Source organism: Saccostrea cucullata, unplaced genomic scaffold (assembly GCF_032062105.1).
Source record: "Saccostrea cucullata isolate Sc308-1 unplaced genomic scaffold, CSIRO_AGI_Scuc_v1 ctg5538, whole genome shotgun sequence".
Classification (NCBI taxonomy): Eukaryota; Metazoa; Mollusca; class Bivalvia; order Ostreida; family Ostreidae; genus Saccostrea; species Saccostrea cuccullata.
The window spans coordinates 14,568-86,656 of NW_026938856.1; the positions used below are offsets into that span (position 1 = coordinate 14,568).

At 34.9% G+C, this 72,089-nt stretch overlaps 1 protein-coding gene and 1 pseudogene across 1 annotated transcript; one reads left to right on the forward strand and one right to left on the reverse strand.

Annotated features, from left to right (window-relative positions):
- The first annotated feature begins 15,059 nt into the window (after positions 1-15,059).
- Positions 15,060-45,369, forward strand: LOC134251539 (uncharacterized; annotated as a pseudogene).
- Positions 15,361-17,349, reverse strand: LOC134251538 (uncharacterized). The gene is made up of 4 exons (XM_062733947.1): positions 17,062-17,349; positions 16,621-16,722; positions 15,995-16,101; positions 15,361-15,552 (listed from the first exon to the last, which is right to left on the reverse strand). The coding sequence occupies exons 1-4, from the start codon at positions 17,347-17,349 to the stop codon at positions 15,465-15,467; spliced, it is 585 nt and encodes a 194-aa protein (XP_062589931.1). The 3' UTR covers positions 15,361-15,464.
- Positions 45,370-72,089: the final 26,720 nt, after the last annotated feature.

The following is a 72,089-nucleotide window of genomic DNA, read 5'->3' on the forward strand; positions in this document are numbered from 1 at the left end:
TGAGAGGGTCTGCTTCTCATCATTTCACCATTTTCTTTTCCGCTGTATGAATCCCCGCTGTTACACTTGCTATTAACCCTTTGTACTGGATAGAGCTGCGGCCATGTCATAATAATCTGACCTAAATTAAGCTGTAATTTCAACATTTTCTCACCATCAAAATCTAAGCCTGTCAAAAGTACAAGTTGCCATACTATTATTTAAAATTTGGTGATATTTAACACCACACTCTGCTGCAAGTGCATTAACATTATCTACTCGTGTCGTAGTATTTATTACTTTTTGTAAATATGCGGTTTCAAAGCTCATGAAGATGGAAAAAAAAAATCACGGACAATTATTCCTTTTCGATGATATATCTACACTAACACAATGAGATTAAAAAAGAGAAAAATAAGCTTTATAAAAAAACTTTTTTTGACAATAGAACTCTAATATTGTAAATGATTTGCTTTCTTTATGCCAGTGTCTTTCGATCCTATTGTAATTTATTATTTACAGATTATTGGATGTCAGACTGCAAAAATTGTGAAGAATGATAGTAAAAATTTGAAATATATATTATTTTATGTAGCGTAATTACAGTTACACAATTTGTCTATTTTTTCTTTTTTAATTTAAACGTGCCTTTTTTTTTATTAACTTTTAATACTAATACTGTATAATTTGTATATTTACAAATTTAAAGAAATATACATGTATAAAAAAGAATTTAACTACAGGGGAACTTGGATAAGGCCGAGATTGTCTTTTCTTTTACACAGGCTGATATCGAATTTTTTTATTAAGTTGAATTCCCGAGTGTTTTAGCATTACTCTCTTTGAAATATTTAATAATTAAAAAATGCACAGATAGACTAAATTATTTTTTGAGAAATTAAAAGATAAAACTGTTTTTAGCAAAACTTTTCGACAACAGATCTTACATGACTTGTCGAAAGGGTTCGGGAGAATTGCTATTATTAAGTACATGAAGTTGCCAAAATAAAAAAAAGACATTCTAGCTAAGTTCAAAATATAGTGTCTACAAAGTTACTTTCTTTATTCCATGTTATGCAAAACAATCCCACACAGTTAAGTACATATGGTTATCAGATCTTCCACCCATTAATTCTCGATTAGGAGCAATATGTGCTCAGCATGTATTCTTTAGGTCTATGGAGGTATCACATTGCCCATCCTGCAGAAGTCGATCGTAATTACTTTCAGTCATTCAATTAAATGAAAAAATACACTTTATTGTCTAGATATCAAGAAAAATTATGCTTAAATAAAAGAATGCATTTTTTTTATATTTTAGAAATGATGTACATATAAATTTGAATTTTTAAGTCCAGAACAAAATTTTATAAGTTTTGCTTTTTCCTTATTAATTATTCTATTTTTGTTATATATTTTTAAAAGTTGTTTTTAGCAATATAGATAGATATCCTTTCTAAGAAAGGAAACATGCCAAGAAAACCTTAGCATTCTATCCGGAGAGCGAACTCAATAAAAGCCGAATTAACGTTAATCTGAGAAAATTTCCCCGAGAAATCTTGGCGAGGCAATTAATGTCTTAAGTAAATTGGGATTAAAACAAAAGTAGAAAACTAATTATTAAGAAGCCTTTGACCCATTCTTTTTTTTTCGGGAGGGGGGTTATATTAATCAAATACTGAAAAACGTAAATTAAAGAAAAAGAAAGTTATAATAATTATTAATTGTAGTAAACTAAATCGATAGTAGAAATAAGCTGTCTTTCAATTTTTTATTTACGTATTTCCATATAATTTTATTTCCCTTAGTATAAATTAACTTCGGGTACGACGAACTAGGTAATTCTGGAAGTATAGGTATCACACTGATAACTGACCAATCAAAATGAACTTAGTCAAATATAGGTCCATACATATCAAATTGATTTTCCTTTCTTTTGAGACGTTTTTCTATTCTCTTCCAAGCCATTTTTACAACTTTGGTACCTATGTCTAGTAAATTTTATGTACTTTATGAACAAATAAAGGTTTTTGAAAGGACCTTTTTTCCGGGCATGGGAGGCTACTACCTGTGATGCACTCGGAATGTTTATAAACACATTAAAAACGCGTGGATTTGAGGTAGCCCTGTTTGCAAATGGAAAAAGAAAATGCCGTGTAGGTACCGTTTTGTGTGTGAGGATGTGTCACCTAGTGTGACAGGTAATGTTAAACATCTCCTGCTAAATATTTTTTTCAAGTAAACAATTACCCGATTCTTTTTTTACGATCTTTTTGTGAAAACATTTACCGTTGTGATACCTAGACCCAACCTGATTGGCTACGTTAATATTTTCATTTTAATGTAAAAATATCACTGATAGAAATGAATGGAGGAATTTATCAAGTTTATTTTTCTTTAATCAAAAAAGCTGAAAACCTAGGATCCACCCTCCTGAAATCGAAATCTGCTGCCGTAGACTGTCTTGCCAGCGTTTGGGGAATATGCGTGATTTGTATCAATTACACTTTTATTGACTTCATCGGTGCGCGTCAATCGGACAAGATTTCTTTGCATGTAAATGTTAACTGTTCATATTTTTGTTACATCCTGAAAAATAAACATTTTCAATAATGTATTAATTAATATACTGTCACATGAAATAATTATACATACAAATGCGATACATGTAGCAGTAGTTTACATGTAAAACATGTAAATAGTAAAATGGAATAAACTTCAATGGATTTACATTTTCTCAGAGGTCAGCTTGCGCTTTCAGGTTTGATAGATAATATATCTAGATGCTTACAAAATTTAAGAATAACAGTCTTAGTAATTAAGATCAGATGTATAACACCCAATACACCATTATCGAATACAAGTCGTAAATAATAAATTACAATTAAGAATAGAAAATACAGGCATATAAAAAGGAAGGCGATATTTATTTTTTTCTATTTCAAATGAATTACATTATTTGAGTTTTTAAAATTAAATGTTCAAAAGAAGTTTTATCAGTATTGCTTTTGCGTTAGCTTTTTCTAAAGTCTATTTTTCTCTTTTTTGACCTCATGGTGTTAGTGTCGATAGATCAACTAAAAAAAAGAATAACAGTCCATGATTTTTATCACATCTTTGAAACCTCAATCTCGGTTACTGCTGCATGAGAAGATAATGTTTATGCAATTACAGCAGAGTATATGTTACATATCAACAAAATGTAAATAGGGCGACCTGTGATTTTGTCGGGCTTAGATTTTGATGGTGAAAAAATGTGAACTTACAGCTTGATTTAGGTCAGAATATTATGACATGGCCGCAGCTCTATCAAATACAAGGGGTTGATTACAAATGTAACAGCGGGGATTCACGCACCAGAAAAGAAAATGGTGAAATGATAAGAAACAGACCATCTCAATTTTCTCTCACAACAACCTATTGACGCTAATTCATTCATTGATCTTGAAAACAATGAATTTGTTTTCAAGTTCTGCATGAAAACAGTTTATTTTTCCGTTTCACGTTTTTTACCCCACATGATGATTTGTGTAAAAGGCAGTTTTGAAATTGGCGGCATCAGATATTTGCATTGTGCCCAGTGGCTTATCCACTTCAAAGTCGCAGAGAACACGAAGCAAGTTAGAGAAAGAAAACCAAGTTAGACTGCCCCTCAATAAGTGATCGCAATATTTCAGGAGTGGTTTAAGTGACGACTGGATATAAAAGTGACTGTTTTCTGTTTTTACAGTTACTCTGTAGATTTTTATTACCAAACTGTAATGTTAGTAGTGAACACTGCATCAGTGAAATTCTTTGGGAGGAAATTTACCCTGTAAAGTTTTGTTATATAAAGGCTATTTGCTTTTGAATTGACAACTGTATGTTTACTGTATGAATGTCATTTTGAGAGGAAATTTACTCTCTAGATTTTTGCTATTTTCAAATTGTAATATAGTTGTGAACACTATATCAGTGATTCTCTTTGGGAGGAAATTTACTCCGTAAAATCTAGCTGTGTAAACGATGGTTGCTTTGGCTTTGGAATGCTGAATGTACAATGCAATGAGGTGCAATTTGAGAGGAAATTTACTCTGTAGAGTTTTTTCTATTTTGAAATGTAGTGGTGAACAATGTATCAGTGATATTCTTTGGGAGGAAATTTACTCCGTAAAATCTAGCTAAGTAAACGATGGTTTCTTTTGCTTTGAAATACTGAATGTACAATGCACAGACGTGAATTTAGAAAGGAAATTTACTCTGTAGATTTTTTTATTACCAAATTGTTATGTTAGTAGTGAACACTGTATCAGTGATAGCCTTTGGGAGGAAATTTACTCCGTAAAATATAGCTATGTAAACGATGGTTACTTTGGCTTTGAAATACTGAATATACAATGCACCAATGTGAATTTAGAGAGGAGATTTACTCTGTAGATTTTTGCTATTTCTAAATTGTAATTGTTGTAGTGAATACTGTTTCAGTGATGTTCTTTTGGAGGAAATTTACTCCGTAAAATCTTGTTATATCAAGGATAGTCGCTTCTGAATTGACTACTGCATGTTACTGTATGAATGTCATTTTGAGAGGAAATTTACTCTCTAGATTTTTGCTATTTACAAATTGTAATAATGTTGTGAACACTATATCAGTGATAGTCTTTGGGAGGAAATCTACTCCGTAAAATCTAGCTGTGTAAACGATGGTTGCTTTGGCTTTAAAATACTGAATGTGCTATGAACTAATGTGAATTTAGAGAGGAGGTTTACTCTGTAGATTTTTTGTTATTACCAAACTGCAATGCTAGTAGTTAACACTGCATCAGTGACATTTTTTGGGAGGAAATTTACCCCCTAAAATTTAGCTGTCTATTACACTGTATCATTGTCATTTTGAGAGGAAATTTACCCTGTAGATTTTTGCTTTTTTTCAAACTGTAATGTTAGTAGTGAACACTGTACATGTATCAATGATATTCTTTGGGAGGAAATTTACCCCCTAAAATGTAGCTGTCTATTACACTGTATCAATGTCATTTTTGAGAGGAAAATTACATTTGTAGATTTTTGCCTTCTTCAATTTGCACTGTGGTAGTGAAAACTGTTTCAGTGATAGTCTTTGGGAGGAAATTTACTCCGTAAAATCTAGCTATGTAAACGATGGTTGCTTTGGCTTTGAAATACTTAATGTACAATGCACCAATGTGAATTTAGAGAGGAAATTTACTCTGTAGATTTTTGCTATTTCTAAATTGTAATTTTGTAGTGAATACTGTATCAGTGATATTCTTTGGGAGGAAATTTACTCCGTAAAATCTTGTTATATCAAGGATAGTCGCTTTTGAATTGACTACTGTATGCTAACTGTATCAGTGTCATTTTTGAAAGGAAATTTACCCTGTAGATTTTTGCCTTTTTCATATTGTAATGTGGTAGTGAAAACTGTTTCAGTGATAGTTTTGGGAGGAAATTTACTCCGTAAAATCTAGCTATGTGAACGATGGTTCGCGTTCATTAAACTTTTGATATTCGCACCAATAAATATCTTGTAAACTGTGTTATTTGTTGAGTTTTGTCAATACTTAAGGGCAAAATGCTTAAAACAGAAAAAAAGATTTTCTGTTTTGATTTTGGAATGCGTTAATTATAAAAATAACAAGACCTTATTTTTGTCGTTCAACAAAAACGGAGGGCTTTTCGACCCCTTAAAAAGAAGAATCGTTTATTACACATTTAAAAAAACTCAAATAATACAATATCGCAAAAGTTCTTTTGAGATCAACACTGAATTGAAAACATAACAATTCTCTTTGTCCACCAGCGTCTACTCAAAGAGACATAACTCTTTCATCAATATTTAAAACATACGAAAATGTACTGTTTTTCAATCCACTAAAACTCCTATAAGGGGTCAAAAAGTGACCCCAAGGCCAATATTTTTTGAACTGCACTGTTTATGCAAAATGCAAAACCAAAATTAGTTTTAAGATTGCTTGAAAAATAAAAAAGTTAGAGGGAAAAGGCTGTTTTCTGAATTGACCCCTAAAATCCCTTCTACTTAAGGGATTTTTCTATGCATGACCTTACCAAGTTGAGACAATGATAGAGTCATTATTCATGTGAAATATCACGAGAATCGCTTGCTTCCCTTTCGATATATGGGACATTGTCTGATTTCATATTTAACATAGAAATCTCCATAGACAATTTTAAGGTACTTATAAAACCGGAAGTAATTTACATATCCATACCAAAATTGACAAATAGAGAGCATTTAAAACTCTTAACAGTTTGACAAAGAGAGGTAACTCTTGCACAATTATTTTTGAAAATACTTAAAAAAACAAAATTTCAGGTCTCTAAAAGTCCTTTAAGGGGTCAAAAAGTGACCCCATGGACCATAATTTTTAAATTGCCCTTCTTATGCTTAACTCAAAACTGAAGTCAGTTTGTATATTGATTGAGAAATAAAAAAGTTACAGGCCAAAAAACGGTTCTTCTATACTGACCCCTAAAATCCCTATAATCTGAACGAACCTTGTTTCCTGATCTATTCTCCAAAAGATAATAATAGAATTATTATTCATGTGAAATATCATAAGAATTGCTTGCTTCCCTTTTGAGATAATTGATATTGAATGATTATTAATTTAACATAGAAATCTCCATAGACAAATTTAAGGTACTTATAAAACCGGAAGTACACTTCATATGCTTACCAAAATTGAAACAAACAGATCATTTTAAACTCCAAACATGTTGACAAAGAGAGATAACTCCTATATCATCATTTTTGGAAAAAAATTAAAAATATAATATTTCAGGTCTCTTAAACTCCTTTAAGGGGTCAAAATGTGACCCCACGGACCATAATTTTTAGATTGTTCTCTTTATGCTTGAGTCAAATCTGAAAACTGTTTGAAAATTCATTGAGAAAAAAAAAAGTTACAGGGAAAGGTCTGTTTTCAAGGATGACCCCTTGAAATCCCTTTTTTTCTCAATTATAGTTTTATATTCTTTTGAGTTCAGGGCAATACCAGAGTCATTCTGTATTTAAAATATTACAAGAAAATCTTGATGATTTAAACAGAAAATGGCCCACAACTAATTTCATTTTAACATAGAAACTCCCATAGACTATTTTCAAAGACCCCTTAAACCGGAAGTTCCTCTCTAATCGATATGAAACTTACAGGATATGTTGTACTAGTTAGTTCTAATATATTTCCATGCTCAAAATAATTTTCTGAACGTTATTGTGACTTTCAAAAATTTCATCCCCCCTCCTTCAATGTTAAAATTCATATATCTCGAAAAGTATCGGTGGTCGAAAATCGCCTACCGGATAATAATAATAATATTAGGAAACCGACGGAAAACAATAAGGTCTTCCGAAGGAAGTCGGAAGACCTTAATAAGAAACAATAGAATCACTATAAGGTCTTCCGTGGAGACGGAAGACCTTAATAATAAACATAAGCATTTCAAGAGGTCTTTCCACAGGAAGGTGGAAAGACCTAATAATAAGTAAGAAACTTATTGTTCAAAGAACAATAAGAGGTCTTTCCACCTTCTTTGAATTTCAATTTTGTTTTAAAATTTAATTCCATGAATAAGAAACTAAAATTGTCTTAGTGGATAGCAAAAATTAAAAATTTAACAAAAAAATGAAGTGACCTTGACCTTTGACCTTGAAAAAATATTCAAGGTCAATTAACCCCATGATTCTATGACTTATAGTTTTAAAGTTATAAGGTTTAATAGTAAGTACAAAGAAGTTAAAGGGCAATAACTCATATAAGGGGGTCATCAGATCCTTTTGCAACTATGCAGTGAAGTAAGGACTAAAGACCCTGAAGACATAAGAGAAGGTTTGGTGTCTCTATCTTCTATGGTTTCGAAAGAGTAGCGATAACAAGGTTTTTTGCACAAGGGGCAATAACTTTTAAAAGGTTTAATCTTAGGGTAAAAAAATTGGTTTTATGAAATAGTTAAAAGAGGACATATTAATGATGCATAGACATTAAGTATATGTTAAATGACAAAAGATATATAAAAAGACCTAAAATTCTCAGTTTTGGAGTGACCTTGACATTTGACCTTTACATGAATTTGAAGGTCTAAGGTCATTGAATCTTTTGCAGTTGGTCCCATGTCTCTACAACTTGTCGTTTTGAAAATTTTTTTAATTATGTGTAAAATTTAAAAAGTTTCAGGGGCAATATCTCATTGAAGGGGTTCCTGAATGCTTTCGCAATGATCAGATTGAAAAGTCCCCTTTATTAGTCGAAGACATTGGTGAAGGTTTCATGCCTCTTCGGTTTACGCTTTCGAAGGAGTAGAAATAGCATGCATTTCTTGCAAAAGGGGCAATAACTCCGAAAGGGGTCAAAGTTCATTTACGCAGGGTTTAACTAAAAATCATTTTAGAAGTACATTCATATAAACTATAAATCTTTTCGATATCTTAAGAAACAAAAAACCATTCGGCGGAAAAATAATAATAATAATAAAAAATAGAACAATATCAATAGGTTTTTCCACAGAAAGGTGGAAATACCTAACTAGGAGACTTATTGTTCACAGAACAATAAGACACTACTGTATTAAAAAGATTCTGAGAATCCAACAAAACCCTGAGTTGTACTGAGAAAACCCTGAGTGGTACTGAGGCTACTACTGAGATTCTGAGGTAGTCCTGAGATGCACTGAGGTTTTGATTGTGCATTCTGTTGTGCTACTGAGGAGCACTGAGGTTTGGACTGTTGATACTGTGGAAGTACTGAGGGGCACTGAGTGATACTGAGGTTTTTTCTGAGGCTACCGAGGACATACTGAGAGGCACTGAGGTTATTTTTTTCTATAAACGATATCAAACTTGCATTTTGAAGAACATTTATACCTCTATATTTCATCAGTAGATTATTTCACTTGAAAGTTTAGCATTGTTGTAGATTTGTTGAGATGATGTCCTCCAACTTTAGTAAAATGATGCTTTTTATTAACTGCAGATTGTCAAAAGATTGCTAGCATGTATATACATTCATTTTTTCCTTTTTCCTTTGCAAAACAACTTTTTATCTGATAGTTGTTTTCTATTTGTTTACATATAGTTTACACTGTAAAAAATGTGTTTAGATGATATACACTTTCCTAAGCACTTTCTTGTCACACTTTTTTTTTGATGCGTTGAAATTCTAAACACATTGAATTTCATTACATGTAACGGAAAGTGTTTAGTCCCTAAACAATTACATGACTGTTTAGATTTTAAACACTTTACAAAACATGTTATGATACGTGTTTACAAATTAAACACTTGGATGTTTTCGTTGTCTTCCTGCAAGAAAACTGAAAAAATAACAATTGTTTACATTTTAAATTTTATTCAATGAACATTAAAACATGAATTTTTATAAAGAATTTTAAATTAAATATACATTATATTTTTACACGCTGGTTTTAATTCTAACCAGAGTAGCAAGCAGTTACAATGTATTTTCTCATGTCTGTATCAAGTTTAACTTCCAGCAATTTTTCACTGAGCACCACACGCATAATTTGTTTTCATCTGTGACCGTCAGTAGGTAATCCACTGTCATTATTTGAGAATATTTTTAGGTTGTTCAAAGCTATAATCTACTATAATGGCTGTGTGATGCGTACAGTGTGTGTGTTTGTCTGTGTCTGTGCTTGTCGCTCTCGCTTTCAGCACCACCCCTGGCTAACAGTTTGCTGTGAAAAGGAAGCAGAATACGTAAGTCTTCCCTGCCAGGTATAGCCTCTCCACAGTTAGACCTATGTGGCCCAGATATGGGATCCTCCTCGAGGTAGCAGGGTCTTGGAGGAGACTAGGCCCCTAAATGCACGGCATGCATGGCCCACCGGCGTGTGGATATGCCCTGATGCCTGCAATCCTAGTCCCCAGCTATGGGTAAATAGTAACAAACCGCTGCCTTGTGGTTACCTTTTGGAGAAGGAAAGGCTAAGGAGTAAACCCTATAGAAATCCGCTCAGGTAAGGGCGTTAGCTGAGTAAAGCAGTTACCTAGGAGAAGATAAACTCTAATTTAAAAATCATGGGCAGATCTAGTCTCGTTAGCCATGGAAAGCCATAGATCTAGTGAAAGGAAACCATAAACAAATTACCCTGGTCCTCTAGGTTGGGGGTTGGGCAAGGGGGTAATCTCCCCTTCCTTTGAAATCATAGTGATTACGGAAACAAGGACTAGAAATATTTTTACTAACGTCGAGTCTTCAGCATACCAGCAGAATACTGCATGTTTGACTGTGAACAGTGAAAGCCGACAGGAAGCTGTCCACACGAGAAGTATACTGAACACACGAACAGAAATGAGAGTCGGTTTCTGGAACGTACGAACCATGTATGAAACAGGAAAACAGGCTCAAGTTCTGAGAGAGATGAAGGAAAACAGGCTACATGTACTAGGCATCAGTGAGTGTAGATGGACAGATTGTGGGAAGAATATTACCAGTACAGGGGAAGTTATTGTGTACTCTGGAAGAAGGGACAATCAACATCATGAGGGAGTAGCAGTCATACTAAGTAAAAATGCAGCAAAAGCATTAATAGAATACCATCCTGTAAATGAAAGAATCATTAGAGTAAGACTGAGAACAAAACCTGTCCAGACATCTATAATACAGGTCTATGCCCCTACAAATGAAGCAGAAAATGAGATTAAAGAGGAATTCTACGAGGCTCTACAGGCAGAATTTCAAAAAGTTCCAAAACAAGATCTGACGATCATCATTGGAGATCTCAATGCGAAAGTTGGAAGCGATAATGTTGGTTACGAAAGAGTTATGGGGAGGAATGGCTATGGAAGCATGAATGAGAACGGTGAATACTTCACAGAATTCTGTGGAAACAACAACTTAGTCATTGGTGGAACACTGTTCCAACATAAAGAGATACACAAACTTACCTGGGTGTCACCTGGAGGGAGAGATAAAAACCAAATTGACCATATTGCCATCAATGGAAAATGGAAAAGATCTTTACAGGATGTAAGAGTGAAGCGTGGGGCTGATGTTGGAAGTGATCACCACCTTGTTACTGCCAGCATAAAGCTTAAGCTGATGAAGGTAGCGCCAAAAAGCAACATCAGGCGAATAGATACAGGCAAGCTGAGAGAAAATAAAGTGAGGCAAGACTTTAGATTAGAGCTAAAGAACAGATTTCAAGCCTTGCAATGTTGTGATATTGATAATGAAGCGGTTGATGAACATTGGAGTGAAATCTGCAACCTGTTCAGTGAATCAAGCAAGAAGTGTCTAGGATTCAAAAGGCAAGTGTATAAGGAGTGGATTACACCAGATACTTGGAATATTATTGACAGAAGGAAAGGCCATAAAACCAAGCTATGTAATACCCACTCTAAAAGAATAAAAGAGAAATTAAGAGAGCAATATTCCAACTGCAATAGAGAGGTGAAGAAAGCAACAAAGAAAGATCGTAACAGTTTTATAGCAGGCATTGCAAAAGAAGCTGAGAAAGCTGCTTCTGAACAAAGAATGGGAGATCTATATCAAATAACAAAAAAGTTGAGTGGAAGGAAAAGAAAAACAAATATGCATGTGAAGGACAAGCAAAGCAACCTCATTACATCCGAAAGGGAACAAGATGAAAGATGGAGAGAACATTTTGAAGAAGTGTTGAATCGCCCAGAGCCTAACGAACTGGCACACATACCCGAAGCTGACACTGACTTAGAAATTGAAACAGAGGTACCATCTAAAGCTGAAATACTCAAAGCAATAACAGCCCTTAAGAACAACAAAGCACCTGGAAATGACCAACTACCAGCAGAAATATTCAAAGCAGACCCTAACCTTGCAGCAGACATCTTACACTCATTATTCACCAAGATCTGGAATAGAAATGCAATACCAACGACATGTTCCAAGGAAATATCATAAATGTACTAAAGAAGGAAGATCTTACTAATTGCAATAACTGGAGGGGCATCACATTACTATCAATACCGAGTAAGATTTTCAGCAGAATAATTATTGACAGAATTAAAACTGCAATAGATGCCAAACTAAGACAAGAACAAGCAGCTTTTAGGAAAGGGAAAAGTTGTTGCGACCAGGTGTTTAACCTACGAAATATTATAGAGCAATGTACAGAGTGGCAAAGGCAGCTTATAATAAACTTTATAGATTTCGAGAAAGCCTTTGACAGTATCCACAGGGAAAGTCTATGGAAGATCTTAAGACATTATGGAATACCATCAAATATAGTAGAACTGATAAAAGCTTTTTACGTGGAGTTTAATTGCTCTGTAGGCAACTCATCAGATACATGCTTCATAGTAAAATCTGGCGTGAGGCAGGGATGTGTGATGTCAGCTCTCTTTTTTGTAATAGCAATTGACTGGGTAATGAAATCAACCCTAGATGGAAATAACACAGAAATAAGATGGACACTCTTTACCAATCTTGAAGACCTAGACTACGCAGATGACTTGGCCCTACTATCACATCTGGAAAAGCATATGCAAAGTAAAACAACAAAACTACAGGAAAATGCAGAAAAAAATTGGCCTAAAAATCAATACCAGGAAAACTGAAGTTATGTCATTAAACACCAAACAACAAGCAAGAATACAGGTTGATGGAAACGACTTGGGTAACACAACAACATTTACCTATCTTGGCTGCATAGTAACATCGGATGGGGGTGCAGACAAAGATATAAAGGCCAGATTTAGCAAAGCCAGAGGTGCCTTCATCAACCTCAAGAACATCTGGAAAACGAGCGACATAAGCAGAAGGACAAAAATGAGAATATATAACAGCTGCGTACTGTCTGTCCTACTCTATGGGTCAGAATGCTGGAGAATGACAGAAGGAGACATATGCAAACTCTCTAGTTTCCACAATGGATGCCTCAGAAAGATCATGAGGATTTTCTGGCCAAATGTGGAACTACATGAGGAGGCCAACACAGATATTATGCGTACTTTGTTAACAAAACGGAGATGGCGATGGATAGGGCATGTGTTGAGGAAACCAGCCGAATGCATCACCAAAGTAGCCGCTCTTAGATGGACACCGGAAGGGAAGAGGAAACCTGGTCGGCCAAAGAACACCTGGCGAAGGACGGTTGAAAAAGAAATGAGGGACCACAAACTAACGTGGGGAGAGTTAGAAAGAAATGCTAAAGATAGAGAAAAGTGGAAAGATCTAGTTCTTGCCCTATGTGCCCACGGGCATAACAAGGACTAGGTAGGTAGGTAGGTCAAAGCTATAACGAACAGCAGACTTCACAAAACTCAGTTTCCCCGAGAAAGTAAGAAGTGTTGAAAAATGTAAGAACGAGGGCATGTCATTGTGGACTTGAAGATGGCAACAGTTTCTCTGATACGTGTATTTTTGCTTTCAAGTTCGATGTGGACCATATCCTGTAAGAAAGAAATTCAAATTTTATCAAAATATGCTTTTCACTGGCTGGATTTGTATTAACCTATTCTTTTTTACATGTTTGATAGCTATTATTGTGCTACTTTTATTGAACCTCGTCTATCATGTCTATATAACCACAATTAGTATTGATACTGTTATAGATACATGTATTATTGATATTCTATATAATGTACTCCTTGCTAGATTTCAGGAATACAAAATATAACCGAAGGTAATCTTGATCTACAGCTATGTGCAAACGCATGTCTGTTTACGTAGCCCATCATGGTCAATTTATGTAAAAAAAAAATAGTTATCATACCTTGTATCGCAGTAATGTTGCAGTTTAAATGCTTTTCACAATCTCTTCATGGTTATCATTTTGATAAGCATTCACTTCCTTTAATCCATCTTCTTTAGCTTACATTGGAATTTCCTTTGTTTCGAAAACCGCTCTATTTATCATTCGAATACATATGCGTCATTTCCGGGAAGATAACTCTGCACTTCACAGAAAAGTGTTCAATTTCTAAACACTTATATCTAAACATGTGTTAAATCTTAACATCATTTAGATATAACACACCTTTAGACCTAAGTGTTTAGCCGTTAAACACAATCTTATAATTTAATATAATTTAATAAATTGTTAAATTGTCTGTTTAGAGAGAGAGAGATAGAGAGAGAGAGAGAGAGAGAAAGAGAGAGAGAGAAGTGTGTGTGTGTATGCTTCCAAACCCCCATCCCTGAAACACAAGCACGAAACTGTGCATGCAGTGTTACCCTATCAAATGTTATCTAATTTCTTTTCCATATTACCGGTATACTCTTCTTCATTGAATTGATAGATAATGCATTTCTTTTCTCTTTTTCGATTTATAAAGAGAACTTTTTTCTGTGTTTTTTTTAATGCCAGCCATTCATGGTCTGCATTTGCATTTGATCTACTTGAAAATCAAGTTTTTCGCATGTTTTTAAACATGTGGATTGCATTTAATTTTTTCCCCCTTTTATTCATTCAAACACGAATCCTAAATAATGCAGTGATCTAAAGTATGTGTGGATTGGAGGGCAAGACCAATTAAAAAAATATTCCTGTCGTTTCATCTCGCAAATACCATAAGTTCAAGAAAGCTATATTATTTTTTCTCATCTTTTAGACATCAATATAATTATAACAATTTTTGTCCACAAAATGTTTTTTTTTTAATTTATTTACACAAATACCTTACTTCTGGGACCCTTAAGAACGCAGACCTAGTTTGCCTATTTTGTTTATAAATATTTTTTTTTCGTTCAAGGAAACGATCATATATGTGCGGACAGATGATTATGAATAATAATTATTAAACAATAACTAATTCTCGGGATGGTTGGGGCCAACTTGGGGGACAGCTATTCACAAACATTGAAATTGTACAATACGTATTTGTAATAGTTTATCGTCTCTATATATCTCTCTCACTCTTTAAATGAGTAGTGGATTCGATTAAAATACATCAGATTATGGGGAAATATTTCAAAATAAATATATTTATAGATATTCTTAATGAATATTCTCCGCGTGTTTACACCTATTTAGGTATTTAGACTTCACCTTTAACAACTCCTTTCGTGTTTTTAGACATTGGAAATACTTTACAGTTATTTCCCTTTCCCACGTTAGTTTGTGCACATGGCATGGCTAGGATATATTGAACTCTGAGCTCAAATTAAACAATTACAACCCATATATTGAAAATGGATCTGAACTGCACACACGCTAAAGGAGTCTGGCGAAGAATCTACCGGATATACTTTAGATGAAAGAACATCCAATGATGGAAATTGTCTCTTTTCAGTCACCGAGTCAGTCAACACAGAACACCTGAATTTGGTAAGATTGATTTATTGTTTTCATTTTTAAAAATAGCTACTATTTTATTACATTAATATTGATAAAATACATATGAAAGAATGCTGCAAAACACAAACAGCATACCGAGAATCAAATGTTTATAGAGTTAATTAATAATAGTTTATGCACTACGGATTCACAGTCAATTGTTCATGGGAATGCACGTGTTGCCATAACTACAAGGACTTCTTCTTGGTCAGCTTTGCTAGGGGAATGTCACTGTCTGAGTCGCTGTCGGGCTCAAAACCTCTGTTGTCTACTCCACTGAAATTAAGGGAAAAACAAAATAAATATAGGGCATCATTTTCAAAAATTCAATCAGTAGCTAGGTGTTTTCTTTTTAAAATAAATTTTGTTTGATATTTCCTTGGTAAATTTTAAATTTGTATTCAAGTTTGAGTGTCTGATTTTTGTTGTTTTTTTTTTTTAGAGGATGCAGTACTTAGCTTTATTCCTGTTAAGTACTGTACATGTACATATTTATTTTTTAAGTGCACATAATGACAATTCAGATTTTCTTTCAAGCAAGCAAAAGCCATTTATTTTTTTTGATTTCATAAAATTAATCCTTTTATGTTCATGATTTAAAACACTTTTAATCTAATAATTGAAAGTTCATATCTCAAGACAAATGTTGTTCATGTCAGTTGCAGCTAATTAAACTGGTAAACATCGTGAAGAAAATAGTGGAAGAATTTTTACATACATTTCCTCTGTATCTTGGAGAAGCAGCACATTTTCCTTGTTGGAATGTTGTCGCTTCCGTTTCATGAGTTTCCAAGCAGATTCATGATTCTTTTGTGCTTCTTCTCTATAAACAAAATAACAAATTAAGGAAAAACAGAAACACAAAACACATGAATGCATATAACATATATTTAAGGGCTACAGACTGAGTAATTAATATTACATTGAAATTTGTTTAATTCTGAACAAACTTATAAATGTAGTGTTTAATCAGGCGTAAATTGCTCAATTTTATTTAGAAAATGACCGGTAAAATGTTACTTGTTTAAAAACCTTAATTTTAATTTATTGATTGATTGATTGTATACTGTTTAACGTCCCTCTCCAGAATATTTCACTGATATGGAGACGTCACCATTGCCGGTGAAGGGCTGCAAATTTGGGCCTATGCTCGGCACTCAGGGCCATTGAGCAGGGAGGGATCTTTATCGTGCCACACCTGCTGTGACACGGGGCCTCGGTTTATACGGTCTCATCCGAAGGACCGCCCCATTTAGTCGCCTTTTACGACAAGCAAGGGGGTACTGAGGAACTATTCTAACCCGGATCCTCACGGGAAAATAATTTAAAGATAAAAGCTACCTCTTTTTTCGCATAATATTTCTGCCACTGCATCGCCTTTTGAATTCTTTTCTTTAATTTCTGGCAATCAACGGTGTAGTTGGGGAATTTCTGGGATATGATGACCTAAATTTATAATTGTATTTCTCCATGAAATGAAAATATAAGGAACCACTGTCTAGTTAGTAGAGTATGCCAGAGACAATAATGAAAACTGGAAACATGGGATAATTTATCAGCAGAATCATGATTATATGTTTGATTTCCATTAACAGAACTCTTCAGAATTAAAGGAGCGCTTAATTATCATCAAAGTGCACATGCCTCGAAAATGTAATCTTATTCTTCTCAGTATACAGTGATTCCTTAAGACCTAAACTATATTTGAACATGTTTAAACCATTTCTGTCATTTTGTTTATCATTCTTATTGAGAACTATGAAGTATAACTGGTTTATAATTTACCTGTACCACACCATGCTCAAATGTCCCCTTCTTCCACATGTTGTCCGCATCTAATGTCTCCTGTGGAAACTCAAAGTTGTTGGTTTGGGTAGATTCATTGGATTTAGGTTGGTTACAGGAACACACGGTTCCCATACTTAAACGAGCACAACACACACACTGAAATGTACATTTTTGCACGGGTTGGTTGCCTTGATGCACAGAGACACCTTGTATACTAGGTCCAAGATACTGATAAGTATAGTCAGAGTCACTAAAAGTAAGGGTGTTGAAACTGGAAGAACTCATCTTGGCGTAACACTTGAAGGCTCCTTTTTACAATTTGGTTTGGATTAAAAGTGAAATACAGGACCTCACTATTAAATACTTGCAGTACTACAGTGTTTTCATAGAACAAATTAACATCTCAATGTCAGAGGTTGTTGTGATAACCAGGTACCCCTTTTGTTTTTTTAGCAATCAACAGATCATTCTGATAATCTTTGATACAGGATAATTAAGGTCTTCCGTTTCCAATGGAAGACCTTCTACTGATTCTGATTATTAAGATTATTCTTATTATTTTTTTTTCCTAGACGCCAACTTTGAGGCCTCGTATCTCGTTCATTTTTCAATGGATTTTGTTCAAATTTTCAGACATTATAGACGGTAATAAACTCTATCAGAATGCTGTCAATAATTTCAAAAAGTCACTTCCGGTTTTGAGTTATTTCCCTTTAAACGAAAAATTATAGCCTTTCAATTCCAGACAAAGGCTCAGAGACCACTAGAGCTGGAGCAGAAATTTTACTGGTTTTAGATAACAGAAGGATTGAAGTTGTGCACATCGGTTTTTGTTTTTCGATTTCTCTATTCAAAATGGCGCTATACAGGGGTCAAAAAATAGAACGCCTAAAAGAGCGAAAATTTACACATGTTTTCCTTTTTATCTTGAAAACTAAAAATATTTTGTTAAGACATGTTGAATAAAAGTTGTGCATAATTGCAAGAGCTTTCATTTGATATCAATAAAAAGGGGCTGGCCCCTAAAATTAGGGATCTAGTGCCCTTGAAAATTTTTTCTATATATTTTAAAAACGATTAATATTTCGAATGACTTTTGATAATAAAGTTGTGATTTAACATCTTACTGATCTTATGAAATTGTTATTTTGTTCTAGTCTTGATTAAAATATGTACAGGTAATTCTTTTCGCTCAGCTCGTAAATGAGAGTTTCTCATGCGTGTATATAAAACAAACTTACTTTAAATAAAAATCATGGCTACATTGGATGCTAATATTCTTTAGAATAAAGTTCTTGAAGTGTTTTGTGCTTTTTTTTCCCCAAATTGTCATGCTTATTTACTAAGCGCACGACTTTACATTCACCTTGTTTGTTTACAATTATATAACGCGCCTCCCTCGATAACGTGGGGCAAAGTCAGTCACCGGGAATCAATCGGCGGGTAATCCAGCGACCCACAGTTATACACAAATAAAAACACAGAATGGTTAAATTCATTTTTATAAATGTATTAAATTGTTGCTTAATACTATCTCTGTCCTATGAAAATATTAATTTGTTCGAGTCTTGCGTATTATAGGAAAGAAAGCTAGACGGTGCTATTGAAGGAAAACTCTTAAGTTTTTATGCGTAGAATTGCAGTAAACTTGCCAGAAGTAATAAATATTTAACAACGCTGTATCATATCTCTTTTTTAAAATTAGGTTTTAAACGTGTTCCTTGGTTCCCGTTCCGAGTATTCAATGGCATCATTTTCATTTTATTAATCAAGATCTTTCCAAGAGAAAGAGTTATAGAATAAGCACGAACTAGTATCTTTTCTTCGTTTAAATATGAACACAAACAATATCAACGAAAACGATAAACGCCCGGATCTAATAAAAAGAACTTTTAAAGAGTCAAATAATACAAAAATTATTTACCGCGCGATTCTCACATTCACCTGGAACCCAGATTTTAAGCGTGTGTACCATTGCGTAATCTTACGATTACACGTGTCGAAGAAAATCTAAAGCGACACACCGCGGCGAACCATTGACCCTGTAGTCATAGACAAAATAATTGGTGTATTAAAACTATTTTACACTTAATTAAGGTCTTCCGTTTCCAACGGAAGACCTTCTACTGATTCTGTTGGTAAAGATTATTATTCTTTTTTTCTTCTGCTTCCTAGACCGCAACTTTGAGGCCTCATATCTCGCTCATTTCTCAACGGATTTCGCTCAAATTTTCAGACGTTATAGACGTTAATGAACCCTATCAGAATGCTGTCTAAAATTTGAAAAAGCCACTTCCGGTTTTGAGTTATTTCCCTTTAAAGGAAAATTTATAGGCTTTCGTTTCCAGACAAAGGCTCAGAGACGGCTAAAGCTGGAGCAGAAATTCTACTGATTTTGGATAATAGAAGGATTGAAGTTGTGCACATCAGTTTTTGTTTTCCGATTTCTCTATTCAAAATGGCGCTATATAGGGGTCAAAAATTAGACGCTTAAAAGAACCAAAAATTACTCATATTTTTCTTTTTATCTTCTAAACTAAAAATATTTTGTTAATATATATCGAACATAATTTGTGCAGAATTAGAAGACCTTTCAAATGATATGTCGAAAAAAGGGCTGACCCCTAAATTAAGGGACCTAGAGGGGCCAAAAGTTTTTTCTAGATATCTCGAAAAGTATTGAGAATTTGTTATGCATCATAGAAGCAAAGTTGTTCAAAATATCAAGCTTTATCTAATGGGGTCGTCAAAATACGTCCAGCGTCGTCACTTCTGGTCGAACCGGAAGTAGTTAGAAAATGCATATTTTTGCCGTTTTTGACAGGTTTTTGGGTAACATGTGTCACTAGTAGCTTAAATATTAATTTTCCGTCCGACGTCGTCACTTCCGGTCAAACCGGAAGTACCAATGAATGGCTTAATTTTGCAATTCTTAACATAGATTTGGAGGATTAACCCATTTTAAGACTTCATAACTCTTTTTTTTAAAAATGAAAGTTACTTCCGGTCAAACAGGACGGAAGACCTACTCGTTGCTTTGCAACGAGCTCGGCTCTAGTTAATGGAAAATTATTATTGTCGGATATTTGAGATTAATATGTTGGCTTATCTTTGTTTTAAATTTGATCGTGATACATGTTTCTAGCTATCTAGGCTTTGTGTTTGTTTACAATTACGCGACGAATCATGCCTTCCATCGCTTGTTGACATTAATTTACACAGCGTGGTCAAATGTTAAATCTAATTTTACAAACTTAAGGAAAACATTATTTTCTATAAGTAAATCGAATTTTTCACAAATATTTTAAAATATCTTAAGTTAGACTTTAGAACAAAACGCTGGGGTATTTATTTGATATGTACATTAATCAATCTTCAATTTTTATAGTTCGTTAGTTCAATGTGTAATTTTACTTTTCATTTTGACGATTCATAGTGTAAGGACTGGCGATCTGCAGTTACTTAACTTCAACCAATATTGATTTAAATGCACAAGCTTATATTTCTTTGTGCTTTTAACAAACAAATAAATCTGTTTACAACACAAATTTTCCCAAACACATTTTTTTTTATCACAGATTTTACCATGGCTATTTCATTTTTAAATTTTTAAAGAAAATCTTCATAAGGATCTAATTAGAATTATACTCAATGAAATGGACTAAACATCGATAAATATCTCCGCACCTGTAAACTTCATAAGTGACTTCTGTGCTTGCACAATGCCCATTTTTATTACAGGTTGAATAGTCTAGTTGAAAAAAATAATTCAAGATTTTAAAGCAATGAATTTAATTTGTGTGATAATTTATTCAAAACCTGTAAATGATTAGAATAGTGTGCTAACATTTTAATTTTGTTCTGTGATTTTAAAAATATCAGTAGCAGGTTATACAATGAACATGTAAGTAGTAATAAACCCGCATCGTATGTACGGAATCGAAAATTTAAGAACTTACATGTATATAGCAATCTGCAGCTACATGTACTGAATATCAGAAATTTATCATGTAATTACACACTTTTATTTCCTAATTTAAACTGTTGAAATCATAACAGACACCATAGTTAAACATTAATTGTCTTATAATCGGCACTTAATAGGGCCTTTGAGCAGGGAGGGATCTTTTTTATGCCAGCACCTAAAGCGACACAGGACTTTGTTTTATACGGTCTCATCGGAAGAACAGGTCCCCACGTCCCACAGTGGGATTCTAAACCACGACGTAAGGAGCTGATCCTTACCTCGCGACTATAGAACAGTCTCTCTAATCACTGCGTTATGCGGGCAACCTTGGGGGATATAAAATGAAAACAATGAAGAGAACGGTCAGTTAAAAAAAAGAAGGGGTCGTTTTGAATATTATTCTTATGACCTTCAGGGCAAGTATGAGAAACCATATTTATGAAAGCTTCCTGATTTAAAAAAGATAGAAATCATGACTAGAGTTTTCCCTTGCAAAGTGATTGTGTATTTTGGGGGGTAGTGGGGATGGGACGGGAATGAAACGGTCTGTTTAACTGTCCATATGTCTGTCTGTCCCTGAAAGTTTTTCCCAGAATGCCAGGCTATAACATAAAGAAACCAGAAGCTTGTACTCGAAACAAAGATTTCAAATTATCTTAGGATGTGTCATTGTATTTATTCAAGGCAATATTACGGGAAATTCAAGATCACTGGAGAAAGAATTAATGTTTTGTTGCATTCATTTATATGTAATCGAGAATATCTGTAAGCTCATACTTGATACAGAGATTGCTTATGATAAAAAGGGTTTTTTTTACGATTTGGACTCAGAAAATAGTATTTTTTTAATTCTGACTATATTTGTTTAAGTTCATACTTGATCAATTGCTTATAGTCCGCCGGTTTTCAGATGACTTAAATAAGGTCATTTTAACAAATTCAGGGCCAATGACAGAAAAGTTGTAAAACACCTGTCAGAGTTATGAATTTCTAAAATTTGTTTCAGATTGAGGGTTTGTCTTGACAAAGAGCCAAGGTTATTCTGTTAAAATCAAGGTCACTGACAGAAGAAATCTGTTCTCTTCCAGGTTATGAACTAGTAAGTGAAAATCATTGGAGGCTCTTACTTGAAACATAGATTACTTATGATTGGAGGTTGTGTCATGTCACCCTAATCAAAGGTCTTTCTGGCAAATCAAGGTCACTGAGAGAGAAAAAATGTTTAAGCATAACTTTGTAATTAAGATTCACTGGAGGCTCATGGTGAGAAGAAAAGGTTGTTTACATAAGAAAGTGCAGTAACATTGACCCAAGGTCGGTACTTCCTGTCCACAGCTCCAACGGAAGACCTACTCGTTGCTTTGCAACGAGCTCGGCTCTAGTTTATTTATATCTTTTTTGGTATGTATATCAGACACGTATGTATGTGAACGTCTTTTTTCTTCAATACACACCGACAGTTGTAATATATAACGGCTACATATTTTATTCTCACACCGTTTCCGGAAGAACATTTACAGGTTCGAATGCAAAATAATGAAAAATTCACACGGGACCCTCCCCCTTATTTACGTACCCAAAAGTTTCTTTGACCCTTTTAATTAGAATATTTTGACATACAAAGTATTACAGGTGGAAAATCATTCATACTCTCTGATATTAAAATAGTTTCGTTTAAGTATCAAAGTACTCCAGTATTAGAAAAGACGGATTTTATAAAAGGCTAGTTTTAGCTTAAATTTTAGATTTTTCAGTTGTAATATTTATATATTAGAAAAATATTGTACTAAAATAAGGTCAAAGAATTATTAAGGTACGGAGTACGGACACGGGGGTTTGGGGTTGATGGTCCCAAGCACCTGTGGAAAAATTGGGTAGGAGTTCGGCTTTTGCTTGAAGTCCCTTTTTACGTTTTAGATCCCCTTCAAGAAGAGTCTTAATCCACTGACAAGAAGATGAAGATAATCTGCAGGATTTATCTACATGTAGTATATTTTATCTTTGTTGTTGCCACAATGCTGTACACACCTATTGTAAAATACGAACATTTCAACAATCCAAGTTCTATAGTTCAGTTTCTCATTTGTAATGCTGATCTGGCGCTAAAAATCATTTAATAAGTATACCAGATATTTTTGTACACAGAATTGTTTTTCCGGAAACATAATTATGTACACGTAATTAAGGACGTATATTTACCGATATACATTGTATCTTAAAATCGTCTCTTCTTATCAACGCTCAGCAGCAATTATGATAAATTGTTATTAATAACAAATTTTAAGAAATATTATCCATAAAGTAGAATATCAAACAATTCTACTATGTTTGAAGGTTTACTTAATAAAAAATAAATCATAAGAACAAAATTGCAAACTTAAATACCGTATACAATATGAAACTGAACAATGTGACACAAAATAATTTGAACCCAACTATTTGCTGGATGGAAATTTTTTCTTTCTCTGCAAGACTCGCTCTATTTTCTTATGCCTTGTCAATATATATATTTTCGGAGAGCTTCAGATCTGTAGCTATGCTCAACACGGACTTATTTTTGAAGTGTGGTGGAAAGGGGTGTATATATATTATATAGAGAAGAAATATTTATGAAATGTGGATAGTTCTTACTCTATGCCCCCCCCCCCCCCATTTACATTAATGTCTATATTAGTATATAAGTAAGGTACAAGTGCATGTACAGAAGAAAAAATCGGGGAGGGAAGGTTCATCAACAATTTAAAGTAATGTTGGAGTCAGAAATGTTTTACATTGAATGAAAAAAATTAAGAAGTGCTACAGGTTCAATCGTGCTAAATTCCGACATATCCGACCCATTTTGGGTTGGACATGAAGACCCTTGTTTCGTACTTAATTGGGGTGTCCCGTTCACCTGATATACTAAACAAAATATGCATGCCTAACTGTGGTGAACAGGATGTCGCATTCCTAAAATAGTTTTCTAAAGATTTACATGAATTTCTTTACGAATATAAATGGTATAGAATTTTCCTTACTTTACCCAGAATTGCCAGAAATTGATACTGTGCGCACTGAGCTAGCTTACAAAATGATTTTCCTGCTCTCATATATGAGTATTAAGGCAAAGCCCATATTTCGTGACAATAGTTAATGCATCGTCGCAAAGCACCGCAAAATATACAATCCTCTACTGTAAAAAAAAGCTACATGTATGTCCCAATGTTAGACCCACGACAGTGCTACAGACAGACATAAACCCCCACCTTTTTAAGCAGAGGCGTATACACTACATATCTTTGAAATATCCCATGCAGACATCCAGAAGATGTCCTCCAAACGCTCTAAATACTCACACGACAGGAGCATAGCATCGATTTTGACAAAAAAGGGGGGGGGGGAGAAAAAATTTAATTCAAACCTGAAATAAAACCTGAAAAACATACCAAATAGGAAATCGGAAGGGGGGGGGGGGTCGATCTCTATTCAGTATCATTTTTTCATACAATACAACATTCCCTTTTTTGATTCATTATTGTACAGCAATTATTGGTGGGGAGGTCAACTGATCTTTCACTATACATGTACATCGATAGTAAAACGTTTAGTCTTCCAATATATATCGGTAGTAAAAAGTTATGCATACGGCCTGAGTAACTTAGGCCATTCTTTTTTAACAGATTTCCCCCCTTGTAATACATATCTTTACTTTGCCCAATCTCAAAGGATCATTATTTGAATTATTTAGAAAAGTTTACAGACAGACGGACAACGAAAATGGGTGATCGCTTGAGTTTTCAGCTCATGTGAGCTAAAAAAATAGGCGACAGTCCCCTTTTTGCTACAAACTTAATTACATATTATTATTTTTCATCATTCCATTACAGCAAGAAATAGACGCAGATCTGTAGCTCTCCGAAAATATCTCTGGTAACCCATCAAAATTTTTCAGCCAGCCAGCTACAGATCTGCATCACAGCCACTCGTTTCGGTAAGAAATTTTTGACCCATTGTTTACTAGTAATACTTTTTGATCCATTATTATACTATGGGTCAAAAATTTATTGCAGGAACAAGTGCCCGTGATCTGCATCTATACAGGTAAATGATGTTGGTAAAAACCCCATGATGAAATAAATGGAAGAGCCTTATATTGCAATAATTTATATGCTAGTATCCGTATAATAGACGAACGTTTTTACAGAGCTCTGCAAAACATTCGATCTTGATGACGCCTGGACTATCGATGAGGGTCAGCAACACTTCGGGTCACTTGAAACTTCCGGTACGACGCACTGTGACACTTGCATATACTGACGATGTAATTGTCTTACTAACATTTTTTGGTAATGAAAACTCCTCGGGTAATAAAGAAATCGAAAGAAGCAGAGAAGATCACCAATGAAATCTTTAAACTGCAGCTTTGTACCATATATACGAATACCATTAGTTCTTTTGCACTCCTCTACAAATAATCAAAGTACTCAGAAGTACAGAGAGCCGGGCTCATTTACACAGTAGAATGGATTTCTTACATGAATCACGTTTATACTCTGATGAAAAAATTATTGTAAAACTATCAATATAAATGATAAGCATTGACAGTGAGTTTTTCAATCCTAATACCACGGTCCGATTTTGTCAGAATCAGAATTAATCTGGTACCGCAGCTGAATGTAAACAAACAGGTCAGTCTGGTTCCCCCTCCTGCTTTACCTCGTATGTGTAGAGAACTACGGTAACACTGATAATCAAAAACTCTTTCGCTAATGAACTATGTTCTTTGACTTATATGAAGTTTTCAACGTCATTACTATTAATATTTATTTTACATAGATAAAACTTCGTTTTATTTTTATTGTTTTATTTAGCATTTGTATAATCTCAAAAGTGGTTGAGAGTAAGAACTATATTTTTGCACGTAACTTTAAAATGGCGACTATGGGGTCAACATCCTGCCTTGAACATGATCACATAAGCCGGCAATTGCTCTTTGAGCAATAAGCCCGGCTAAAAACAACAAGATTTTTCGATCTAAGATTTCAATATTCTGGGTGATGATCTATTAGCAAAGTACTACTGGTTAAAACTTATGTAAATGGCAAAAATAACATTTAAAGTATTACAATTTAGATCATCGTATATCAAAATACTAGTATTATACAAAATGCAACCAGACACTTCGTATATTTAAGTATAGGATGGACCAAGTTGACTATTAGTATCTTTCTGTATAGCTTATGTATTAGATACATTAAATATTTTAAGATTCAAACAATGTTTGTGAAAGGGGGGAAGGATTCATTGATTTTTTTCACAAGACTTGAGAAGTAAAGTTTCCCCGCTATCGAAAATTCACTAGAAGTTGGAATTGTTGATAAGTACATGTGTAAAAAATAGGTCGATATTTTTGTTATGCTTGCCCGAATATTTTTCATTTTTTTAAATTCCCGGCCATGGGTTATGTGCTATTATTGATTGATTGTATGTTGTTTAACGTCCCTCAGGATAATTTTTCACAAATACAGGAAGGCCACCACTTACCGGTTGAGAGCTAAAAATTTTGTCCTATGCTCGGAACTCGAAGATAATTGGGCAGTGAGGGATCATTTCGTGCCAGCACCTACTGCGATACAGGACATCGGTTTATACAGTCTCAATGGAAGGACTGGTCTCCATGTCTCACAGTGGGATTCGAACCCAAGATTTTAAGGATTAACTCTTTACTTTGCGACTCTAGAGCATAAACTTTAACCACTCTGCCACGCGGAGAAGCTGCAATCCTATGAATAAAAAATTACTGATACTTTTACCCTATCCCTCCCTCATTTCTCAATAGTTTGTTTTTCGAACTTTAAAAAAAATTTATTTGTCAAATATTACTTAGCTGATTTAATATGTCTTTTGATAGTCATTTCTTAAAGATACATTTTCGTGTAGACTTAATTAATCTAACATTTTACTTCGTTTGTCGAGATGCAAGGTAGTGAGTCTTCTCAAATTTGATATGGAGATACCTCTCGGATTGATGGATCACTGGAAAAAACGACTACTCCTTTGGAGGCTGAAATTCAACCAGATTTAGCTGCAGAACTGCGGCTCTCCTAAAATTATAATTAACAGACCGGAGAGCTACAGTGAAAAAAAGTATCGTTTTTATTGCGCACAAACAGTGTGCTGTTGTTGGATTTTTGTATTTCTCCGTGTCTTTCAAACCGCCGTCTCAAAATATTATAAACATGTGTTCCTAAATTATTCTTGTACTACTTCCACAACAAAACATTCCATATCACCGTTGTAAATAGCCTTACTGAGTCAAAAATGGAAATTACTAAAAACTTTCCTCATGTACACTGCCATTTTTGACAGCAAGGTAAGTTGGTACCACGCGTTTCGTGAAGATAAAAAATTATAAGAGTTGTTAGGGTCAAAGGAATAGTTTGAAATCGTTCTTTTGTACAGTTGAGAGAAGAATTTATAGAAATTAATCCAAAATCGAGCGCAACCTTTTTGTGTGTAAAAAAAATACAGCTCTTTTAATGGATGGTAATGTAGCTCTCTGGTAATCCATCTTAATTATTTTTCAGTACACGCGCAGCTACAAATTGATAGATATAGCAGATTATTACAAGATGCACACAGATCCAATGAAATCTGGAGGAAAATTGGTTCGAAAATGAAAGAATTGAAATACTTTCAAAACAACGAAAGATTGAAGTGGATGCACTCATGTGTTACAGATAGAAATATTGAGATGTTACCAGCTTTTTCTTTTTTTTTCTTTTTTTTTGATACATGTACATGTACACGATTCTGTAAATGTCAAATTGAAAAGGGTGGGTTTTTTTCTCTCTCTTTCTTTTTACATGAATAGCATATAGAGTCCTTTTGATTTAATTATACAATGTAGATGGAGACATTATACATGTACATTTATTGACCGAGTTCGAGGGCAACATATGCGTTTTGTCGGACCCAAGAACCAACCTGTCTGCCTGAGGCCGTTTGACCGAATGCAGACAGTTTGGTTGAGAGTCCGACAAAACGCACTTTGCCCGAGAACTCTGTCAATAAATGTTTTGTTATATCTTTCATTTCATTTTTTTTGACATACATGTATTTTGAACTATATTCAGTGATGTAACATCAAGTCTGTCACTGTTTAATACCAACGAATGAAAATGAGATTAAGCTCCGCCCATTCTGTGACATAAGCGGTCCAACATCTCACTCAGCGGTCCGGTCGCTCCAACATCGATTTTTTTTATTCCCGCTCAGCAAAACATTAAAAATAGACTTTTTTCGTATAGATTTGTATTGGAACAATTTTTAAAGGTATAACAATACGGTATATTTTTGTGAACATAACTTTTTTTGTGACTTGTATAGGGTTTACATCAGGGATAACTGCAGTTGCACCACTCCTTTTATGGGGAGGGGGTCGTATTGTCTATGAAGAACATCTTTTTTCCTAAATCAGCTATTTAATTATTAAATCATGTACTGTTGAAAACAGCATGACACCCCCATAAAAGTGATACTGAAGCAAAGTTTTGTTCTGATATTTGATCAAAAACACAGTATATAGCGCCAATCTTGCCCCGATCCTCGGAATTGTGTTGAGGTGTTTACTAAAACTAGAAGGTGTCCAGTGGATTCATAGGTATTTATATACTGCTTATATAATGTTTTCTTCCGTAGTCACACGCTTTCTGGCGAAAAATATCCTAAAGTTGTGAAAACGGACAAAGAACATACCTCGACTCCTTTTCTTTAACTTTGAAAGCATACATCCCGCACGTTGGGATATACACGGTGCATTTACAGATAATCTTTTCTATATAAGGTTCCCTATATGATGCCTGGGTAATGGCAATGAGCTATAAAAGTATATGTATTAATGATCTTACCACATTCTTTTCTAATCTGTAAACCTTCCTCCTCTATTTTTAATATAACATATCGTCAATGCACACATTTTTCGAGATGAATGAACTATGTACTCTGCATTTAGTGCATTATCTCTTTTGCTCGGCATGATTTTTTTTTGTGTGACACCTACAGTTTTTGAAAGTTTGAAAAAAATTAAGTATGCAAACTGGATGATTCGATCAAGGACTTTAAAACTGTTCATGCTGAGCATTTCTGATCTAAATACTACCCTGTATGAATACAATACATCGTAAATAATTAATATAAACCAGAATGATGGGGGGAGGGGGGGATAAATCGCACTTTTGGTAATCGAGTTTTACATAAAATATTTTTCAAGTTAGAAAAATTAGAGTATTCAGATGTCCACACCCTACAAAATGAAGTCTATAATTTGGCCATGTATCAGTTTATTCCGCAATTTTTAAGAGACTGGTTACAATGAGGTACGAGGAGTACAGTACGTGTATATCAAATCCATGCAATGTCTGTCTTCATAAGAAATTATTATGATTTTAATTTTTCTAAAGATTAGAAAAAAGAACAAAATATGTCGTGATCAGCTCTCTACAACCCGTTACCAACATAAATACATTGGAACCGACATCTCTTAATTTAAGAATCCTAAAAACACAAAACGTCCATTGTTATACTGTAAACGTATTACATTTGGCAGTGTATACTTTTTTTTATTTTTAGCGCTTTTAGCAGAAAGATACTTCAACTACATCGCTTGAATTCATAAACAATGATACATGAATAAGAATATCATATTAAAAATACGCTAAATCAGTTCTACGCTAACTTTTTTAAAACTGAATAGTTTTGCTAAATATCGTACACTCTAAATATAATATATTTACGGTACCTTTGAAAATGTTTTCCTATACAAATCTATATCAAAAAAGTCTAACATATCTACAATTTAGCTGAGCGGGCATAGAATTGAGTGCTGAGTTTGGTGTTGGACCGGTCAGTGAGATGTTGGACCGCTTCCGTCACAGAATGGGCGAATTTTCATTCGCTGATTTTCAACAGTGACGGACCTGATTTTTCATCACAGAAGACAGTACAAAATACATGTATGTCAATAAATAAAGAAATAAAATCACAGATATTACAAAACATTTATTGACTGATAGGCAGACAGTTTGGTTCTTGAATCGGACAAAACACATGTTGCTCACGAACTCAGTCAATAAATTTCACAGGCTGAAAATGTTGTGTGTGTGAAAAAAGTGGCCTACGTGTAACGTAAAATACTTGTACAGGTACATGTATTGCCAAAAAAAAAGATCATGCAGTATTAGCCCTATGCACTATGCTAAAAAGTAGTTACGTGGGCAGATCCAGGAATGGTTTCATGTAGTTCAATGGCGGATCCAGGGGGGTTTGGGGGGGTTCGGGAAAACCCCCCCACTCACTGATTTTTTTTTTTTTTACAAGTGTTATTTTATAATTTTTTGCATTGGTAAGACTCTAATAAACATGAACCCTTTGTTTGTACAACTGTGAAATATACATCAACTACGTAACAGGAAATCACTTTCAGCTTGAACGCACACAATACACAGGTAATCAACAGGGAGAGTGCCTCAGAGATCGGGTAGTCCATGCACCTAGTGAAGTCAAAAGATCACAGTACAATGTAGTTAGGTACCAACAACAGAGAACTGCATAGTTACTGTGCTACTCAGTAATATTTTTTTGCTGATAAAATGCATGTTTTTAAACTATGAATACACTTTTATTCAGAGGGTTTTTTTTACCGTTTAAAAAATTAAATTAATATATTCTTTTTAACAAAACCAGGTTGGCTTAGCAAACCCCTCTAGTTTTGACAGATTCTCCAGTTTTTTGTATTTTTTTTCTTCAGTTTGAAATTTCATTTATTGTATACGTGTGTTTATATTCCAAATCATATTGACAGTATATACTCTAGTAAGTTGAAAAGCACAAGTTAGGGATTCTGAAAAGAATTCAATTTTTAAGTTTTTTAGTGTTTAAAAATTTGCACATTAGTTGTACCTTGGAAGTCAGCTTGACATACGACTTAATTAATATTGTAGATGCATTTAAAGTAAAGACAACTTGAAGTCAACTTCTTGTATTCCTAAAATTGTCAATTTTTAAAAGCAAAGTCTAAAGTCTTGTGTTAAAGTTTAATCAAATTTAAAACATTTATTAAAAATTTGTGATGAGCCGTCTTTTAAAAAGCTACAAAAAGTACCCCCAAAGTGCTGGAAAATGCACCAATTAGAACAATTAAAAACAAAATTTTCTCGGGGGAGGCCCCCCGAACCCCCGCCTATGGGAGGGGGACACCCCCTCCCATACCCTCCCCCTTCGGCCCTTTGGGCCTCAAAACCCCCCCCCACACGAACTTCTGGATCCGCCACTGGTGGTTGGTGATAACACAAAAATTCGGGGATGAGGGGTTCGATTAAAGGATAGTTCCAGTGATAACTAAATAAAATATTAGCAAGAGCTAAGTACCATTTCATTCTATAGTTGTTTACCAGGAGTAAATATCTATCAGTGGCCGTTTGAAATCGTCGATCTCAAAAGATAAAAGGACATCTACAAAAAGAACATCTATATCCCATCCAAAGAACTCGGGGGGAGAGACAAGGATCAATATGAGGTGTGTTTGCCGGGAGGGGGGGGGGGTAACACAAATCAAAGTCGCATTATTTATTTCAAAATCTGCTAGTATACCCCCCCTACCCCAACCCGTGCCGTTTAATTTGTCTTGAAGATGATAATCTGGCGCAATCTATAAATCTTTATACCAAAAAAAAAAAAGAAGAATTAAAAGGTACAAACAAATTCCTTTTTTTTTTTTAATTTAAAACCAAAATCAAAAAAATTTGTTCGAACTTCTTCTGTAATAGAATATGTTCCCTTTCGTTATAAAATGTTCAGTATTGTCATGCTGTAAAACTTTCTTCGAGTGCTACGTCACAATGGACTGAAAACTTGAAATGTGCACACTAATTCTGCACATCTTAGCTGGAGGTAAAACGAGGGACGGATCATAGATCATCAAATCTTTGGAGTCTGTTTTCTGTAATAATCACTTTCCACTTCCGTGTCCTCTTGTCATATTTGATTAGGTAGGTAAAAGGAAACTTTGTGCTAAAATAATAAAATTTGTGTGTTGTACTTCAATAACAGAATGCCTTATATTACGTACAATGCCTATATAGGCTATACGCCATTTTGCCACAGAAAGTACGGGAAAACAGTGTACCCGTGACGTCGTACCTCGAAATATGACGTCGAACAAGAGTAGTCTGGTAGTGTATTGGCAGTGTTTACATGGACGCGTTTCTCTGGCTTTTTCTTGGATTTAAACTTCTTAGGACTGAGAAAATATTTGTAAGTGTTTGCATTTATCGTATTCAATGTGCTTTGGTTTATTTTTTCGCTCCTTGCGAGGCATTTCTTCAAGACACAGGGTCTTGACTCAATCTTAGCAAAATTGAGTATATAGTATAATAGGGGAAAAGGGACCTAACACGCCGCCATTAATTTCTGGGTGCCTCGCTTCAAACTCTCAAAACTTTTATTTTTTTTCGAAAAATCCATAAAAATGTCTTGCCAGTCGAAAGGCAGAATGTTATTCTTTATTGTCATAAATAAATCGTTAATCTTACTTCATTTAAACTTAAAAAAAAATATTCGAACTTCCGAAAAATTGGGTCGCCGTCGTTAACCTCGCACCATTTTTTTCATGCAATTTTCGTTCATTACCTTGATTTTCACGCACTTGTCATCCGTTGCACTTTATCTTAGAGTAGCGTTTCATAATATAACTCCTTCTGGACACCCTCACAATATTTGAATGACTGTTAATCGTCCGTCTCGAGAGATCACATCCATTTTCACCACCGATTAGCCTAAGAGGTCAATTTGGTCAGCCATATTTGAAAGATTTTTTCCAAGTAATATTGTCCAATCGTCTTTCACCTTTTAAATTCCAGTCATTAAGTGCGGGACGTCAAAATCAAGGTAATGAACGAAATGGTGCGAGGTTAACGACGGCGACCCAATTTTCGGAAGTTCGGATATTTTTTTTTAAGTTTTAATGAAGTAAGATTAACGATTTATTTATGACAATTAAGGAAAACATTCTGCCTTTCGACTGGCAAGGCATTTTTATGGATTTTTCAAATAAAAATGAAAGTTTTGAGAGTTTGAAGTGAGGCACCCAGAAATTAATGGCGGCGTGTTAGGTCCCTTTTCCCCTATTATACTATATACTCAATTTTGCTCAGATTGAGTCAAGACCCTGTGCTCCAAGAAATCGGTATCATTCATGAAAACCCAAGGATACGCATTAACGACAGTGATAAACTGATTTCATCAACTCGGTGGGAAATTTTAGCGACGATGATGCGATCGTAGCTGGGTATAGAGTCAATTACTTCAATAATTACGTTGTGTTGCCATTTGACTGCAGAAATATACGGAATAGTACAGAAAGCCAAATAATGACACATGCACAGAAGGGTTAGTCCATGCCAGAGTACCGGGGGTATTGCATAATATGCAGTCGAAAGCAGGCCAGGTAAATATGTAGCGTTTTTATTGGACAAGTAAATCTGACCTCATCATGTGTATTATTATTAGACCCCAAATAAAACTTAAAAATACGTATAGATAAGAAAGAATTTCAGAAAGTAAATGATTTGAAACTTCATCGGAAAGGGAACCATGAACTATTACAAAATTACTTGCTATAAATAATATATTTAATGTATTTAATGTTGATTTTCTTCAAAATAAGGTTTTAAACGTGTTTTATGATTAACTATTAAATTATGTATTACAACTACTTTTTTCTATTTTTCTTTATAAAATTTAATTAGTTTTATAGTGAACACGTCTTTAAAAGCGGAAGATATAAAATCTACCTTTCTACGTTTATCATTGTAACAAACTATATAATTAATCTTAAACTTTATACATTGAATAATTCACTATCATTAGTTGTATACATTTTACGATCCCATTGTTCAGCGAGATGTTTTACAGTTATGTAATCAAAGCCGTGAATCCCACGCTGTCGATCTAGGTCACGAGTGTACCAGGCACCTGTGGACATAAACAAAGCAAGTGTTTGTGATTGTATTAGACCATTGTGTAGAAAGACCTAACAATGAATAGAAAACTGTGTTTTTAATTACATCGCGATTCAATAAGATTATTTTACCCATCTTTCATATAATTCCAAACACTGGTGCATAAAATCATTTTGAACTGTGTTCGCTTTCTTTGGCCTGTTCTCGCAAAATAAAAAAAAAAAAACTCTATTCTGTGTTAATGTATTTTATTTCAATTGTAATTGAGAAGGGGCTTCGGCAAATAATTATAATTAGTGATGGATAGTGATAGGTAATATTGTACATGTACGTTATATTTTTATCATGATCACTCGTTTGTTTCTCCATTTACCGGAGTATCATTTTTTTAAAGATTAAATAAACATTGAACATAAAAGTAATTTATATTATACTATTATTCACGTATTTGTAATACCGGTATAGCAAACAGGTTATATCCAGCTTTGTCGCTTTGTGTCTAAAGTTGTGTTGCCCGGTCCTCGTTTACAAGCACGTGGTTGCAGAGAACAGTGGGCATGTATGAAAATCCATTGTGTACTCCGATAGTTACAAATTGAAAATTTGGTTTGAAATCTGTCGTTTCTTTCATATCATTTTACTCTATTTCAGCTTGTTTAAATCAATCGTAATCGCTTGTACATTTATTCATTGTAAGTTTTATGTATTTTGATAGCCGAATAAACACTAGCTTGGTTTGCAATACCCCCCCCCCCCCTGTTTTTATCGAGATGGAAATCGGTTTATGAATATTAAACTTACATGTACGCATGCATGGTAGTTGTAAGTGGAGGCGACGTTTCTAATTCACGGGAAAACATCCAACGTTAGATTAAGCACTTTTGGGTATGCAGTTATTTGCTACTAAACTTTAAAATGTTATTGTACAAAAATAATATACTTTTTCGTTGAATAAACAGAATATCTCAACATTGCACGATTTGACATGCTTGTACATGTTCAGTCAATGTAAGTATAAATATACATGAATGCACTTTTGCCTAGAATAACGGCCAAAATATATACATCCAGAGTTTTAGAATACGATTTTTTAAAAAATGAAAATTCGTTAATGCTTTTTATCATTAACCAGTATCTCGACGATAAAATACCAATTTTAATTTTTTTACCAAACGTCCTCCCGGTCAGTCATTGTTAATGTTGTTGACATGAAATGTAGATACTAGGGTCTCAGTAAATAATTTCACCTTAATTATCCTCATCGTCATTCGGTGTTTTCATCATTAGAAATAAATTGTTTGAGGACGTCTTGTTTTCTCTTCTCACATTGGTAACGCGTAGGAAAAAGTTTTTAAACAAAGCAAACGGCATTTTACAAAAACAGGAGAACGAGAAGAAAAAACGTGTCTATTTAGATTAAGAACACAACGCATCATTGTATTAGATTAATCCACATACGTTTTTTTCCTTCTCCAATGCATTTCGACTATACGAAAAAAAAAGGATCAGCAAATCCTTTGGTAATATTAAAAGAAAGGTGTTGTACCTTCAAAAGACACTATATCCCACAGGCCTTCAGATCGCTTAGAAAAAAAAAATTGTGTGTATTTTTTTTTTCCAACACCTCAATTTCTTTTTTCTAAGCGATCTAAAGGCCTGTGCTATATCCGAACAGTTATATTACACAGACTACCAAATATATCACGGCGTCCCTGAAAGAATTATTTTTAAATATTTCAATAAATTCTAATTTACTTCAAAGAAAGCTACGCTGTTGTATACAAACATTCCAAAAATAATCTTTCATGTTTCATGGACCGACACGTGGTTAAATTTCCTCTCATCACTATAAGTACATGTATCCCCCCCTTTAACATGTTTAAAATGAATATACAATGTCTTCCTACTAAGCCGAGAATGTTAATTGGTTGATTTGTTTTTTGTACATGCGTATATACATGTAGATTGAGGCTGGTGTTGAATTCCGAAAGAAAGTCACAACCTATTTTTTTATGTAAACCAATAATCATTCTATGCCCCGCCATGAATATGGCTTGGGATATAATGTTTGTCATGTCGGACGTCTTCCATCCTGCCTTATCTCCTTCCGTCACTCCCGTGGGGATCCGGGTTAGAATAGGTCCTCAGTACCCCCTTGCTTGTCGTAAAAGGCGACTAAATGGGGCGGTCCTTCGGATGAGACCGTATAAACCGAGGCCCCGTGTCACAGCAGGTGTGGCACGATAAAGATCCCTCCCTGCTCAATGGCCCCGAGTGCCGAGCATAGGCCCAAATTTGCAGCCCTTCACCGGCAATGGTGATGTCTCCATATCAGTGAAATATTCTGGAGAGGGACGTTAAACAGTATACAACCAACCAACCTTCCGTCACTCTTTGCCTTTAGCTAAGTTCAAAGCTCAGTTTCAAACAAACTAACCAAGATATTTTTAAAAATAATCAAACTTCATACACAGTATAGCTGCAGAAAAAAAAAAAACAGACAGGAGAGTTGTACTGAGCCACCCACTGAAAAAACCGGTCCTACAAAACAGAATACGCTAGTACGTATATATGTACGATAGAAGACTTTAGAGTAAGCTAGTAATAACTGTATATTTATTGCGAAAAAGTTTTTGAAATATTTCTACAAACTGAAAGCCTTTTATTGCCTGGCATCACGCTAAGGATCAATATTTCCTGGGTTCGAAGAGGTCACAGTTAGCCAGCAAAATTTTGTGCATGCTGATTATCATCGGATTTGTTACATGTATTTCAGCAACAACAGTTATCTATTCTGTTAGCAGAATAATAAACATATTGATAATACAATACATTGAAGTATTTATTTTCTCTAGCCTTTTGCTAGCATATATTCATTTCATGAGAGTTCTTATACGGATATATGTCCGTTTGACCTTTTTTCTGCGTTTCTATCCTTCTGGATTAGTCCATTTGTCTTCTAGGTAAGGGGTGACACTATTATTTCGCGCCAAAATGTCACATGTAGGTTTTAGCACCCATTTTCTGGACTATTCTATTGAATGAAAATGAAAACTGCATGAATTATATTAAGTCTGTTCTTTTTTGTCAGAATCCTGGTCGAGCTTTGGAAAAAAAAAAACAAACAAACAATTCGGTGACATTGTGAAATGAGTTAGAAGTTACATCATTTAAAGTAATAAAACATTTGATGTTGACCCCTCATTTCTGGGAAAAACTTTCTGAATCTGCACCATGTCATTCATATATCGCCGTCAAGTTTGTTGGGTCATTTAAAGCTTTAATTATTTTTCCCACGTTTCCAACAATCTTTGATACTTTGGCATACCCAAGAAACTATCAATCATATTCTACAAGTCAGTCAAAATTGTTAGATTCCCAATTTCTTGTAGTTATCATATTTTCAGCTGCCATCCTTTAAAACCATTTCAGACTTGCGGACAGAGGTGTTCATCTTTACGTCCCGGGTTCGAATCTACAGCGGGACATGATCATGATTTCATTTTTTATTTGAGATACAAACAGTATATATGGTTATGTTTTGTGCAACATCTCCATAATTTACTCCAGTGAAATAATTTAACCCCCCCCCCAATGTAAACGTTTATAGTTTACATGTATCATGCTCATAGATTTTATAGATATTGATGACATTAGTCAGTCAAGCTTTTTAAAAAGCTGTTACACTGTACTTGTGTTATTATCTGTTTATTTATTCGCGCAAAGTACATTGGGTAGTAAAGGAGCTCTGGGAATGTTGCACAACAAAATTTGCTTGACGTGTGTACAATTCCGAACTTCTTTTCTTACACGTTATTCTATTGAGCTCGCTGCGCTCGCTATTATATGGTTCTTGAAAATGAAAGAAACGTCGTAGTCTTTATGAAAAGTAACCGATTTTCTTGATAGTACAAACATTTTTTAAGAAATTAGGGGGGGGGGGGGGTTAAGTTATACAAAGAAAACAAATAATATGTGTCATTTTAGATTGCCGACGTGCAATGATCTGATACATGTACATGAGTATCGTATTTATTAGAGGTTCATATCTCTTCCCTCGTCTGAAAAGTGTCGCATCCATTGATATTTTCTTTTTTGCTACGATTTAATGCTTTAAAAATGATTTCTTTATTTAATTTGGTTATTTTCGATATATAAATATCTGTCCCACCTGTCTGTGGGATGCGATAGTAAAGTGTCTGCCGTCCGTTCGTCTGTCTAGCTATCTGTCTGTCTGTAAACAATTTTTCAAAATACTACTCTTCCTACCGTTTTGGTCTGATTTCAATATAACCTGGCACACAAGTACACATCTCTAAGATACATAGTATAGTGCATCGGTTTTTGAATGCTTTAAAATGCGACTTCTTCAACAGTTTTTGTCTGAATTCAATATTGTTTGGCACATAAGTAGCCTTCACTAAGATACAAAATATCGTGCATCCGTTTTTGATTTCGATGAACGGTGTTGCCATGGTTACTAAAAATAGAAATTTCTGTATATAATTCCTTAAAAATGCTACTCCTCCTACAGTTTTAGTTTGATTTCAATATAACTGGACACACAAGTAGACTTCAATGTGATACATAATTAAGTGCATCGTTTTTGATTTCGATGAACGGTGTTGTCATGATAACAAAAAATAGAAATTTATGTGAAATTCCTTTAAAACGCTACTCCTTCCACAGTTTTGGTTTGATGGCAATGGCTAGTTTTTTTTTTTCATTTGTTATAAGTACAAACAAGTAGAGCTATAGTCTCGACATTGTGTTGAACCCAATGAATCATTTTGCCTCGATTATAGTCAGAAAAAAAAACTCATGGCTGAACATATCCAGTCATTTGGACGAGTCAAGATTAGTGACAGTGAAACTGTAAATTCGCTACCATTTTTCTACTAGTGAAACATTGCTGATATAATGCAGGATGGGAAGTGACCTTGACTCGAGTTCAAAGTCCCCAAGGATAAGATGTTTTTGGTTGGATGCATGGACAGAAAGAATATCTCAATAAAATGTTTGAAATTTTCCAGACGGTAACACATGGATAATATTTTTCTAACGAGAGCTAGTCATTGCTTAGATCAAAGTCATTTGGAGAGTTCAAGGTCACATTTACACATGTATATTCCTTTACAGTCTTTTTCCTAGCTAAACATTGCAAGTTGCTTCTCTTAAAAGGTTTAAATTTTCATTTGTAGAACTTAAGAATGTGGCTTTTGACCTAGACTCAAGGTTACGTCTTCTTAAGGTCGATACACACGGTAAGGCTTGCCTTATAAGTCATGAAACTTAAGTTCTAGCCTTACCGTGTGTACACCCTTAATACTGGTTTTTTCGAGCCTTACAAGTCTGACTTTAGAATAGAACACTGCTCTATTTTCTAATACAAGACTTAGCTGACTTTTAATTCTTGACCAATGAAAACCATTTACCCAAAGTTCAATCTATTTTTATAAAACCATACACGTTGGTATATTAAAGAAAACACAGAGTATATTCGAGTAAGATAATGAAAATATCTACAAATACTTCAGATAACCTCCTCCTCCTTGTTAAGAAGTGTTGATGCCTTGGTCGATAAAACTAATTTAAAGTCCTAACTAGTAATCCATTATTTTGTTTAATAATGCACACTATTTATAGTTAAAAACGCATGGCATTTATGTACAAATGTTGTTTATAATATTGTAAGTCTTGCCTTAGCGTGTGGACACGAGAGCCGTACGTCCTGCAAAACGTACGATTTAAGACTTATAAGGCTAGCCTTACCGTGTGTACCGGCCCTTATCCGTAGCTCCAACGGAAGACCTATTCGTTGCTTTGCAACGAGCTCGGCTCTAATTAAAATACTAAAATGCTTATCATCATAATTAATTTGATCATTGTAATCATAATTAATATGTTGTTTAGCAATTTTGAACAAGCTTGCTTTCATTTCATTTCCAACACAATTTTAAATACAAATCAATGAAACCAACATTTAAATTAAAAAAAAATTCTCATTAATTAAGAATTGAATTTTATTTTAATGAACTGACCCGGGTATTTTGTTGTTCAATATTACATATAATTATTAAAAACCATGTATAAACTAAGCATATATAATTATATATTTTAAATAATTTTCATTTTGAATACTGGTAATTATTTGGTAGAGTTCAATTTTTCAACATACATCTGTACATGTATAATCTAATAAAACTTTCAAGAAACCTTTACATTTTAATGCTGTTTTTAATATATATATATATATATATATATATATATATATATATATATATATATATATATATATATATATATATATATATATATATATATATATATATAATACAAATGATTAAATTATCAAATAATAAAGAAAAAATATAATAAAGAAAATAAATTGGAGCAGCATTTATTGGATTAATTTCTGTTTCAAAAATGTCGAATGAGAAAAATATTCAGGAGAATTTCTTCTTCTTTTTTTTTAGATTAATTTAATTCACATGATGAAGCTCCCATGTTTTAGCTGTCATTTTACTATGTTTTTTAATCATCAATGTAAAATAAAAAATCTAGACACTGACTCTGAGTTTCACAACAGAGGGTTGGCTGAAACAGTCCCTTTGATCAGCTGCCCTTTGATGTGTATACACAGAGCTTCTGTGTTAGTTGGAAGTTTCACACAGAGCTACTGTGTTAGTTGGAAGTTTCACATCACAAGCTTTTTGTGTAAGTCCAATTCACAGAGTGATTAACAGTCATCTCTCATAACTACTGAATCAGTGATAGAGAGAAGATGGGTTAACTTTTGTTTTGAGCAGACATGATCTGTTTCTATATCTGTATTTTATACTTCATTTGTTTTATCCCCAGTGAAGTAATGCAGAAATCAGATGGTGATTTTGGATTTTTTTTTCTCAAGATTTAATTATATGTAAATAAAACATGCAGATCAATCCTCAAACATTGAAATTAATTAAAACTTGCAATTTCTTTTTCAATTTTATTTCTTTCAATTAGTGAAATGTGTTAATTTTAATGTTTGTTTGTTGATTTTTTTGTAAGTTCTGCATATCAATTGATTTTTTTTTACAGAACAGCAGAAATAATTGATTTTTTTTTTTTTACAGAACAGCAGAAATTTTGCCTGTGTCAGAAGTGTGAGGGAAAATGGATTCCCAGATCAACTTTCTACCACCATGAAAGACAGTATGTGAAAAGTATTAGTGCCCCGATAGTACCAAAATTCCCATATGATGAGGCTATTTTCACAGATTGCAGATTCCAGCAGCCATTATTTGAAGGATCAACAACTAGCGTTTTAGATGCAGTGACAAAACACATGTACATATTTAGTATGAACCATGGCATGTCAAAATCAGCAGTGTCGGATTCCTTGGCCTGTGAAAAGTCATCACTTCCACAACCTAATTGCCTGCCACAGTCATTCCGAGAAGCCAAAGATTTCATATCGCCACTCCTGATGCCTCTTGAGAAGTATGATGCCTGCGTCAATGACTGCATACTTTACAGAGACTTAAAAGACAAAGAATATTCCAGTTTGCAGAATTGCCCTATCTGTGAGTTGTGCAGAAGAAATACACTTACATGCCTTTAGGACCAAGACTGAGTCGCTGGTTTGGGACTTCTAACTTGTGTAAATTGCTTTATTCAAATAGAGGAGTCTCTGCAAATGGAAATCTAAGAGACTTTACCGATGGCAAAGTGTACAAGTCCTGGTTTGAAACTGGAGGGGTCTTCCAAGGACAGCAGGAATGCCATACAGTTCCATTGTCCCTATTCACAGATGGAGTGAATCCTAATAAACACATGACCAGTCAGAAATCCATGTGGCCTCTCATTCTGACGTGGATCAACCTACCATTTGAAATTCGCCAACTTTTAGGACCTATGCTGTTGGTAGGAGTAATTCCCAGTGGAATTAACGGCAGTGAGCCAAAGTCCCTGGAGCCATATCTAGAACTTCTAATTGATGAACTTCTATCACTTTCGGAATTCACACTGTACAATGCGTATGAAATGGCACCGATGAATGTGAAAGTGGCATTACTTCAGTACCTGTGTGATATTCCAGCATATTCCAAAGTGTTTCATCTGTCTGGACATGGTGCACTGAGATCTTGTCCGTACTGCCGAGATGTAGGAGAGTATTGTAAACATCTGCACAAGACTATCCATCTCTCAAATCGTAGGTTTCTGGATTCGAATCATCCCCTGAGGTCTGAGGATGGCTTTGGTAAACGTGGTTGTGAAAGGGAGCAGAAACCAACATCTTATACATGTGAAGAGGAAGCTGAGCTGCGCAAAGAATTTGAGCTGAAAAGAAATAAATCCCAGAAAGCTAAACACCAGAAAGAAACCGGTCTAAAAGGAGAATACTTCCTTCAGAAACTTCCGTACCACAATAGGATGCAGCAGATGCAACCAGACGGGATGCACACCTTTGCAGACTTCGTAAATCATGTTTTAGAAATGTTGACTGGAAAACTGAGTTCAGAGAAAGTCTTACATTGTGAACATTCATATGCACGATTTACAGACATCGTAGCGGACGACGAGCAGCTGGAAAGTAGGCCAAAGAAAAAGAAGACTGACAAGACTCAAACTTCACGCCAAGACAGTTCACGAACAATTCCATGGGAACTTACAAAGAAGCAGATTAAGGAAGCTGACAAGAGGGCCTGTGAAATAGTATACAGCCAAGCTAATGGGATTACACCTGGGCCACATTTCTCCAAGCCCTGGACATTGAGAACTATGAGTTCCAAGTTACAGGTAATAATTTACAGCTTGTAATTGTGAAGTTACTTATTATCTAAGCCGATGTTTTTTAAATATTATAAAATATATGCATGGTCGTTAAAGTATCAAGGACGTCATTTTCAGTTTTTATCCTTTTTTTATGTAAATAATGTAATGAACATTCAATATTAGTTTATATATATTAATCATTGTTTTATGGAATTTTTTTTTATAGAAATGCAAAATGCAGATTAATATTCTGTATGTTCATTTACAGATCCTTTGATTAAAACAATGGTGTCTTTTTTCAGTTTGTGACTACTGGTGGGCTTCAGTGGTGTATCAGAGGATTTTTACCTCCAAAGCAAGAAGAAACTCTTTTCTTTGTATTTGATACCCTGAAGAGAGTTATCTCCCCATCCATTCATCAAGCAGCCATTGAACAGTTGCAGATTGATGTTCATCATGCTCTGTGTCTAGTGGAGAGGGATTTCCCACTGTCACTCCAGGTAACATTTGCAAATTGAATTTTAAACTTGGATATTTTTTTTTGTTCACTGTAATCCATCAAATAATTTTTTTTGGTGGAAATCTTATAGACAGTCTTAAATAGTGCAGGTACTTAAAAAAAAATTATGGAGAGTCAACTTATATGGAAATTATTTATGTATCAGCTTGATGAAAATTTTCTTATTATTTCAGAATTTGACTACACATCTTATACATCACATCGTGGATGGTCTGGAAGAGTTTGGCCCAGTTTATGGTCGTTGGCTGTTTCCCTACGAAAGGGCTAATGGATGGATTAGCCGTCAATGCTTGAGAAAAGGTGTCGAGGAATCAACTGTGATGGAAACATATGTAGTAAGTTTAATTAAAAAAGTATAATTACTATTTTTCCAAAGAAATTACTGTTAAATGTAATCAGGGTAATAGTGTTTCTTTGTTGATCAATTCACAGGATGTTTGCATATACATAGTAAGTTCAGTGATGGCAGAATTTTCTCAGCTTTTATATTTTTTTAGCTCTTTTTCAGACTGTAGCATTTCCATTATTTCATAAAATATGCAATAAACAAATTTTTTAAATTTCTTAGAGATGTATATGTAATAAGAAATGGAAATCTGTTAATCAAGTTACTTGATTTTCTTGCACCCTAACCAATTTATGATTATTGAACAATATTTGATGGGCGTATCATGCTGTGTATTATTCAATAGTGAACACCTCTTATAGAATAAAATATAAAGACCTACTCTAGCGGGGGTCAAATAGTTAAATTTTTAGTAATGAAATACAGATTCCTTAATGTCATGATAGAATAATAAAGAGTCAAATGGACTGTGTATTATTATGAAAATATTGTGAGAAAATGTTTAATTTCTTACTTCTCGTAGCTACTGTATCTCACCTGTAATGTTTTTGTTTTAATCTTTTGAAAACTCATAATTTGCATTGTATTATGAAAGGTTTCTTTTTCTTCACAATTTTCATTCTTTATTTCAGATTTATGACTGGTGTGTTCACATGGTGTTGTCTCAACGCTTCAAGCCTTCCGAGATATTCAACTGTGACAACAAACTCACTCACCTTTCAGAGAAAATTGCATCTGAGTACAGCGAGTCCCCAACATTGGAGCCGCAACCGTTGTCGCCGCCGCCACCAATCAGCAACAAAACTCGGCAATTGACTCCACAGATGAGCCAACACATGATGACATTCTACAAGTGCGCCCTGAACATCAACATCTTGAACTTTGATGAATTTGTGGTAGAAAATGACAAAAGCTGTGACTTTGTGGACATTAATGGACGGTGTCATAAATTCATTGCTAAGGGTTGTAAAAGAAGAAAGACTTCTATTGTGAAAGTTCCTTGCTCAAATGGGACCCAGTTCGGAGAAATCCATTCCTTTCTTCTGCATCGTGTGAACAGAGCTACTCATCATTGGGTTGTGTTGGACATATTTCCCCTTGCTGACAACGATAAAGGACATTTTCATTTCGATTCAATCACCGTGTGTCAGAGACTTGTCCACCTTAGTGCTGTAAGCAGACCTTTAGCACATGTAAAGACAGCAGAGGGTGTCCTGTGGGTGTTGGAAGAAGGCTGACTCTGTGTGTTATATGACTGTCAAGATCTGAGTTGATACATCATCTAAGTATGTGTTATTAACAACTTAAGCTTAAAGTGTCTAATGATATACTATTGAAATATCTGTCATGTTGTAGCAAGTATGTGTTTGGACCTCACAGTCATCTATTTCCCTTTATTTGTGTATATGAACATATAAACGTCCTGCAAGGCTATTTTTGTACACTACAATTTATACACTAATGTACCTATTCTAAGAGCATACAGCAATATGTCATCAAAGAGTTGTTTCATAAAGTCTATTAAGGAGTTACTTTGTTTTATTTATTTCTACTTGGTTTGTATTCTGTGAAAAAAAATTCTTTCCGTCATTCAATGTATCAGCATTTTACCTTAAATTAACATGATGTGAAGGATGTTCATTGATTAGCTACCCGGTAAATATTTATGAAGCATGTAACATAATTTATATAAATGAACATGACTTTACTATGATATCTGCGTTGTTTTATGTTCATCAATTCAAATGGTTGTGTAACTTTGATAATATTGATTACACAAAAAGAATAAAGAGGTGAAAAAAATGTTTTGTAAAAAAAAAAAAAAGATTTACCTTGCAGTAAATAAGGTATTTGGAAAATTATTTAGGCAAGCTCCCAAATAAAATATGAAACAATGACATCATAGCAAAGAGTAAATTTAGGGTTACAGGTTCTCCTTGTACCAGTTTTTGTATAAGAGATGGAAAGCTATTGCAATATGCCTATGAATTATGAAAAAAGGTATATACGTATGAAAGATGGGGATTTAATCCCTGCTTCTTGATATGACTACATGTTTGATAAGCTTATTAAAGGTTTCACATATAAATAATACTATATTAGTATTTAGTTGTTTACGAGCTTGAATCAACCAGAGCTAAGGTCTCTTAAGGAGGGATGGAGGAGTCAATATATTAAATATCCATCTAGAATAAATTTAAAAATAAATTAAAGGAGACTTGAAAAGTTTTGGTTGAAAAAAGAGGGGCGGTGTGTGAAAACTTCCTATGAGAAAGGTACTGTGCATGTCAGCGTACATAATAAAGCAGAGCGGTCAATCAACAGCTACATGTAGCAGAAAAGATATTTGGGAATGTGTCACCCTTTCCTTGTTTTGAAGATAATCTGCAGTTACTATTTTCTAAGCTGGGTTTGCATTTCAATTGACAATTGAATTGAATTGAAAATGCATGTACGTATGATATAGAATACACTGAACAACAAGGAAAGAATACAAATGAATATGTAATGCTACCATTATCTGAGCTCGGCTATTATTATCAGGTCAGCTTTAAAATGATGAAAAAAAATTGGGTCAATGGGTGAAAAATTAATTTTTCTAAAAAACAGAAACGTTGATCCATGTATAAAAAATAAACAATGAAAATTCAGGGATCCGGGTATTATATATACTGTACTGTGTTTAAAGACCTTAACATAATTTGTTTATAATATTTTTCAATATTGATATCCCGAATAAAAAAGTAATAGAGGAATACTGTATTTCGTAATTTTCAAATCTTTTTTAATTTGTGCCGTTTATAATAAATGAGCATCTAAGTGAATTATTTCAATCTACTAGTATTTTTCTAAAGTAATTATTGTAACTTCGGGTACGCCAATTGTTTTTAATTTTTGGCTATTTTATTATCCCTGAACAGGAAATTCTTGAAATTCAGCCATTTGCATGTTGAGTAAGGAATCGAAATATCTAATCTGCAACAAGGACGTCTTTCCTAGCTTTATGGGCCCCATTTACTAAAGGAGTAACGGGTTCAAACTACCACTAGCTTTTCTTTAGAAATATTTATCTGCTAATGTAAAAGAAACAGGGACGTAGCAACAGGGGGGTGGGCAGGGGGTCTGCCCGCCCTACTTTTCCCCCCAACATTATCTTTACTATTGAAAATGTCTATTGAAAGGTTGGCTGGCCCCCCTACTTCTTACCAAATTATTATGATATCAAGGATATGAAGTATTGTATAGAAAAAAAAAATAGCAAAAATAGAAAAAAAATAGAAATAGAATTTTCGAGTCAACTTTTTCAGGTAACTAAAAAAAATTCTCTGGTTGCCCCCCCCCCCCCCCCCCCCCCCCACTTCCAAAAACGATGCTACGTTCCTGAAAAATATTAATTATTTTTTTCTTTATTTTAATTTTGGTTTGTGTACCGGAATGTATATAGGGCGACTATTCACACGGTGCAGAAAAAGTAATTGGACGCGTGGCCAGATATTTGTTTTGAAAACAATCAAGTAGCACAAGTACAGGTTGCGGTACGCATGCATGTAATTGGTCCGTCAATCAAATCAAAAGCTTTTATTTTAAAAATGATTGGCAGGCGGTACATTAATGAATGGTCTTAACTTGGGTATAGATTTTTGTGGCGTTGACATAAGTTCGCCGAACACTAAAAACTGTGCTAACGTGAAAGCATTACAGTCACATAAATTATCGAATTCATGAAATATATTTCATTAAAAAAAAAAAAACAAACTTGGGATTTAAGTTTATAAAAAAATGTAAAAATATTCTTTAACAGGAGGGGGTTTAGCAGGTTGTATAATCGGTAGATGGAAATTTTGTTATTTATATGCACCAAGACATTCTAGTTAGTATGTTTTGAAAATGTAAACATTAACGTAGATTTCCTTATTCAGTATATATATATCTGTGTAAAAAATAATACCCCCCCCCCCCAAAAAAAAAAAAGATTATCTTTTTAGTTTAGGAAAATTCGTACACGGATAGTATATTCAAATACTACATGTACTTCAGACAAAATTGAAACACTGATTGACATGGAAATTTTAGGTTTTACAATTTAAGAACACTTCAGAATTTTTTTTATAATTGAAGAATTAGAAATAGAATTGATATTCAAATTATAAACAAAACTTAAACAGAGGCTTGTAGATTTTATTTTACATAAAATATTAGTAATTTGGTAGTTAGTGTAATTTATATCGATCGGTAGCCATTCTCATGAGCAAAGTGCAATTTCAAAGAGTAACTAAATATTATACCTGTCATTCTTTTTTAGGCTTGCATAACTGAGGTTTACAACGGGCATGTGTCAAACATTGCATGAAGACCCCCGAAAGACTTTTTTTCTTCCATTTACATGTACATGTATATTCACTTTCCATTTTTTAAAAAAAATAAATAAATAAAATAAATTAAAAATGAACAAATGTTAAATAAAAAATAAATAAATAAAAGAGGAATAATATTTTTAGACACAGATAAAAATGCTTTAATTTTTTAAGGTAAAGAAATTTTCCTTTAAATCAGTATTGCTCACAAAAGCCAAAATAAATAAATAAATCCCTTAATAAATATATTTTCATAATTTTATCAATATGTTGTGTCTAGTTATTAAATGTTTTTAATCAGCCTTTATTAATAAGAACAGCAATTTTTTTGCACGGAAGTTTCGCCAGTGGTGTGTATACACAGTTAAACACAGCCAACTGTCAAGCCTGAGCTGAAAAACCTCCCAAATCACATAGAATATACAAAAAATACACGAACACAGTAGCAGGTGTCTTCGCGGCACGTGTCTCTACTTGTGACACGTGCGGACAGGTGCCCGTGACTACGAGGCTCATCGTAATGATTGAGACCTACCTGAGTAATTTGCGATGATTTTAAATTTATAATTCTATAAAACAAACACTCTCTATCAATTCCTATCTAATTTTCAGTTAATTTAATGTAACTTTACGTTCAGCAGAAAACAAAAGAATTACATTAGATCACAAATTAAAGTCCTTGGGGAATTTAAGTCAAATCTTTTGATACGTTTTTTTTTTCTATTTAAAATGTCCATTGTCAAGAAAATGCTTCTAAATCAATTATAACATAATACATGTTTCTGAAAATGGAAACTTGAAGGCATAACTGCATAGTTCTGATCATTTAAAAAAAGTACCACACATTGAGAATTAGTCATTTTAACAAATATCAAATAAATTTCTCGGACCAGCTTACCTTAAAAAAAAGGAACTAGAGAAACTCTATTTCTATTTTTTTCCAGAAAATAAATTACAAGCGAAATTGGGAGAAATGTTGATTATAATGTTGTTATTATAAATACACTCTCAATTGACTTCAAAATACATTTTTAACACTTAATAAAATGATATGAATTTAACTTTTGTTCTCAATTTCAGTCAAATAAGGACGACACACATCATATCAAATAGATGAAAATATTAATTAGTTTTCAATTCATGCGTGATTAATTCTTACATAGATATCATGTCTAGTATATATATATATATATTTAAAATTCTGTTTTCGTTTAAGAAAAAATACCTAGAGTAAAAATATTTATTGTTACTGACAATAATTACAAACACGGCAAATGCACGCAGAGGATTCTTGCGTGATTATTAATCTTGAATAAAAGAAAAAAAAATAAAAGATATACACTATAATTATATACTTGGTCATTGAATATTAACTAGGGTCGTGGCTCCGTAAATCAAAGAAAAGAAATACTATAAGGAAGAGAAGGTTATGTACAAGAAGAATTATCTGTCTATTCACTTTCAATCTTATTTTATTCTCATATAATTGGATTTTGAACACCTCAGTGCCTCTCAGTATGTCCTCAGTAGCCTCAGAAAAAACCTCAGTATCACTCAGTATCAGCTCAGTTCCCTCAGAAGCACCTCAGTGCCCCTCAGTACTTCAACAGTATCAACAGTCCAAACCTCAGTGCTCCTCAGTAGCACAACAGAATGCACAGTCAAAACCTCAGTGCATCTCAGGACTACCTCAGAATCTCAGTAGTAGCCTCAGTACCACTCAGGGTTTTCTCAGTACAACTCAGTACTTCCTCAGGGTTTTGTTGGATTCTCAGGGTCTTTTTAATACAGTAGTGTTACTGCAAGCGCTTTCGCCATGTTCGGCTCTTCAGGCCTGAAGAGCCGAACATGGCGAAAGCGCTTGCAGTAAATTTTTTGTGATATTTTTGGATTTTTACTTTTAAATATACCAAAAACTGTACCGATTCTTCATTTTGTTTTGAAATTATATATATATATATATATATATATATATATATATATATATATATATATATATATATATATATATATATATATAGATAGATAGATAGATAGATAGATAGATAGATAGATAATCCAATAAAAAGTCTCAGTGGTCGGTATAAAATACTAAAAATAAAAAAGAAAACACGAAAAACCTCAGTAAAGCTTTAGGTCTTTCATTCTATCATCAGAAGCTTTACAAATAAACAACTGTAGTAACATAGTAACGTTACACAATAATTGGCGGAGTATATGACGTCGTAATTATGAAGTCAAATGAATTATGACGTCATAGTTAGCAGCTCATTGCGTACAGATAAAAGTACGGGAAATTTTCAAGTTCTTAATAAAATGCAGATAAACATATGCATACATAATTAAATCTAATAGATATACATTACATCAGATTGTTAAGCTTTGGTTTTAACGCACAAATAAAATGTTTTTCTTTTTGGCGTCTACAAATATCATTTCCTCCTGCTACTTTATAAAACGGAAATATCGTAAATTTCCTTTGTCCACACACGTCTAAATGTTCACTTAATGGTATTTGTCTATACTCTGGAGTGTTAATCTGTTGCTTGTGGGTACGAACCCTGGTACGGAGGGTGTTACTGGTTTCACCTATGTAAAATTCACTACAACCTGGACAGGTTATCACATATAAAACATTTTGTGTATCACACGACATATTGGCGTTCACTGTAAATTTTCTGCCGTTAAAGTTATAACAAGATCCTTCAGTTATAAAATCACAAGTTCCGCATCGGGGATTTCCACATTTAGTCACCGAATAAGTTCCTTCAAAATTAGAATTACATAGGAGTCTTTTCAGGTTCTTTGGTTGACGTCTACTTGAGATAAATTTTACGTCTTTATAAATTGTCTTTGTAGTTTCGTCCTCTCTGAGAATTGTGTTCAGTTGGTGAACAATGGGGTTGATGTTCTGGTTCCGGGGATTATGCGTATGCACAAAGGGAATAATATTCTCGTTAACTTCACGTCCTTTGGCTAAAAGTAATTCCGATCTATCATGTTCCTTGGCTTTAAGTATTCCATCATCTATAAGCTGAACTGGATATTTCTGTTTAACAAGATACGTTCTTAGTTCATTTAAACGAATGTCCCTTGTATCTTTTTCACTGACAATGGCGCATATACGTCTGGCAAGGTTATAAGGAATTGATGTTTTGGTATGATGCGGATGGCAGGAACCAAAATGTAAGTATTGGTGTGTATCCGTCACTTTGTAAAATATGTCAGTAACAATCCTTGTGTCCTTTTTAACAACGAGAACATCTAGGAATGGTAGTTCATTTTCACTGGTATCTATTGTAAATTTGATGTTGGCATTCAACTCATTTAATATTTTACGGAAAACGTCTAATTTTTCGTCACTTTCATCCCATAAAATAAAGCAGTCATCTAGAAATCTTTTCCATTTAGATTGAAGGTTATTGGCTAGATCTTCTCCCCACAATGTTATGAGTCGGTGGTGAAGTTTGAATTCTAAGTATCCTAGAGTAAGTGTTGCGTACGTCGGTGCAACTTTTGTTCCCATGGCAGTTCCTTTAGTTTGTAAAAAATGATTATTATCAAAGGCAAACGTATTATTATTACTCTAGGATACTTAGAATTCAAACTTCACCACCGACTCATAACATTGTGGGGAGAAGATCTAGCCAATAACCTTCAATCTAAATGGAAAAGATTTCTAGATGACTGCTTTATTTTATGGGATGAAAGTGACGAAAAATTAGACGTTTTCCGTAAAATATTAAATGAGTTGAATGCCAACATCAAATTTACAATAGATACCAGTGAAAATGAACTACCATTCCTAGATGTTCTCGTTGTTAAAAAGGACACAAGGATTGTTACTGACATATTTTACAAAGTGACGGATACACACCAATACTTACATTTTGGTTCCTGCCATCCGCATCATACCAAAACATCAATTCCTTATAACCTTGCCAGACGTATATGCGCCATTGTCAGTGAAAAAGATACAAGGGACATTCGTTTAAATGAACTAAGAACGTATCTTGTTAAACAGAAATATCCAGTTCAGCTTATAGATGATGGAATACTTAAAGCCAAGGAACATGATAGATCGGAATTACTTTTAGCCAAAGGACGTGAAGTTAACGAGAATATTATTCCCTTTGTGCATACGCATAATCCCCGGAACCAGAACATCAACCCCATTGTTCACCAACTGAACACAATTCTCAGAGAGGACGAAACTACAAAGACAATTTATAAAGACGTAAAATTTATCTCAAGTAGACGTCAACCAAAGAACCTGAAAAGACTCCTATGTAATTCTAATTTTGAAGGAACTTATTCGGTGACTAAATGTGGAAATCCCCGATGCGGAACTTGTGATTTTATAACTGAAGGATCTTGTTATAACTTTAACGGCAGAAAATTTACAGTGAACGCCAATATGTCGTGTGATACACAAAATGTTTTATATGTGATAACCTGTCCAGGTTGTAGTGAATTTTACATAGGTGAGACCAGTAACACCCTCCGTACCAGGGTTCGTACCCACAAGCAACAGATTAACACTCCAGAGTATAGACAAATACCATTAAGTGAACATTTAGACGTGTGTGGACAAAGGAAATTTACGATATTTCCGTTTTATAAAGTAGCAGGAGGAAATGATATTTGTAGACGCCAAAAAGAAAAACATTTTATTTGTGCGTTAAAACCAAAGCTTAACAATCTGATGTAATGTATATCTATTAGATTTAATTATGTATGCATATGTTTATCTGCATTTTATTAAGAACTTGAAAATTTCCCGTACTTTTATCTGTACGCAATGAGCTGCTAACTATGACGTCATAATTCATTTGACTTCATAATTACGACGTCATATACTCCGCCAATTATTGTGTAACGTTACTATGTTACTACAGTTGTTTATTTGTAAAGCTTCTGATGATAGAATGAAAGGCCTAAAGCTTTACTGAGGTTTTTCGTGTATTCTTTTTTATTTTTAGTATTTTATACCGACCACTGAGACTTTTTATTGGATTATCTATCTATCTATCTATCTATCTATCTATCTATCTATATATATATATATATATATATATATATATATATATATATATATATATATATATATATATATATATATATATATATATATATATATACGAACATAAAACAAGAGGCCCATGGGCCACATCGCTCACCTGAGAAGCTTTGAACATTCCGTTCTTTACCAGATTTTCCCCTTGTTATACATATTGTGACCCCACACTACCCAACTGATCATAATTTAAACAATTTGAAATCTACACTACCATAGGATGCTTTTATTCAACATTGTAAAACTTTGATTCTCCACTGTGACCCCACCCTACCCCCAGGGGTGACATGATTAGAACAATTTAGAATCTACACTATCCCAGGATGCGTCCACATAAGTTTCTGCTTTTCTGGCCCAGTGGTTCTTGAGAAGAAGATTTTTTCCTATATATTTCTATGTAAAACTTTGGTCGGCCATTATATTCCCCAATGTGGCCCCGCCCAACCCCCAGGGATCATGATTTGGACAATTTAGACTCAAAACTACCACAGGTTGCTTCTACATAAGATTTTAAGCTTTTCTGGCTCAGTGGTTCCTGAAAAGTAGATTTTGAAAAATTTTTCCTATATATTGCTATGTAAAACTTTGATCCCCCATTATGACCCTGCCCAACCCCCGGGGGTCATGACTTTAACAATTTGGAATCTACACTAACCTGGGATGCTTCCACATAACTTTCAGCTTTTCTGGCCCAGTAGTTCTTGAAAAGAAGATTTTTAAAGATTTTTCCTACTATAGTATATATTTCTATATAAAAGTTTGATTTCCCATCTGGGCCCCGCTCTATCCCCGGGGGTGATGATTTTTACAATTTAGAATCAGCACTTCACCAGGATGCTTCCACATAAGTTTCAGCTTTTCTGGCCCGATGGTTCTTGAGAAGAAGATTTTTAAAGATTTTTCCTATATATTCTTATGTAAAACTTTGATTCCCCTTTGTGGCCCAGCCCTATCCCCGGGGGTCATGATTTTTACAATTTAGAATCTGCTCTACCTAAGGATGCTTCCACAGAAGTTTCAGTTTTTCTGGCCCGATGGTTCTTGAGAAGAAGATTTTTAAAGATTTTTCCTATATATTTCTATGTAAAAGTTTGATTCCCCATCGTGGCCCCGCCCTATCCCCGGGGTCATGATTTTTACAATTTAGAATCTGCACTTCACCAGGATGCTTCCACATAAGTTTCAGCTTTTCTGGCCCATTGGTTCTTGAGAAGAAGATTTTTGAAGATTTTTCCTATATATTTCTATGTAAAACTTTGATTCCCCTTTGTGGCCCCGCCCTATCCCCGGGGGTCATGATTTTTACAATTTAGAATCTGCTAAGGATGCGTCCACATAAGTTTCAGCTTTTCTGGCCCAGTGGTTCTTGAGAAGAAGATTTTTGAAGATTTTTCCTATATATTTCTATGTAAATGTTTGATTCCCCATTGTGGCCCCGCCCTATCCCCGGGCGTCATGATTTTTAGGTCACCTGAGTAAACTCAGGTGACCTATTGCTATCCGTTTTCGTCCGTCGTCGTGCGTCGTCCGTCGTCCGTCGTGCGTTAACATTTGAACATTTTCAGCTTCTTCTCTGCAGCCACTGAACCAATTTCAACCAAATTTGGCACAAAGCATCTATGGGTGAAAGGGAAAAAAATTGTGAATTTCATGATCCTTGCCCCCCTGGGGCCTGAGGGGTGGGGCCAAAACCACTAAAATTAATGCAATCTTTAAAAATCTTCTTCTTTACTCCTGGACATCAAGCAGTCAAACTGTTTGCATGATTGTACTCAGCAATGAGTCCTCTACCAAAATTGTGAAATTCATGGCCCTTGGGTCAGGGGTTCTAGTGCTAGGGCAGGGCTAAATAAGTAGATAGTGAAAATGCAATGTTTCTTTGAAAATCTTCTTCTCTGCTCCTGGGTATTAAATAAACCAACTAAGAACATAGTTATAATGAACAAGAGTGCCTCTACCAAAATTGTGAAATTCATGGCCCTGGGGTCAGGGGTTCTGGTGTTAGAGTGGGGCTCTATTGATTATATAGTGAAAATACATGAATTCTTTGAAAATCTTCTTCTCTGCTCCTGGGTATTAAATAAACTAACTAAGTACATAGTTAAGATGAGCAAGAGTGCCTCTACCAAAATTGTGAATTGTATGGCCCCAGGGTCAGGGGTTCTTGTTTTAGGGTTGGACTCTAATGTTTTATATAGTGAAATGCATGTTTTCTTTGAACATCTTATCCTTTGCTCCTGGTTAATATACTAATGATCTAATTACATATTTAAGGGCAGGATTTATTTTATTTTCAGTTTTACAAACCCTCCGCTCAAGGTTTTGAATTTTCAGAAAAAAATAAAACAATTTTTTTCTTTCCGATGTCAAATTTGAGTCGGGATTGAGATTTCAAATTTACGAACTCGCACTTCCGGTTTTAAGATAAAACGGCGGGTAATTAAAGCTAGATCTGAGAAGATAGCTTGGTTTAGTGTAAACTTCATCGATACGAGTGCCATTCAAAACGTTTCACCTGTTCAAAGGACAAATAAAATGCTGACGACTTTGTTGCACAATGACATGCTGGTGAGATAATTTATGTATTCGTTTCAAAAGTATCTGTCTGTTAAATATTTTCGTCCCCCAGGTTTTAAACTGCCTGTGGTAGCTTTTTATTGCATATTGCCAGCGACATTGTTGAGGTCTCTGTTATAGCTTACAGTCTTAGCATCATTCTTCAGAAAAGGGTTACTTATGCATCAAATGTAATGAATAAAACTATGGGAGAAGTTAAATCCATTTGAGGAAGAAATAAACAATAACCTCATAAACCTGAAGAAATAAAAAAAAATTCAACTATTAAAAGGCAAGAATATACAAATATATACAGGCATGTAGTATCATTTGTATAAGCCAGAAAAATTATTTTACACTTTACTTAATTGAAAAAATGTTCACCCTACTCCCCAATACTCCCTGTCTGTTTTATGATAGGAATTATAATTTTAGGCACCAAGTAAATTTTAGTTAGAACAATGTCTATACATTTACCTAACACATATTTAAAAAATGAAGATATATTGAAAGACTTCTTTAAAATATATTTTGACCAACATCACAAAATTTATATAACTGGCCCAAACTGGCAGATGATGAAATAAGCAATTAAATGTTCTACTTTCCTATTTGTAAGCATTATGTGTCCAGTGGTAAGGAGCCTATTAGAATAGCATAAAAAAAGAATGTACAAATGTTAATAATTGATTTATCAAAAAATTTTTTTATTTCCTTCTCCTTCGGGACTTTTTTATTCTCATGTTCATAACTAAACTTAAACATAAAAAAAATGCTGGCCTTATAATGAAGAAAGGGGCCTCTTTCAAAATAGATAATTTGGTCAGGGGTACCAGGGGGTACTTTGACTGAAAATAAATTAAATGCTTTGAAATCTGCCCTTTGATAAGCAATGGTGCCTCCTTCAAAATATGTGAATTTCATGGCTTTGGATTAAAACACGAACCAAATACAATCGCTGGAAAGTTGTCACATGATACTCAGGTGACCTATAAGGCCCGTGGGCCTCTTGTTACAATTTAGAATCTACACTACCTACGAATGTTTCCACATAAGTTTCAGCTTTTCTGGCCCAGTGGTTTTTGAGAAGAAGATTTTTTAATGACCCTACCCTATTTTTGTCTTTTCTTGATTATCTCCCCTTGTGAAGAGACTTGGGCCTTCATTTTCACAATTTATATTCCCCCTCACCTAATGATGCTTTGTACAAAGTTTGGTCAAAATTGGCCCAGTGGTTCTTGAGGAGAAGTCGAAAATGTGAAAAGTTTACAGACGGACAGACAGACGGACGGACGACGGACAAAATGTGATCAGAAAAGCTCACTTGAGCCTTCGGCTCAGGTGAGCTAAAAATACGCACCTTCCTCATCGTTGTCCTCAGCATCCCTACTCTCAATGTGATCTACCACTTGCCTTCCCCACTTACATTCTTGTAAAACTTTATCAAAGTAACTTTTTTCTCATTTTTATGTTTTTGAACAGCTGCTGTTGTTCTTATCCTAAAAGAATACATGGAAATTTGTTTATGAAGAAATAAATTTATAAACCTATTTAAAATCCTTTCCCTTTTCATTTAATTTTGTAAAATCCAAATGTATTTACCAAGATCGAAATCCATTTTCTCCAATCTCTGCAATTCATCGTCAATGATGTTGAGGATTTCCGATTTTGTTTTCTTTTCAATTGCATTGAAATTTTTTCTGTCGTCTGGGATAATGAAGACTGGGTCTAGATTAATAGCCTTGATTGAATTTTTTCCGATCATTCTTTAAGGAAAATATTAAGATCGTTTTTACAAAGTGCAGAGAAATTTGGAAGTTCATGGTCTAAAACTTTATTTAAAATGCTGTGTGGTGTTGTTTTGGTCATGGGTGAACTTAAGTACTCGGTGTCTCTAAGTTCAACCCTCCACTGCTGTATTTCTGTCGTCAAATTTGTGTGGTATATATATTTATCTTCCTCAGATGTCAGATTGAAGCACTGGCACACATTTTCCCTTATCTAATAAAATTAAAATTTGATAAATTATATTTAAAAAATATAAGAATATCAAATATTCTAATAGGCATGGGAACTTTATATAACCACAGGATGTGAGATATTATTGCTGGTGAAAACTAAGTCGGGCATTCAATATCACTTTCACACAGATAATTTTGAACAGGTGACACGTCTTAAACTTAAATTTCATTAATAAATGCTGTGTAATTAAACGCAATTTTATCGAAAATTATATTTTACTTGTATATGAATACGAGGGTTGTCCGTAAACTCCGTGGTCAACGTAGATAATTACTAATAAACAATGATAAAATATATGAAACTATTATTTTCATTAAAATAATGTTTTATTTTATAAATATCCAAATTTTAAACAAAAACAAAGCACAAATAGTTCTATTTTTATCGGATACAAAAAAGATACACATTCATGCCCGGAGCACTGAATCGAAAATCCTTGACGTTACTTGACGTCAAAAGCTTAATAACGTTTCTCAATACAGACACTGTTCAACTCGATACATTTCTTATGTCACTTTAAGCAGTCATCAAAAATGTGTACAAACTGTTCAGATTCATAAAACAATATTGAACACTTCCTGTCTCAAATCGTGTCTCAAAGCCTGCAAACCATCAAAACTTTGTCCTCGTAAAAACGACTTTTTTAAAAGAAATACGACAAAGTCACGTTACGAAATTATCTTTTTTGCAGCACTGCAATCTCAGAATGATGGTCTTCTTCACGAATGCCATCCTGTAAACTGTTCCTTCCATAAAATATTCCACTTTAATACTTTAGAACGGTTTCTTTTATATATTTTCCCGACTGTTTACAGTATTTATGGGCCTCTGTTTGTGCTTTCCGATGTCTACGCAGAATTTTATAGCTGCTCTCTGCTCCACCTTTTCCGAAAACGTCCCATTTTTGAACATTGCCGATCCTGTCTTAATAGATTCTTACCTCGATTTCTCAACCATTCTGTAACTCTGAACGTTCAGATTTTGAAGGTCTGAAGTTTGATCTTTTGTCGTTTTCATAATGTAAAAGGAATCCGAATTTCCGCAGAATTTCATAAAATAGAAATGCAATTTATAAAGTAATAAATAACTTTTTCTTTAAAAATTTGTGATGCTCCGGGTCACCATCCCACGTTAAATAATGAAGCTATAACCTTTATTTTATATTTGATATTGAATGTAATTTTACATTATCTAATCTTAGTAAAAGATAATGAATATGTTAATAATAAATATCAATGACACCATATTTTTTTAATTGTAGCTTGTCCATGAACTTTACGGACAACCCTCGTATATGATTTATTTTTTTAAATGTTTCGTGATTTGCAAAGAGGGTCACGTGAAAATATCCCTAACGCTCTTCCAGCACCCTCTTCTCCCTCACGACAATCTGCCTCACGCTCTTCAACCTCTTCTCTCTCACGACAATCTGCCTCACGCTCTTCAATCTCTTCTCCCTCACGACAATATGCCTCACGCTCTTCAATCTCTTCTCCCTCACGACAATATGCCTCACCCTCTTCCATCTCTTCTCCCTCACGACAATATGCCTCACGCTCTTCAATCTCTTCTCCCTCACGACAATATGCCTCACGCTCTTCAATCTGTTCTCCCTCACGACAATATGCCTCACACTCTTCCATCTCTTCTCCCTCACGACAATATGCCTCACGCTCTTCAATCTCTTCTCCCTCACGACAATATGCCTCACGCTCTTCAATCTCTTCTCCCTCACGACAATATGCCTCACGCTCTTCCATCTCTTCTCCCTCGCAACAATATGCCTCACCCTCTTCAATCTCTTCTCCCTCACGACAATATGCCTCACGCTCTTCAATCTCTTCTCCCTCACGACAATATGCCTCACGCTCTTCCATCTCTTCTCCCTCACGACAATCTGCCTTACGCTCTTAAACTTCTTCACAATTTCGTTAATTTTTAAGACAATCAACCTCACGATCCCCGCCATCACGCTCTTCTCCCTCAAGGCAATCAACCTCTCTCTCTTTACATTCTCACTCTTCACCCCCACGGCCATGTACTTCCTCTTCTTTGTATCCCTCCCCTCAACCATCAACTTCCTTTTCTTCTGCGGGTGAAGAAAGGATAAAACGTACGCTCAACTAGGACCTGGGGTCCCCCGCAAATAGTTCGTCATTTTGCGTATTAATAAAACATTATAGGAACTCTCCAGGCATTAAAGGCACAAAAGTAAATTCATCGATATCAATACGGAGATCTCAGGTCACCTTATATATTAATTAAATTTTATATGATAGACACTTTTCTTTGTCTTACTAAAAATTAATCATATTTATAACTTTATAAAGATCAACTCTCTAATATATATATTAGCAGAAACGTGAAAGTATTAAAGGGTGACCAGAGGTAACCTTATATTGTACATCAATAGGGGGACGAAAGATCACCTTACGTTGTACAACAGTAGGGGGGCCAGAGGCCACCTTATATTTAACATCATTAGGGAGACCAGTGGTCACCTTATATTGTACATCATTAGAGGAATCATAGGTCACCTTACATTTTAAATCAATAGGGGTCCAAAGGTAATCTTTTATTGCACATAATTGGGGGACCTGGGGATACCTTATATCGTATATCATTTGGGGGACCAGAGGTCACCCTATATTGTACATTAGTAGGGGGACTACACGTATCTAAAACCGGTATTGTACTGTTCATCAGTAGAGGGATCAGAGGACACCAATATTGTACATCAGTAGGGAGAACAGAGGGCACCTTATATTGTGCATCAGTAGGGGGACCAGAGGTCACCTTATATTATACATCACTTGGTGGACGAGAGGACACATTATATTGTACATCAGTACGGGGCCCACCAGAGGTCACCCGACATTTTACATTAGTATGGGGACAATGGGTCACCTTATATTGTACTGTACATCAATAGAGAGACCAGAGGTCACCATATTGTACATCAGTAGTAGGACCAGAAGTCATCGTATATTGTACATCAGTAGAGGACCAGCGGTCACCTTATATTGTTCGGGGACTAGTGGTCACATAATATTGTACTGTTTATCTGTAGCGGGACCAGAGGACACCTTATATTATACATTTGTAGTAGGACCAGAGGTCATCTTATATTGTACATCAGCAGAGAGACCTGAGGTCACCTCTTGTATATCAATAGGTGGACCAGAGGACACCTTATACTATACATATGTAGGGGGACCAGATCTAGAGGACACCTTATATTTTACATCGATAGGGGGACCAGGGGTCACCTTATATTGTACATCAGTAAGGGTACCAGAGGGCACCTAATATTGTGCATCAATAGGGGGACCAGAGGTCACCTTATATTATACATCCGTTGGGGGACGAGAGGACACATTATATTGTACATCAGTACGGGGACCAGAGGTCACCCGACATTTTACATTAGTATGGGGACAAGTGGTCACCTAATATTGTACTGTACATCAGTCGAGAGACCAAAGGTCACCTTATATTGTACATCAGTAGTAGGACCAGAAGTCATCGTATAATGTACATCAGTAGAGGGACCAGAGATCACCTTATATTGAACAGCAGTAGGGGGACCAGAGGACACTTTATATTGTACATCAGTAAGGGGACCAGGAATCACATTGTACATCAGTAGGGGGACCAGAGGTCACCTTATATTGTACATAAGCAGGGGTACCTAGGGTCACCTTATATCGACATCAGTAGGGGGACCTGAGGTCACCTTATATATAACATCAGTAGGATGACCAGAGGTTACCTTTTATTGTATGGGGACTAGTGGTCACCTAATATTGTACTGTACATCTGTAGACCACAGTATACCTTATATTTAACACCAGAAGGGGGACTAGAGGTAACCCTTTATTGAACATCAGTAAGGGGATGAGAGGTCACTTAATATTGATTATGAGCAGTTGTACCAGGGATCACCTTATATTGTACATCAGTAGGGTGACCAGAGGACACCTTATATTGTACATCAGTACGGGGACCAGAGGTCACCTGATATTCTGATCATTAGTACGGAGACTACTGGTCACCTAATATTGTACTGTATATCAGTAGAGGGTCAAAGGTCACCTTATATTGAACATCAATAAGGAGACCAGAGCACACCATATATTGTACATCAGTAGTAGGACCAGAGGTCATCTTATATTGTACATCAGCAGAAGGACCAGAGGTCACCTTATATTGTACATAAGTAGGGGGACCAGAGGTCACCTTATATTGTAAATAAGTTGGTGGACCAGAGGTCACCTTATATTTAACATCAATAGGATGACCAGAGGTCACCTTATATTGTGCATCAGCAGGGGGACCAAGGATCATCTTATATTTTACACCAGAAGGGGGACCGGAGGTCACCTTATATTGTGCCTCAGGAGGGGGACCAAAGGTCACCTTATATCTAACATGGTAAGGGGGACCAGAGTTCACCTTAAATTGTACATCAGTAGAGGGACAAGAGGCCACTTTATATTGTATATCAGCAGGGGGACCAGGGATCACCTTATATTTAAGATCAGACGGGGACCAGAGGTCATCTTATATTGTACATCAATAGGGAGACCAGAGACCACTTTATATTTTAAATCAAATGGGTGACCAGAGATCACCTTATATTGTATATCAGTAAGGGGATGAGAGGACACTTAATATTGATCATCAGCAGGGGTACCAGGGGTCAACTTATATTGTACATCAGTAGGGGGACCAGAGGCCACCTTTTATTTAACATCAGAAGGGGGACCAGAGGTCACTTCATATTGTACATCAGTAAGGGGATCAGAGGACACTTTATATTGAACATCAGCAGGGGGACCAAGGGTCACCGTATATTGTGAATCAGTAGGACCAGAGGCCACTTTATATTGTACACCAGTAGGTTCAGCTCATATTGTACATCAGTAGAGGACCAGTAAGGGGACCAGAGGTCACCATTTATTATACATCAGCAGAAGGACCTGAGGTCACCTCTTGAATATCAATAGGGGGACAAGAGGGCACCTTAAACTATACATCTGTAGGGGGACCAGAGGACAACTTATATTGTACATCAGTAAGGGGATCAGAGGACACTTTATTTGTACATCAGCATGGGGACCAGGGGTCACCTTTTATTATTAATCAGTAGGACCAGAGGCCACTTTTTATTGTACATCAGTAGGAGGTCTAGAGGTCACCTCAAATTGTACATCAGAAGGGGGACTAGTGGTCACCTTATATTGTACATCAGTAAGGGGATCAGAGGCCACTTTATATTGCACATCAGTAGGGGCACTAGAGGTCACCGTATATTGTACATCAGTAGGGGGACTAGAGTTCATCTCATATTGTACATCAGTAGGGGGACCAGAGGACACCTGACTTATCATTTGATAATATTTATTTCAAAGTTGACAGTTAAGCATATTTAGTGGAAAATGGGTTTAATAGAGCTATAAAAAAAAGAATTTTGAACATGAATGGGTCAAGTCTCCATTCTTCGTGAACGCTTAAATGATGGAAATGTAAATGTGAAATCCATTTAATTTATACAAAAAATGGTATCTGAACGCATTCTTTATGAAAATCGAACTTTTCTGAAAAAAATTCCGCTTCAACAAACCTGTCCATTAAACAGAAAGACATCAATAGTGCATATACTTCGTAGCGTAGTGGTTAAAGCGGTCGGTCTTGGACTAAACCTGAGTTATGAAGAAAGTTCGAATTATACATAAAACTTTGTCTGAAAAACATGAATAAAAATAAATTATTCATAAATTATTAAAACAATGAAATACAGAATTTGATATGTAAAAGATGATATAACCCATGAAATTTTGAAAAAAAAAACTACTTTTCGAATTGTGAATATCTTTTTTCAGAGCGGGATTGTCCTCGCCTTGTACGCCTCCATTCTTTGCTATGTGTCGTATAGTCAATCATACACCATCAGTGATAATTTGTTGAAATTTGGCAAACAGTACATTATTTGTTTAATTTTTGTTTGCAAGTACGGTATCCATTTTTGATGCCCATTATATATTTTTTTAATATATTCGATCAATGCATACTATTTATGCAAGATATATTACTGTATTCAGCGGCGGCTCACACAAATTGGTCCGACCAAAATAGTTCCATCATGATAAGTAGATACAACATTATTGTTCATGATAAGAGTAAAGTTGTGTATTTAATACGTTAAAGAAATAAAAAAAAACGTCAAAATGTTATTAGAAAGTCACTTTCCCCTCGAAATGCAAATAAAAAATATCAATATTCCTACGCTCGCTCCCTCCTCAGCCTTTTTTTACATGTTTGATAACAGAGAATATATAGGTCATTCTTCGATTCATATTTTTTCACCGATGGATTGATAATACTATATCAACAATTGTATTAAGTACATGTTTATAGTCTGTTAATTATCATACAATTTCCTCTTAAAGAAAAAATTAATCATTCTGTGTGTGTGTATTATTAAATGACGGAATTTTCAATCCCTGGCTGGATTCTGCTTGTGTGTACACTTTGTAAACTTTAGGGTATAAAATGCGTAGCAAAACGAGAACTGGATCGGAGATTCGGGTTCGTGATGAAGTTCAGCATACCATTTTATATAGATCTTGAATAATGTAAGTAATTTCTGCGACGAATACATTAATATATTTCAGTAATTTTCAAAACAAGAAAGGTTTTCAGTTTAGAATTTTCCGATCCGGTCCTGATTTTCCTAACCCGGCCATTTTAAACACAAGTTGTTGCAGATGCAAATGTTAGAACAAACTATATATAGTTCAACAGGGATTGTATAATTTTTATTAATCAGAATTCGTATTCATATGATCTAATTAAGAAAAGAAAAGTTTTGTCTGCCATCGTAACTTCTCGGCAAAACAAAACGTGTTTCTGCGAGCTTGCTGGATGCGTTTGACAGCTCCATCGCAAGTGTGTAGATCAAGGCTAATGTTGGTCTTGCGGACACAGGTACATGTAGGCCTATGTGTACTGTTTGTTATGAGACTGGGTGACCGTAAAGCCATGGACTCGCGAAATTTACACCAGTTCCGTAATTAGACATTGCAGTTTTTTTTATTAACGTCATTATAAACACTGATAAACATATTAAATCTAAATGTCGAATATCTTTGGATATGGGGTAACCCATATCTATTCTTGTTTATTATTGAAATCCACCTGCTCAATTGTCTATAAAACAAACATTGATTGCAGTAAATTTTTACATATTTCAGTGAATATTTCTTTGGGATTCTTAATAAGTTTTACAGCAGCTTTAATGGACGGTTTAATTTCGCTCTAGTTTACTGATTCTTTACAATTCATTTTTAATGCAGTGTCTCGAATACCCTTGTTTTCCAGCTTCTTACAATTAAACTATGTGATGAAAAGTAGTCACATCAATTGTTATAAATTCATTAAAGATGCAATAATTCGAAAAGTTCAAGCTTAGTATTGTATGGCATACAGTTCATGACATTATTTATTGAACAGCCTTCGTTATTTGTACATCAGTAGGGGGACAAGAGGTCACATTATATTGTTCATCATTAAAACTAATGATAACACTATTTTGAACGACAAAGAAGAAACCGGAAGACACGTTATATTTTACATCAATAAGAAGACCAGAGGTCATCTTATGATATTATATTGTAAGTCAACAGGGAGACCAGAAGACACCTAATATTTTACATAAATATTGAGACCAAAGGACTTCTTATTTGGTCACCTGAATCAACGCATGTATCTTATTGCTATCAGTCTTTTTTCTGGCGTCGTGCGCTGTGCATTGTGCGTTAACATTCGAACATTTTCAGCTTTTCTCTGTAATCCCTCAACCATTTACAACTAATTTTGGCATAAAGCATTTATGGGTGAAGGGGATATTTTTTAATTCATGGCCCCTGCCCTCCACCCCCTAAGGCAAGAAAGTTTGAGCGAAATAACTACAATTGATGAAATCTTTAAAAATCTTCTTTACTTATTAACATCAAGCCGTCGATATGTTGGCATAATTATTATATGCATTGACTACATACCAAAATTGTGAAATTCATTATCCCAGGGTCAGGGGCCCTGGGGTTAGAACAGGGCTATAAAAATCTATATTAATTTATATTCTCCCTCACTTCGTTCGTCCGAATATAAATTAATTATACTTTTTATTCTGTATTGAAAGAATAATCAACTCATATGGATGGAATGCTGCTCGTCAGATTTTATTACAAATTTAACACATTGTATTCATTTCAACACACGTTATTTTTAATCATTAAATAATACTAACATATATATATATATATATATATATATATATATATATATATATATATATATATATATATATATATATATATATATATATATATATATATATATGTCTGTGTACCTAATTTACTGGTTTCCATTCCTTAAACGTTCTGTACGAGCGGTAAAACTTTTCAAGCACGAACCTGCTATTTATATGACCATGTCATGTGACATAAAAACCACACAAATTCACCACTCTGTTCACACAGGAACTACCCATAACGACAATAATAATAATTATTAAATACAATTATTCTTTGAAAATATTTCCCTCTGCCCCTGGATATTAAACGAACTAACTACATGCAAAGGTGTGATGAGGAAGGGTATTCTCTCCAAAGTGTTGAAATTCGTGACCCAAAGGTGAGGGGTTCCGATGGGGCTATATAAAATGTAAAGTTTAAAATCATTAAAGAGACTGAGAGATGGCAGCCATTTTCAGACTATTTTGATCTCCCTTAAAAGAAGAGCTCCATATAAAGATATGCAAAAATTATCAAATTTTAAAACTAAAAGGTATGATTTTTTCTTTGCCAAATGATAGTTGACAGTTTATGATACCGTATCTAAAAAAATAAGTTAAATCTGATGGTTAATTTGTGGTTAATTTGTTGACCCCCAGCCTCCTTAATTCTATAAAAAAAATCTTCCTCTCTGCTCCTGGATAGTAATTAAACTAACTACATATAGTTATGATAAGCAAGGGAGCGTTTTCCAGAAACATAAATTTCAAGGCGCCTGGCTCATGGGTACCATGTTATTTGTAGACAAAACTGTAATGGAATTAATGCTATGAAATTTGTTCTTTTGTTCTTTAAACCAATTTTTTTTATGAACAATGGTCCTTTTTTTCAAAATTATGAAATTTATGACCTCAGGATGAGTGTTTTTGTGGTCAATAAGCACTACTAATTATTACCGATTATTTGAAATGAAAGTTTTAAAGTTTTACAAGATGTTCAGATGACCTATAAGATCCATAGGCCTTTTGTCGTGAACTTAAGTGAACCTCTAGCATCTCGTTAATATGCATGTTATCTGTACCCTCTGGTCCGCCCTTGTTTTTTTTTTAGGTGTCTGTTGGTTAAGACGGATCTAGAATCGTTGATGCTTTATCTCTCTGCATTAATATAATTTTTTCTATGTCTGATTTCTTTAAAAATGCAAGGCGACCTCTGTGATGTAAAATATAGAGTGACCTAAGGTCCTCATAATGATCTACAATATAGGGTGATCCCCCTATTGATATATAAGGTGACCTCCGTTTCCCCTTATGATGTACAATATAATCTGACGTCTGCTCTTGTACAGTATAAGGTGACCTATGGTCCCCTTTCTGTTGAACAATATAAAGATGACCATTAGTCTCCATAATGAAATAACATATAATGTGCACTTTGGTCAACTTATAGATGTACAATATTAGTTTACTTCTGGTCCACCTAGTAACGAACGTTACAGATGAACTGAAGGCTCTGTCCCCCTACTGATGTACACTATAAGGTGAACTCTGGTGCCCCTACTGATGTACACTATAAGGTGACCTCTGGTCCCCCTACTGATGTCCCCAATTTATGTACAATATTAGATATACCCTGGTCACCCTACTGTTATCTCCTACTGATGTACAATATAAGGTAACCCCTGGTCCCCCTACTGTTGTACAATATAAGGTGACCACTGGTCCCCCTACTGTTGTACAATATAAGGTGACCCCTGGTCCCCCTACTGATATACATTATAAGGTGATCTCTGGTCCCCCTACTGATGTTCCCTACTTATGTACAATATGAGGTGACCTCTTTTCCCCCTTCCGATGTACATAAAAGATGTCCTATGGTCCCACTACTGATGTACAATATAAGGTGACCTCTGGTCACCCTACTTGTGTACAAAATAAGATAGATGACCCCTGGTCCCCCTATTGAGGTACAATATAAGGTGTCCTATGGTCCCCCTACTGATGTCCCCAATTTATGTACAATAGAAGATGTCCACTGGTCACCCTGCTGTTGTACAATATAAGGTATCCTATCGTCCCCCTACTGATGTACAATATAAGATGACCCCTGGTCCCCGGCTGATGTATAATATAAGGTGTCCCTTGGTTCCACAACTGATGTACAATATAAGGTTACCTTTAGCTTGGTCCCCCTGCTGATGTATAATATAAGGTGTCCTCTGTTCCCCCTACCTTGTACAAAATAAGGTGACCCCTGGTTCCCCTACTGATGTACAATATAAGATTACCCCTGGCCTCCCTACTGGTGAACAATATAATGTGTCCTCTGGTCCCCCTACTGATGTCCCCAATTTATGTACAATAAAATATGTCCCCTGGTCACCCTGCTGTTGTACAATATAAGGTGTCCTCTGGTCCCCCTAATGATGAACAATATAAGATGACCCCTGGTCTCCCTGCTGAGGTATTTTATAAGGTGTTCTCTGGTCCCACTACTGATGTACAATATAAGGTGACCACAGGTCCCCTACTGATGTACAATATAAGGTGACCTCTGGTCCCCATACTGATGTCTCCTACTGATGTTAAATATAAAGTGTCCTCTGGTTCAATGTGACCACAGGTCCCTTTACTGATGTACTATATAAGGTGACCTCTGGTCCCCCTACTCATGTCCCCTTCTGATGTACAATGTAATTGTCCTCTGGGCCCCTTAGTGATGTACAAATAAGATGATTACTGGTCTCCCTACTGATTTAGAGTATAAGATAACTTTTGTTCCCCCTTCTTATGTAAAGTGCATTATAGATTTCTTTTTGTCCCCCTACTGTTACCAATTTAAGGTGACCTCTGGTCCCCCTTCTTAAGTACAATATAAGGTGATCCCTGGTCCCCCTACTGATGTACAATATTAGGAATCCTATGGTCCCCCTACTGATATACAATATAAGGTTACCTCTGGTCCCCCTACTGATGTAAAATGTAAGGTGACCTCTGGTCCCCCATATTATTTAGAGAAGATGACATCTGGTCTCCATTTTGGTGTACAATATTAGGTATCCTATGGTCCCCCTACTGATATACATAATAAGGTTACCTCTGGTCCCCCTACTGATGTAAAATATAAGGTGACCTCTGGTCCCCCATATGATGAAGAACAAAAGATGACATCTGGTCTCCCTTTTCATGTACAATATAAGGTGACATATGGTCCCCCTACTGATGTACAATATAAGGTGACCCCTGGCCCCCTACTGATGTATAATATAAGGTGTCCTCTGGTCCCCCTACTGATATCCCCTTCTTATGTACAATAAAAGATGTCCCCTGGTCACCCTGCTGTTGTACATTATAAAGGTCTTATGGTCCCCCTACAGATGTACAAAATAAGATGACCCCTGGTCCCCGGCTGATGTATTATATAAGGTGTCCTCTGGTCCCCCTACTGATGTACAATATAAGGTGACCCTTAGCTTGGTCCCCCTGCTGATGTATAATATAAGGTGTCCTCTGTTCCCCCTACCTTGTACAAAAACCTCTAGTCCCCCTATCAATGTACGATATATGGTGTCCTCTGGCCCCCCTACTGATGTATAATATAAGGTTACCTCTGGTCCCCCTATTGATATACAATATAAGGTGACCTCTGGTCCCCCTACTGATGTCTCCTACTGATGTACAATATAAGGTGCCCTCTGGTCCCCCTATTGATCCAAAGTGTAATATTAATTGTCCTCTGGTCCCTCTTATGATGTACAATATAAGGTGACCTCTGGTCCCCCTACTGATGTACAATACAGGGTTACCTCTGGTCCCCCTATTGATGTAAAGTGTAACATTAAGTGTCCTCTGGTTCTCTACTGATCTTCAATATAAGGTGACCACATGTCCCCTACTGATGTACAATATAAGGTGACCTCTGGTCCCCCTACTGATGTCCCCTACTGATGTTAAATATGAAATGTCCTCTGGTCCCCTACTGATGTACAATATAAGGTGCCCTCTGGTCCCCCTATTGTTTTAAAGTGTAATATTAGGTGTCCTCTGGTCCTCTACTGATGTTCAATATAAGGTGACCACAGGTCCCTTTACTGATGTACTATATAAGGTGACATCTGGTCCCCCTACTGATGTCCCCTACTGATGTTAAATATGAAATGTCCTCTGGTCCCCTACTGATGTACAATATAAGGTGCCCTCTGGTCCCCCTATTGTTCTAAAGTGTAATATTAGGTGTCCTCTGGTCCCTTACTGATGTTCAATATAAGGTGACCACAGGTCCCTTTACTGATGTACTATATAAGGTGACATCTGGTCCCCCTACTGATGTCCCCTACTGATGTACAATATAAGTGTCCTCTGGGCCCCCTACTGATGTACAAATAAGATGATTACTGGTCTCCCTACTGATTTAGAGTATAAGATAACTTTTGTTCCCCCTTCTTATGTAAAGTGCATTATATGTTTCCTATGGTCCCCCTACTGTTATTCAATTTAAGGTGACCTCTGGTCCCCCTTCTTATGTACAATGTAAAATGATCCCTGGTCCCCCTACTGATGTATAATATAAGGTATCCTATGGTCCCCCTACTGATCAACAATATAAGGTTACCTCTGGTCCCCCTACTGATGTAAAATATAAGGTGACCTCTGGTCCCCCATATGATGAAGAACAGAAGAGGACATCTGGTCCCCCTTTTGATGTACAATATAACGTGACCTATGGTCGCCCTAAAGATGTACGATATAAAGTGACCTCTGGTCTTATTAACTTTTTATTACCTCTGGTATTCGCATAAAGATTATGGAAACAAGCGGGAGTCTTATATTGTCCATCAATAAGGATTTCATACTTCACAAATTGTAGTATATGAATGAGACAAAGGTAATCTTATGTTGTACATTATTACGATGTTATTGAAAGTTGTACGTAGGCAATAATTTAAAATCATGGTATGTATAGAATTATTTTTCAAATCCTCTCAAAAAAAAATTGCGACCCTAATTTTTTGACCGGGGAAAAAGTGCACAATTTCTCCGAATTCTTTAAATGTACATGTATGTAATTGGAATTTGGAAGATTAGTCAACTTGCTTGTCTTCAAATACAGTATTTTATTCCCTTTTTTAAATGTAGTTTTGATTGTTTTATTAATTTGATGTGTTAATTCCAAGGAAAGGGGAGAACTCCATGCAGCCCCAAACTTTGTAATACAGGGTGTACATCTTCTTTGTAAGATAAATAAAAATCTGGAATTTCCGGCAAAGAGTGTTAAAGTGATGAGATCGCCTATTTAAGCATGACCTCATAAGGAAGACAAAAGAGACATTAAATAACTTATTAACAAATAGTTATTCCATTATGTTAAAGGATTGGTGAAAAGTCCGAGCGAAATGAAAAGGGGGTGTAGGGGGCAAAATCTTCACACAACCCACCCCATGCTTGTTAGAGATCTGCGAGTGCAGAGACTGGACGTACGTCGTTTACTCTGAGTCGCTTACTATTAGAAAGGAGATCAGAGGTTAGGCACTGAGTTATATAGATACGATAACCTTACATGGAATAATTAAATCATAGGGGAGACCACAGGTCACCCAACATAATCCATAAATGTTAAACTCTAATATATCATATATCTTATAATATTGCAGTTAATGTTGCTCAGCAACCCCCCTCCCCCTTTTTGTTTTCTAATACCCATCACAGATGGTTATTCCCTTGACAAAAATAAATTTTCTGGTTTTTTTTTACACTGAAAAGGCATCAGAGTATTACGATTTACTCTATTTTCACTTTACGTATGCAACGCACTACATTTTGTAGCGGAGTAATCAGACCCGATAGAAGTGAACTGCGCGGGGGACCTAAGGTCCTAGTTCAGCAGGTATATTTACATATAACAAGAATAGATATGGGTTACCCCATATCCAAAGATATTCGACTGTTAGATTTAATATGTTTAACAGTGTTTATAATGACGTTAATAAAAAAAAAAATGCACTGTCTAATTATGGAACTGTTGTAAATATCGTGATTCCATAGCATTACGGTCACCCAGTCTCCTAACAAACAGTACACATAGGCCTAGATGTACCTGTAGCGTTGGTCTACACACGTGCAATGGAGCT

Coding starts and splice junctions, on each gene's coding strand:
- LOC134251538 (XM_062733947.1), bottom strand. CDS start 17,349: ATGAGTTCTTCCAGTTTCAACACCCTTACTTTTAGTGACTCTGACTAT. Junction 16,723..17,061: donor TTGAGCATGGTGTGGTACAG/GTAAATTATAAA, acceptor TTATAAATTTAG/GTCATCATATCCCAGAAATT. Junction 16,102..16,620: donor AGAAATATTATGCGAAAAAA/GAGGTAGCTTTT, acceptor TATTTTGTTTAT/AGAGAAGAAGCACAAAAGAA.